A 72,089-nucleotide genomic window follows, 5' to 3' on the forward strand; every position below is an offset into this window, starting at 1 on the left:
CCATTGGAGATTTGGGGATTACGAGTGGTTGTGTCCGCCTCAGATCTAATACGATGGCATTCATCAAGCATCAACTAAATTTCATTTAGACGCTCTGGTTGACCACTGCTCACTACGGAAGAAGCGTAGCAGGCATGACGAAAGGGGTCACTCGCAGCCCACGGTGGACGCCAGTGTCGTGGGTGTGTCCAATTTCGATCACCAACCTCGAAAATTGAGCCAAGATGGCCAAACCTATTGAAGCACGTGGTGAATTTATTTCAAAAAATAATTCAAATGTTGAGACACAGATGGATACGATATCGATATCGCCGGTTTGTCAGATATGCAGTGAACCATTTGATAATGAACTGCCCACCTTCAGGAAAGATAACGGGTATTGGAGGCCGACAATAATCAGCCGATTAAGATCCCTGACCTAAGTTCAATAATGAGCGGAGATACCAATTTCAATGGCAGAGAATTTAGGACAGAATAAAACTTGGTGTAAAGTCATGACTAAGTTCAACAATAAGCCAAGGGCCTCCGAGGGTAGGCAGACCAAAGTTAGGGCACTTCAGGAGGGGGGGGTAGGATCGGGGAAAATTTGAGTTATGTGGCACATGGTAGAAGCGATTTGACGTATATGCCATGACATACCATACATTGACACTTGGTTAAGGGATTATGATTAAGTCACAAAGATCCGAACATGAACATAGTTAGCTGCAATCAAGAACTAAACGACCTGTGAGTAAAAAAAAACCAAGCATCAAAAGGGACTGGTATTCCTTACAAAGGGTACCTGCCAAGTTTCATTCGATTCTGTTCCCTAATGAGGGTAGGGAGGTAGAATTGAAAGTAGACTGACAACCCCAAGAACGAGACGACAATCAAAATACACTTTTAAGCCAGGCCAAGGAAATTACTGGTGACAGATTAAATGTCATTCGTTGTGAGGGTTTGCGTATTGGCCCTGAGTATGCTAACCGGCAATAATGGTTCCCGGCACCCGTGTTGCAATTTTCCTAAATTTATTTAGATAAATAAATACAACTAAGACAAATTAGTTGATTCTGAATATTATGGAAATATTAATCCGTCTGTAAAATCTATTCTGGAAGTCATCCGTGGAAATCATGATTGAGCTTGTATGGGGCCCTTGCATCATGAATGAAAAACGGGCATTGTAGTATCTCTGGAGTTAGTTGGAACAAGGAAAGGGCAGCAGAAAAAGGGGGCACAATATTAGATGGTACATTTTCAGAAGAGAGGGCACATAGCCACCCCCGCTCCCTCCCATATACCTTGTTAGGAAATCTCATCGGATTCCAGCGTTATCAGCCATTTCGAGTTTCTTTTGTTTTTGCATTTATGAGGGCAGGGTAGGCGGTTGACTACCTGCCCATCATGCCTCTGAAATTAGATTTTTTGCTTAGATTACACAGAGTGAAGAACAATTTCTGTGGTAGATGTTTTATAAATAAGTTAGATGTGCAAGTAATTAATAAGATAAGTTACAAAAAGTACAGAATACTGCGGCTAGACTTGTTACTTTAACTAAGAAATGTGACCACATAACTCCTGTTTTATATAATTTACACTGGTTACCTGTTAAATATCGAATTGATTTTAAGATTGTATTACTTACTTTTAAATGTTTAAATAATTTAGCTCCTGTTTACCTCTCAGATCTTTTAGAACTTTATACACCTGGTCGAACATTACGTACATCAGATAAACTACTTTTAAAGCCCAAAACTGTTCAACTAGTCTCTTATGGTCAGCGCTCTTTTAGTTATCAAGCACCTGTTTTATGGAATAATCTACCATTTAGTTTAAGATGTTGTACATCTCTATATTCTTTTAAAAAACAACTTAAAACACATTTATTTAATCAGGCTTTTAACTGACTCTGTATACAATCGTTAACATGTCCATAATCTTGTTGTTTATGTATGATTTACATTGTCACTTTGTAAAGTACTCCTGAACATGTTATATGAAAGGGTGCACTATAAATATGCTGTAATAATAATAATAATAATAATTTAGGGACACCAGCCTCAATGCTGATTTTTTAAATACAACTAGATTAATGTCAAGTCGTCATTTGTCCTGTCTTGGCTTGTCCAAAAAATAGGCATTGCGAGTTCTACTGTTTACTGTTGTAACAGCGGTAACCGATTATATATGTTGTAATGGACCATCTGCTAGTCTTTCCTACAGACCATGTAAAAGACAACGGTGGATTTTGGCGCCGCGGACCCTCTAGACCTTGATACAGACTCCTCCACTTCATTAACCTTAAAACATTGACCAATAACTATGGGTTGTTCATTATTAAATGGTTCACTGCATATCTGACAAACAGGCGATACTGTATCCATCTGTGTCTCAACATCTGAATCATTTTGTGCCACGTGCTTCAAAAGGCACGACCAGCTTCCGCAGTGACCTGAGAGTGACCCCAGTCGACATACCCCTATGCCGCTACTGCAGTGAACTGGGAGACACTCCAAATGAAATTTAGTTGATATTGGATGAAAGTCATTGTATTAGGTAGGAGTATCATTAATCTCTAATCCCTAATCGGAAATCTAAATCCCAAATAGGAATTTCTCCTATATTGACACAGAGAATCACTTAATCACTAATATATGTACAAAAATAGATTCAGCTACCTCGAAAACATATATTTTGATACCAAACTTGATCCTTATGTAAAATTCGAATTTTCCCACCAAAACTGACCACCATCTTGAATTACCCCTAATATTGACTAAGCGGTAACACTTATCACAAAAATGTGTATGGAAATGGATTCAGTTACCCCGAAAACGTATATTTTGATACCAAACTCGATCATATTGTGATAATTGGGTGGAAATTGGAATTTACAAGCCAAAAGAGGTGGCTATTTTGGATTTTGGCCAATTTGACCCATTTGGGCATGGATTTCGGACTGGGACTTTTTATAGGTCATAATATCATCTAAACCGACCATAAACCGTGATCGGCATTTCTATTGCAGCAACTGCCCGCACTTTGCTATCTTGCCTGGACTAGAAAGGCTGAAGAAAATAAGCTGAGAAAAAGAAAAACCGAGGCTTGTAGTTGAGGACTTTATCTTGCTTATCAACCGTCTATGTTTATGTACGTAAAATGAGAATATCCCAAAAATCCAGTAAGAAAAGCCTTATTTCATGTTTCTAATGGAAAATAAAAGCCTACCCTGGAAGAATAACCCATTACAGGTTTGAAGAAAAACTTTCAGAAGACTAACCCCAAATTCCATTGTATATAGAATATACCCGAAACAAATTTACCGTTATAAGTTTATAAGATTTAATATCATAAACAGATGCAAGTGCAGTTTACGTCAATGCTCAAAATTGTGTTGTTTTTTTTTTCAAAAAACGTGTCCTGTATATCTCAAAATAGAATGGTGCAGAATGATATGAATTTACTTATTAATTACACATCAAAGAAATTAATCAACTGATTTAGTTTTATTACCAACAAATATATGAATGAGCAACATAATTGTTGAAAAATACTTAGTGAAAAACATAAAAAAAAAGAGAGAAAAATGGGGTTTAACGTCCACCCGAAACAAACTAGGTCATTTTGGGACTAACATTTGGTTTAAATTTATTTCAATAATTAGCTTGCGCATAGGGGTCTTTACTCTTTAGCAGTGGGAGGAAACCCATGTGGTTGGACAGGTGACTCTACTCTTTGTCACGTACAACCAGGGAATCAACCACAATACAATATATTGTATTTACATTTATTTGCATAAAACACTGAAAAATTTGTTTAGTCCAAAAAGCCCATCACAAAATATAAATTCTGAATTTTTATAATTTTTCTCTGAGATTTAATATTACACAGTATACTCGTTTGTGGCTTTTTACTTGATTTCATGAAAACACAATATAAATAAATAAATATACTGAGCGCCATGGAAAACGCATCACTTAGTTTTTCGTATAACAAAATGATCCTGTAAACATATCTTATTTATTTTGCTTCTTATTGTGAACAATATTCAAATGGGAACACATCAATAACAACACATTTGTACACTTATGGATGTTTAATCTGAATCAACGGTACAAAGTCAGATGGGTCAAAACCAAAAGTACGACACGGATGTCAGTAGCGCATGTGTCCCCCACGTGCTCTTACGCATGCTGTGCAGCGACGTCGCATGGAATTTACCTATGTTTGAAAGAAGGCCTGGGGCAAATTGTTCCATTCTTGGACAAGAGCAGCTTCTAAGGCAGCAATGGTGTGCATATGTGGTTTCCGATACAGATTGCGTCCAATCTCATCCCAGACATGTTCTATCAGTGCCATGTCCAAGACATTGATGTTGTTAGCAGCCAGGTAGTTCATACTAAAACGGGCGGTATGCGGACGTGCATTATCCTGTAGGAAGTGCTGAATTTGTGGGTGCGCTCGAAACATCGGAACAACAATTGGTTGCAAGACATCATCACAGTAGGCTAGAGCATTAACGCGATCCCTGCAAATGTGTAGGGCGGTCCGGTGATGAAATGTGAAGCCTCCCCACACCATTACACTTCCCCCACCCCATCGATTCGTTTCGAAGACGCAGCAGTCTGCAAGACGTTCCCCAAGACGCCTCCACACACGTTGACGGCCATCAGCGTGATAAAGATGAAAGCGACTTTTCATCACTGAAGAGCACACTTTGCCAGTCTACTCTTCTCCATGTCTGGTGTCCTTGAGCCCATATCAAACGCCGGTGATGATCCCTGAGGATAGCTCCAACATAAGGTCGTCCTGCACGGAGTCCTACTTCTGTTAGACGAAGTCTTACGGTGTTGGCACTTACTGCTCCTTGTCTTCCGACAACTGCTGCACCTGTTCGAGTCGCTGGGCGGAATCTGTCACGCAGATGAGTGGCCCGAATGTAGCGATCTTGAGCCTGGGTTGTAACGCGTTGTGGACCAGGACGTTGACGGTCTCGTGTTGAACCAGTAACACAAACACGTTCCACAACCTTACAATAGTGGACTGATGACGATTGAAGTGTCTGGCAATAGCACGTGTAGACATGCCAGCCCTGGACATTCTCATGGCTTCATTCCGTTGATTTTCAGTGAGTCTCTGCGTCTCTAGCTCGATTCCTTCACACGTCCAACAACAAATTACGACAGATTGACATTTCACAGTTCATGTACTGCACATTAAGTTGAGAAAATGCTTGTAAAGGGCTGACACAGAATGCTGTACGTGAATATTGGGGTTTTCATGTGCATCTCGTGCAATTTTTTTTTGTGCACACGAGCCGATATTTTTTGCATTTGGGAGCCTTGTGTGAAACAATAGTTCATAGTATTGCATAATATTATACATACAAAACCACCTAGTAATAAAATATTTGGGGAAAAAAGTGATGCGTTTTCCATGGCGCTCAGTATAAATAAATAAATAAATTAATAGTTTATTCCAGTAAGAAGGTCTAGTACCCATAGTTACAAAATATAGTTTGATCTATAACTTAAAGCGATATTGATAAAATGTGAAATTGAAAATGAAAAGAGATTTATTTTTAGTTGTACATAACTCATGGAACACTATTGTACACATTATTAACAAATTTTGCAGGTATATATTTACATCTAATATAACTTAATTTTATACATACACATAAAAAATGAATATTATCATCATCACTTAACTTACATAATGGACACAAAGGATTATCTTTCATCTTCCTATTAAACAAAGTTGTGGCTAATGGTAAAATTTTTTTTTTTTTTTGAAATCACAATAAAAGATACTCAAGTATGTTTCTTTGTCTGGGCGGGCAAAGAGATCAGCATTGAGAAATAATGATGTACAAAACGCTGACTTACAAGGTTTTGGATTGTCACCTTTAAAAAGCATTCAAGGCTTTCTTCAGATTATTGTCATATTTATGTTACTGAAACTTACACAATTTCGTAATTGGAGCTAAATCGCTAACATTTGGGACCTAGAAATCGCCACAAATGGGTCGCAACGCATATAATAGTGTAATATGAATGTATATAAACTGATTTACATTTAATCGTTTCCGTTTTACTCTAATTTTAAATCAGTTATGTTCAGCGAAATATGCCAGAAATCTCAATTAACTACAGAATTAACTACATTTCCATTCTCAAAACTGTTCCAATAATCAGAAACCTGAAAAATAAAATTTTAATTTAAGAAATTGTGTAAGTTTCAGTCACGTAATGTAATATAAAAAAAATTTAAAACGTTTATGCTTTTATTTTGTATAACTTAATTTATTAACATTAAAAAAAAATCAGAGCTGTGCGATAAATAGTTTTCATTTTATTTGTTAATTTCTAAATGCTCATATATACCCCAGCAACATGTTATTAATGGGGAGGTTGGATGGCTAAATGGTTAGCGTGCGCGCGCTGTATCATAAAGTCTGTCATTGAGTCGACTGGCGTTGTTTCGAATCCCCGGTTGTACGTGGCAAGGAGTAGGGTCGCCTGTCCAACCTCGTGGGTTTTCTCCGGGTTCTCGGGTTTCCTCCCACTGCTAAAGACCCCTACGCGCAAGCGAATTATGTAAATAAAATTAAACCATATGTTAGTCCCGAAATGACCTAGTTTGTGTCGAGTGGACGTTAAACCCCATTTCTCTCTCTCTCTCATGTTATTAATGATGATGTCAAAGGCTTTAAAGCGGTGTATATGACAAAAATTTTCAGGATAATTATTGTAATAAGTAAGATGTGTCATAGTAGGCATAATTTATAGGGAGTAAATAATAACATTTCTTGTATTGTTTTTAAGGAGGAGACTATCTGTATTTGTAACAAAATAAGGCAAATTTCAGGCGACACAAAGTCATTACTACCAGGCTACGTCAAATAAATCTTATTCAGGCCCTGCAAGAATGAGTTGAAAGCTCATTTATAATACACTGTATTGGCCAAATATGAAATCCAGATGACTTAAATAGAGGAACTCTGCCACTGTCAGTAATGAATGTTATTGTTATATCATTACCACACAAATTATGTTGTTTTATCAAATTTTTGTCAAGTTTTGAGCAGAGAATTTCATCTGCACTGTTTATCTGCTACAAAGACTGCACATCACGTCCTGTTAAATGTTCATAATCTTGCATCGTTGAGTAATTCAACCAATTGCTGTTTTAAAGGCAAGTAGAGAAAGTAGTTTCCATTTTTCAAAGCCTGTTCAATTAAACATTCTTCACTACAACTGCCGCACAATCTTCTGGAATTATCCTTTCCCAAATAAAATAAACATTCCAGGCAGTAGAAATGGATCTGAAATCAATACCAAGAGAATAAATATTAAAATAAGAGTAAGAAATTTATTAATTAAAGACTGTGGGGGTGATCCCTTGTAAACTACAATATTGTGAAAGTTGAATCTGTAAAAGGAATATCAGTCCATTCAGTATCTACATAGATATGATCAATTCAAAATTCCATAATCTATGATGCTCCCTGTGTTGTGTAACAATGATGATGATGGTGTAAAAAAGGCATCTTGTTTTGTATTATATCACTCAGGGAAAGTTAAGATGCTTTACGTAAGATTTAGATAAAGGGCTGACAGTTATCGCAATAATAGTTTAAAAAAGGGAATGTGTTGAAAATGTCAGTTGAATTGGTTCTCGTACACGCGACGAGTTGAATCGGAAGATGGCTGAAGAGCGAGAGGAAAAATGTTTAAAAATTCATTTTTCTTTATTCTGTTCTTGAAGACACTGCCCAAAAATAAAAGAAACGAATAGTTGTAACAATTGACTGTTCCCAAATGCCCCGTTATTCGTATTAGGAATGTCCATGAAATTCATATTTTAACCTGAAATTCAAAAGAAAATGAATTAACGTCGGACGCCATCATGGAAATCGAATCATCAATCCGGCATAAGTCACGTGTCAGGGGGTTAGTTTGTAAATTAAGTTAAGATCGTGCCTTATTTCTATGCCGTTGCCCATTTCACTTAGCAATAATACCAAATGAAAATTAAAAACTGGTTTCGGTTGTAGTTCTTCTATGAATTTAGAGTTTGTGTTTATTCTATAGTTAGTTGTTAAAGAGAGAATGTCACCTAGATGCCTCTGTGGAGATGGGCGTGTATCAAAATGGCGTTAGGGTTATGAATAATGATACGAAATTACTATCGTCACGTGAACCCTTTTGAAGTGCGCGGGTCTTTTTTACGCGATCGACGTGGAGATCAGACGAAATTGGGTGCTTTTTTCAATTCACGGAGAAACAGTAAGAAAATGAGTGTGAAATCGGATTTTATCTAAAAATGCTGAATTAGAAGAAACATTTGATAATGAGACGTGGGATATTTCTCGAAGGAAATTTCAATATTTCAAAATGGCCGGTGGCTGTAAACAGCAAAGGCGGGACAGTCTAGCCTAGAGACACAAAACATACTGAAAAAGACACAGTTCTGTAGACTACCTTGCGAAAATTATAAAATTTAGTGGCAAGTCATTTTTTTCTTAATAGTCCCTAACTAAATCTAGATAGCGGTTGCCTAAATGTATTAATAGAATAATAAGTTAGTAGGCTTTAAAATTGAAGTAGGCCTAGAACTAGAACTGTTCTCATTTCGAACTCTGTGTACGCCGAGGCCTAGAACTAGCCGAGACGAGAAAGTTCATCAGCTAATTCAGGATTTCCAGCATGGTTCACCCTTGTAATGTCAGTGAATGTGATGCAGGACAAAGGGCCTGGGCCGGATAGCCGAGGTCCCGTGTAAACATTGGAGTGCCGGTAAAAGATCCCCTGGCAGTTGGAATTCGATAGACTATAAGACGCTGTCCTGGCAGAAGTTCCCTCATCACTGCATTTCGTATGCCTGACTTCATTTGCCCAGTCAGATCAGAACAGTTCGGTCGTAGGCTGTTAAACTGTTGTTAAACCCCATTTCATTTTTCTCTATTTTTCTATTTTCGTTTTTCAGATGACCGAAAAAAATATTCTAGATTATTTATCAAGATACTTATACGGTAATATAAACAGGAAAACAAGTGAGTGGTAAAAAATATTTATATAGTTCAGAAAGTGAGAATGGGACAGAGACAAGAAAAAAGTAAGTAGGCCTTTTTTTTTTAGATGAGTGCTCAGGCCTATGTCTATTACTATTAGTATTAGCCTATTGTCTAGACCACACCTCATTTAAAAAATAATATGCCCTTTATTTATTAGGCCTAGCTAATAGGCCTAGACTACAGTACATAGAAATGGTTCCACAATAGTGGATAGTTCTGAGGAATTCCTTTGAGCACGTTTGATGAAAGTTACTGGCCTATAATTCCATTAATTTTCAATTCGACTAACCCCAAACTGTACAGCACATAGCTTTACATAATATAATAAACAATTTCCCAATGAAATAAAGGTAAAACTTACCACATTAGTCCATAAATTTAATAAAATCTACAGCTACGCAATATTTATGTTGTTTTCAAAATGGATGTAATGGTCAGTGTATCCATTCAGGTTTATGGCAAAGAATTGTCTTATTGATCAAATTTCTTTGTTGTTGTACTCTTAATAAGCGTCCGATACTTAGGTAACTAGAATTTGTTAATGATGTCATGAAATATCATCCCCAATTTGGTGTACTGTAGGAAACATGTTAAGAGCACCATCCATTATAATAGTCTTTGACACATTTTAAATTTAACTGTCAACAACATAAAATATTTCTTTCAGAATAATCAATTCTAATCTAATTCCTTTGCAGGTTGGCAGTAAAAAAAGAAAAAAGACAACAAATAATCATTTGCTGAAGTCTGTGCAGGAGAAATTAAAATATGAAACACTGAAAATGGAGACACATTTGGTTTAATCTCAAGTGATGAGGAAGAGTATGTTATTAATTCAAGTGACCCAGAAGAGGTATGTGTTTCTCAGTTTTGAATTATTATCCATCATTTTGAAAATGAGGGCATATCTTGCATAGCAAGATTTGGGGCCTGACCATGACAACACAAGACCTATCGATTTTCCATTTTTTTTTAAAATTAACTATGTTCCGGTAGGTGAGAAAACATTACTAGATATTCAAATAAATGAAATTTCTGTTCTATTTCAATTGCTAATCCATACAGAAATGGTTAGTCTAATTTTTATGCATCCACATTTTCATATGGACACTCTAGATCACAACTTTTGCTTGATTTTTAAAAAAACAACATTAGACTATCACAGTTACACCTTAATGATGGTTTAGTTTGAATTTCGTGAAAATCGGACCAAAACTGTCTGACAAAATGACCGCTCCCCTTACGCAAAATCGCAAATAGTGTAAATGTATGTAATACCAAGGTTGTGGACCCCCAGGGGGTCACAATTTTTATCTTAGTTTGATGAAACTTAAAATGTTTATTGATATCGTAAAGATCTTGGTACCTTTTTATATTCGTGCATTTTGAACTGTAACTTCATGGATTATGGCCCTGGATTGAACATTGCTCTCTTTTTTTTAAAAAACTTGTTTTCTGTGTATCTTGCATGGAAGCCCCTTAAAATTGTATGGCCTATAAATAATGATATTGACCTGCCATTATTACAATGTACATATATTTTTCATTCATGTTATTTTATATATTTATTTTTAGTGTTACCTGATGTTAATGAAATCTTAGTTTCATGATATTATTGGCATCACCTGTAGAACATGCACCAGTATGCACAACACCACTCAATTCTCCTATCCGATTGCCAAAGCCAGCCACTTCGGATGCAGAAACAAGTGAAATGGTATGTGTGTATTATCTTACTTAAGTTTCAGGTACCGGTATAAGAAAACCACACCAAGACTGGGTTGCAAGTTTAATAGCAGTGGAATATTTTTATATTGATATACTAAGGCCACACAAAAGAATTACATGTATTTGTTTCTCAGGTACCTCCCAGCTCCTCTGAAATTTCCAGAATATATATTAAAAAAAAATTTCATGCCTCCCTCCCACCGCTCATAATCACAAAACAAATGTGTTTACTATTAGTTGTTAAACCCTTTAATTACGGTAACTTTCATCTATAAGGCAATAAATCATTGATTAGGGTATCATTTCAACTACAAAATTGAGCATAAAAATGTCCACCTTGGTTCCAAATAGTTTTTGGAGTTGCATAATAATGATCGAATCATATTTTTAACCTAGAAGCCGTGCAAACTGCAAAACGATATCAGACATAGGCAAAAACTTTATTTTCACAAAGCAATATTAACTCACCACACAAGGAAGTAGCCTTTTCAAAATCCAAACAGGGCTTCGTATTTGTATCCTTGAATGCATTTGAAGTTTACCAGTTAAAGAGTGACTGGATAATATCTTTTTAGTCCATAGCATAATCATCAAGTAATAAGTTAGCTTTTTCCATTAAGGTTGAAAATTGAGTCTATAAATATACTATCTATCGACCCAAAAGATCAAAATAGCAATAAAACATTTTAAAACACCTTCATTTGGACGTTTTGTAAGAGTACCGTATTCTTAAATCTGTCTTTTTCTGAATATTCTCAGCAAAATTACATATTTTTCTCTGCTTGCAGCAGGACGACCAGTCAATCCTCTTGCAAAATGCTTGGCATGTAGTTTTTATATATGACCAAAGTATTACCATTGAATTCATTTTGAAGGAATACAAAAGGGTTTTAAAACCCCTAAAAATGTAAACAAACTCCGCTTGTTGCTATGCTGCCAACACGACTGGTTTGCTGATTGGCCCAGACAACGTGTGCAAATCATTGTGGTTCCGTGGTCGCATCAAGGCTCAATCGGACGATAGAAATTAGATTTTGGCAATGTTATGGGGTATCTATATGCGATTCACCCTGGGAAGTGTCATTGAGTAATACTAATAACACTTCACACGGATAAATGATTAGTTGATTGATAATTAGAAATTATTATTTACTCCAAATAATTAATCAAATCGGTAATTATTTAATATCTCGTTTCATCTGTTAGAAAATAATTTATAGGCCTTAAATGAAAATAAACAAAATAGCCAATAATTTTCTTTCCGAAGAGAATTTTATTGATAGCTGATATATTACACGGTAGAGTATCAAGTATAAGAACTCCAGTAATTGCCATTTTGGTGGCCATTTTGAAAAACAAGATGGAGGATACAGTCTGGTCGACCCTTGATACTACAACGTTCGTATTAAGTGCCTAATAAAACATATAAAATGACGGTTACAAATATACGGTGAAAAAAACCCAAAAAACAGAATTGTCATTTTGGTCGCCATTTTCATGGATAAAATCCTGTACTACAATTTTTGGATGTAGCACCCCTAAAAACACATACAATGACATTAGTAAACACAAAGCTTGTGAAAACTTGAAAATTTGTCATTTTGGCGTCCATTTTGAAAAAAGATGGCGGAAATTGTTGGATTAAATTTTTACTACAATTTTCGTCTTCAGCACCCCTGACAACCTTTAGAAAACAATATTCAACGACAAAACAGCAAATAAATGGCCTGGTTGCTATGGGATTTTGTTTTTAAACATACCAAATCTTTGACTTGATTTTTGAAATTTTCTCTAAACTTACTTTGGTGAGTTGGGTGACTTCAAACGGACACAGCTCAGTCAGATTTTGCCCGATTCAAATTGAAGGTATTGAGCTGGATAATGTGAAAATAACAATAACTCAATTTTAAAAATTTCCTCATTGCAACTCATTATGCCGTGATGGGTCCACATATATTGTATAAATGCATATATATAATACTAATAGTTGTGGATGGTGATAATGGTTATAATATTCATATACCTAGGTTTATTTACAAGAATGTGTAACCAATATTATATCACAGAAATTAAATTTTTTGTGCCACCTTTTCGGGCGTGGGATTTTGCTTTTGGTTTTGAGTCAAGACAACATTATAACGGTAATTATGTCTGTGACAGAGGTCACAGAGTGAGTGCGTTTATCAAATGAGCAGGGGACTGGTTTTGTGTGTACACCACATAATTGGAGTTTATACTTGAAATTTAACGTTTTGTATTTATTTCATGTTAACATTTTTCAATGAATTTTAATCGTGCCAGCGAAATCTTTCCTTTTTAAAAGTTATCAAGTGCTACATATGACGTTTATATCTAAATTCACATATCTTTATACGAAATGGAGCCGAAAATTGAAAGTTGACAGCAGTTTAGGAAGACAAGCTCTAGTACTGTGCACATCCAAAGTTAGAAGGGCCAATTAGGGATCTTCAGTGGCTATACATTTCAAATAATACTACAGTGGCCAGCATAAAATGCTTTGATTGATTAACATATTTACCGTAGCCTGGATTTTTGATTATAGTTACGCTATCAAACAATTTTACAAGGTTTTACATGATGTGCTTTAGAAAACAGGTTTGTCTCAAGCTTAAGTGTGCTCTCTCTATCAATTTAAGTGGAATGATGTAAGGTATGTAAAAGGCACATATAAAAGTGGTGGAAGGTTTATGAATATACAATATACTTATATGTACAGAATATTTAAGTATTAACAAATTTAGCTGGAAGTATATATGTTCGTACATATATGATTACATTTACTTGAAATATGCTCTTTGAAATTGTACTGATTAAATTTATTTTAGATATTTTAAAGGTCCTTCAAATAAAAAAGCTGTCTGCTACTATACAATTTTACTCATTAAATGCACTTGCTGTAATCAAGGAAAGAAAGAGGGATAGTGATCATGAAGACAATTGTATTTTAGTATACTTCCAGTTTATAAACAATTGGAGTTTATACAATTCCTAACATTATTACATAAGAATATATAGGTTGAGCTATGTGATATTATACAATGATATAATAATTTTTTTGTATTCAGTAACTAGTCTATAATCATCATAAGATAACAAGGAAATGAGGTAAAAGGGTGGAACACATCAGCTGTAGAGTTTAGTGTTTGTGGACACAGCGACAGGCATTATTATAACAGTATCTGCACATCTATCATAGCTGCCATGGGTTTTACATGTACTTCAAACAAGCGAGTAGATGACAAAAAATATGGTAGCCAATTATGAACATCGAAGTGTGCACAGCAGTTGAACTGTTAGTTTGATTTTAAGTTTATTGACTGTGGGGGTAGACATCTGCATGCGTAGTATAATTTTGAGACACACATTCGGGTTATTCTCGTATCTTTAACAGATTACGACCATACTTTGAACCAACATTCAGAATTTGGCTTTGCACATGTTTTTTAAGATTTCTTCAGTTAGATAAATACTTTATAAGTTGATCATCTATATCAGGGTATAATTCAACATGGCAAGTTTTGCCACTTTGGCCCTCTGCTCGAACCTTACCATTTCAAAAAACCACGCTGATTTCACAAGGGGGTGTTTTTGTACAGCTGATAGTAGTTTCACATTGACTTGTGTCATGTCTTCTGATATAGATATGCCAGTTTGTTTGTTTCCTATTTGATTGTACTAATTGTCTTTCATCGCGTCTCATAAAACGCAAAATGATGCCTCTATGATGTGTTGGTATTGGATGGACTTGTCGGACAACAGCCTGGTTTGGTTTAGATTTGGGTCCGACTCTATGCGCGGCATCAATCAATATCAACTGATCAATCTTTAATCTGTCCTTAATTATTTTGTGGAATAGCTTGATACAGTTCTCTCCGGTGCTCTCTTTCACGCCAAAAACCAGTCCCCCTGCACTTACTATTAGATGCGATTTACGAGTCTATTGTTCAAGATTGTTAATTTTATTTTTAGGTGTCATTGATTTTTATACTGGACTCAATCTTCTATAATCGTTCATGGAAGCTATCAACATCACTGCCTATGTTTAACAGGGGTGTGTCTATGACTAGTCTGTGTCTACGGTTGTATGCCGTCTATGACTTGCCATGTTTTTATTTTGCAAAATTCAAATATTTTTCATATATATTTAGCCAGGTGTGCCACTATTTTTTTCATGTGTTCCAAGGTGTGCCGTTGGCAAAAAATTTTACAAAATTACCTCATTTGGTGTCAAAATATATGTTTTGAAGGCAGCTGATCTCATTTTCGACACATTTTTTTCATCTTGGTAAGTAACTGGTTCCCCTGGGTCAAAATAATGGGAAATCCCATTGGAGATTTAGGGATTACGAGTGGTCGAGTCCACCTCAGATCTAATACGATGGCATTCATCAAGCATCAACTAAATTTCATTTAGACGCTCTGGTTGACCACTGCTCACTACGGAAGAAGCGTAGCAGGCATGACGAAAAGGGTCACTCGCAGCCCACTGTGGACGCCAGTGTCGTTGGTGTGTCCGATTTCGATCACCAACCTCGAAAATTGAGCCAAGATGGCCAAACCTATTGAAGCACGTGGTGAATTTATTTCAGAAAATGATTCAAATGTTGAGACACAGATGGATACGATATCGCCTGTTTGTCAGATATGCAGTGAACCATTTGATAATGAACTGCCCACCGTCATTCCGAAAATGACGGAAATATAACGGGTATTGGAGGCCGACAATAATCAGCCGATTAAGATCCCTAACCTAAGCTCAATAATGAACGGAGATACCAATTTCAATGGCAGAGAATTTAGGACAGAATAAAACTTGGTGTAAAGTCATGACTAAGTTCAACAATAAGCCAAGGGCGTGCTAGGGCCTCCGAGGGTAGGCAGACCAAAGTTAGGGCACTTCAGGAGGGGGGGGTAGGATCGGGGAAAATTTGAGTTTTGTGGCACATGGTAGAAGCGATTTGACGTATATGCCATGACATACCATACGTTGACACTTGGTTAAGGGATTATGATTAAGTCACAAAGATCCGAACATGAACATAGTTAGCTGCAATCAATAACTAAACGACCTGTGAGTAAAAAAACCCCAAGCATCAAAAGGGACTGGTATTCCTTACAAAGGGTACCTGCCAAGTTTCATTCAATTCTGTTCCCTAATGAGGGTAGGGAGGTAGAATTGAAAGTAGACTGACAACCCCAAGAACGAGACGACGATCAAAATACACTTTTAAGCCAGGCCAAGGAAATTACTGGTGACAGATTAAATGTCATTCGTTGTGAGGGTTTGCGTATTGGCCCTGAGTATGCTAACCGGCAATAATGGTTCCCGGCGCCCGTGTTGCAATTTTCCTAAATTCATTTAGATAAATAAATACAACTAAGACAAATTAGTTGATTCTGAATATTATGGAAATATTAATCCGTCTGTAAAATCTATTCTGGAAGTCATCCGTGGAAATCATGATTGAGCTTGTATGGGGCCCTTGCATCATGAATGAAAAACGGGCATTGTAGTATCTCTGGAGTTAGTTGGAACAAGGGAAGGGCAGCAGAAAAAGGGGGCACAATATTCGATGGTACATAGCCACCCCCGCTCCCTCCCATATACCTTGTTAGGAAATCTCATCGGATTCCAGCGTTATCAGCCATTTCGAGTTTCTTTTGTTTTTGCATTTATGAGGGCAGGGTAGGCGGTTGACTACCTGCCCAGCATGCCTCTGGAATTAGATTTTTTGCTTAGGTTACACAGAGTGAAGAACAATTTCTGTGCTAGATGTTTTATAAATAAGTTAGATGTGCAAGTAATTAATAAGTGTCATCTATTTAGGGACACCAGCCTCAATGCTGATTTATTAAATACAACTAGATTAATGTCAAGTCGTCATTTGTCCTGTCTTGGCTTGTCCAAAAAATAGGCATTGCGAGTTCTACTGTTTACTGTTGTAACAGCGGTCACCGATTATATATGTTGTAATGGACCGTCTGCTAGTCTTTCCTACAGACCATGTAAAAGACAACGGTGAATTTTGGCACCGCGGACCCTCTAGACCTTGATACAGACTCCTCCACTTCATTAACCTTAAAACATTGACCAATAACTATGGGTTGTTCATTATTAAATGGTTCACTGCATATCTGACAAACAGGCGATACTGTATCCATCTGTGTCTCAACATCTGAATCATTTTGTGCCACGTGCTTCAAAAGGCACGACCAGCTTCCGCAGTGACCTGAGAGTGACCCCAGTCGACATACCCCTATGCAGCTACTGCAGTGAACTGGGAGACACTCCAAATGAAATTTAGTTGATACTGGATGAAAGTCATTGTATTAGGTAGGAGTATCATTAATCTCCAATCCCTAATCGGAAATCTAAATCCCAAATAGGAATTTCTCCTATATTGACACAGAGAATCACTTAATCACTAATATATGTACAAAAATAGATTCAGCTACCTCGAAAACATATATTTTGACACCAAACTTGATCCTTATGTAAAATTCGAATTTTCCCGCCAAAACTGACCACCATCTTGAATTACCCCTAATATTGACTAAGCGGTAACACTTATCACAAAAATGTGTATGGAAATGGATTCAGTTACCCCGAAAATGTATATTTTGATACCAAACTCGATCATATTGTGATAATTGGGTGGAAATTGGAATTTACAAGCCAAAAGAGGTGGCTATTTTGGATTTTGGCCAATTTGACCCATTTGGGCATGGATTTCGGACTGGGACTTTTTATAGGTCATAATATACGTCTAAACCGACCATAAACCGTGATCGGCATTTCTATTGCAGCAACTGCCCGCACTTTGCTATCTTGCCTGGACTAGAAAGGCTGAAGAAAATAAGCTGAGAAAAAGAAAAACCGAGGCTTGTAGTTGAGGACTTTATCTTGCTTATCAACCGTCTATGTTTATGTACGTAAAATGAGAATATCCCAAAATTCCAGTAAGAAAAGCCTTATTTCATGTTTCTAATGGAAAATAAAAGCCTACCCTGGAAGAATAACCCATTACAGGTTTGAAGAAAAACTTTCAGAAGACTAACCCCAAATTCCATTGTATATAGAATATACCCGAAACAAATTTACCGTTATAAGTTTATAAGATTTAATATCATAAACAGATGCAAGTGCAGTTTACGTCAATGCTCAAAATTGTGTTGTTTTTTTTTTCAAAAAACGTATCCTGTATATCTCAAAATAGAATGGTGCAGAATGATATGAATTTACTTATTAATTACACATCAAAGAAATTAATCAACTGATTTAGTTTTATTAGCAACAAATATATGAATGAGCAACATAATTGTTGAAAAATACTTAGTGAAAAACATAAAAAAAAGAGAGAAAAATGGGGTTTAACGTCCACCCGAAACAAACTAGGTCATTTCGGGACTAACATTTGGTTTAAATTTATTTCAATAATTAGCTTGCGCATAGGGGTCTTTACTCTTTAGCAGTGGGAGGAAACCCATGTGGTTGGACAGGTGACTCTACTCTTTGTCACGTACAACCAGGGAATCAACCACGCCAATTGATTCAATAACAGATCTTATGATATACACACGCACACGTATTAACCGTTTTGCCATCTAGCCACCCCTCTATAAATAGAAATCAAATCACATACTAATATATACATTGTAACACTATAACAAAGCTATATTGTATTTACAATTATTTGCATAAAACAATGAAAAATTTGTTTAGTCCCAAAAGCCCATCACAAAATATAACTTCTGAATTTTTATAATTTTTCTCTGAGATTTGATATTACACGGTATACTCGTTTGTGGCTTTTTACTTGATTTCATGAAAACACAATATAAATAAATAAATATACTGAGCGCCATGGAAAACGCATCACTTAGTTTTTCGTATAACAAAATGATCCTGTAAACATATCTTATTTATTTTGCTTCTTATTGTGAACAATATTCAAATGGGAACACATCAATAACAACACATTTTTACACTTATGGATGTTTAATCTGAATCAAAGGTACAAAGTCAGATGGGTCAAAACCAAAAGTACGACACAGATGTCAGTAGCGCATGTGTCCCCCACGTGCTCTTACGCATGCTGTGCAGCGACGTCGCATGGAATTTACCAATGTTTGAAAGAAGGCCTGGGGCAAATTGTTCCATTCTTGGACAAGAGCAGCTTCTAAGGCAGCAATGGTGTGCATATGTGGTTTCCGATACAGATTGCGTCCAATCTCATCCCAGACATGTTCTATCAGTGCCATGTCCAAGACATTGATGTTGTTAGCAGCCAGGTAGTCCATACTAAAACGGGCGGTATGCGGACGTGCATTATCCTGTAGGAAGTGCTGATGTTGTGGGTGCGCTCGAAACATCGGAACAACAATTGGTTGCAAGACATCATCACAGTAGGCTAGAGCATTAACGCGACCCCTGCAAATGTGTAGGGCGGTCCAGTGATGAAATGTGAAGCCTCCCCACACCATTACACTTCCCCCACCCCATCGATTCGTTTCGAAGACGCAGCAGTCTGCAAGACGTTCCCCAAGATGTCTCCACACACGTTGACGGCCATCAGCGTGATAAAGATGAAAGCGACTCTTCATCACTGAAGAGCACACTTTGCCAGTCTACTCTTCTCCATGTCTGGTGTCCTTGAGCCCATATCAAACGCCGGTGATGATCCCTGAGGATAGCTCCAACATAAGGTCGTCCTGCACGGAGTCCTACTTCTGTTAGACGACGTCTTACGGTGTTGGCACTTACTGCTCCTTGTCTTCCGACGACTGCTGCACCTGTTCGAGTCGCTGGGCGGAATCTGTCACGCAGATGAGTGACCCGAATGTAGCGATCTTGAGCCTGGGTTGTAACGCGTTGTGGACCAGGACGTTGACGGTCTCGTGTTTAAACAGTAACACAAACACGTTCCACAACCTTACAATAGTGGACTGATGACGATTGAAGTGTCTGGCAATAGCACGTGTAGACATGCCAGCCCTGGACATTCTCATGGCTTCCTTCCATTGATTTTCAGTGAGTCTCTGCATCTCTAGCTCTATTCCTTCACACGTCCAACAACAAATTACGACAGATTGACGTTTCACAGTTCATGTACTGCACATTAAGTTGAAAAAATGCTTGTAAAGGGCTGACACAGAATGCTGTATGTGAATATTGGGTTTTTCATGTGCATCTCGTGCAATTTTTTTTTGTGCACACGGGCCGATATTTTTTGCATTTGGGAGCATTGTGTGAAACAATAGTTCATAGTATTGCATAATATTATACATACAAAACCACCTAGTAATAAAATATTTTGGGAAAAAAGTGATGCGTTTTCCATGGCGCTCAGTATAAATAAATAAATAAATTAATAGTTTATTCCAGTAAGAAGGTCTAGCACCCATAGTTACAAAATATAGTTTGATCTATAACTTAAAGCGATATTGATAAAATGTGAAATTGAAAATGAAAAGAGATTTATTTTTAGTTGTACATAACTCATGGAACACTATTGTACACATTATTAACAAATTTTGCAGGTATATATTTACATTTAATATGACTTAATTTTATACATACACATAAAAAATGAATATTATCATCATCGCTTAACTTACATAATGGACACAAAGGATTATCTTTCATCTTCCTATTAAACAAAGTTGTGGCTAATGGTGAAATATATTATTTTTTTTGAAATCACAATAAAAGATACTCAAGTATGTTTCTTTGTCTGGGCGGGCAAAGAGATCAGCATTGAGAAATAATGATGTACAAAACGCTGACTTACAAGGTTTTGGATTGTCACCTTTAAAAAGCATTCAAGGCTTTCTTCAGATTATTGTCATATATATGTTACTGAAACTTACACAATTTCGTATTTGGAGCTAAATCGCTAACATTTGGGACCTAGAAATCGCCACAAATGGGTCGCAACGCATATAATAGTGTAATATGAATGTATATAAACTGATTTACATTTAATTGTTTCCGTTTTACTCTAATTTTAAATCAGTTATGTTCAGCGAAATATGCCAGAAATCTCAATCGAATGGCAATCTCTAGCGTCTGGTTATTCCAGTCGATATAGTATGTATTGTGCATGCTCTCTAGATAAGAATGGCATCACCGTTTGACATGACTTGTGGAATATGGGACTGAAATGAATTATGGTATACGATTCGCATACCAATGGTAAAATGTTTATTTTGTCTAAAATATTGGATATCAAAAGCCCATCTTTTTCTGGTAAGATCACAACATAAATGTTGATTTAAATTGACAGATAATTCGTGTTTTCAATGTCGAAGACTTTAGATGATATTGAGTTAGATTCTTAGCTACTTTAAATTAAAATTTTATTTTTCAGGTTTCTGATTATTGTAACAGATTGAGAATGGAAATGTAGTTAATTCTGAACCGCTCTTTAAATTAACTTTTAATTTGTTATGTTGGATACCAGAACAGCACATAGAGATGCAGCGCAGAAGAAGATACCAAAAATATTGACGACATTATCTGTACTTGTACCAAGACAAACTCTTTTTAACTGAAAGAAACAACGGTAAATCTCTTTGATCTTTCGGGTATATTCTATGCCAAAATAACTTGGGATCTGAATATATGCAATGGAATTTGGGGTTAGTCTTGTGAAAGATTTTCTTTAAACCTGTAACGGGTTATTCTTTCAGGGTATGTTTTAATTTTCAGTTAGAAACATGAATTCTGGGATATTCTCATTTTAAGTACATGTAAATCTTTCAGTTAAAAAGAGTTTGTCTTGGTACAAGTACAGATTAATCTCGTAGATATTCTTTGTATCTTCTTCTGCGCTGCATCTCTATGTGCTGTTCTGGTATCCAATATAACAAATTGAAAGTTCATTTAAAGAGCGGTTCAGAATTAACTACATTTCCATTTTCAAAACTGTTCCAATAATCAGAAACCTGAAAAATAAAATTTTAATTTAAGAAATTGTGTAAGTTTCAGTCACGTAATGTAATATAAAAAAAATTTAAAACGTTTATGCTTTTATTTTGTATAACTTAATTTATTAACATTAAAAAAAATCAGAGCTGTGCGATAAATAGTTTTCATTTTATTTGTTCATTTCTAAATGCTCATATATACCCCAGCAACATGTTATTAATGATGATGTCAAAGGCTTTAAAGCGGTGTATATGACAAAAATTTTCAGGATAATTATTGTAATAGTAGGCATAATTTATAGGGAGTAAATAATAACATTTCTTGTATTGTTTTTAAGGAGGAGACTATCTGTATTTGTAACAAAATAAGGCAAATTTCAGGCGACACAAAGTCATTACTACCAGGCTACGTCAAATAAATCTTATTCAGGCCCTGCAAGAATGAGTTGAAAGCTCATTTATAATACACTGTATTGGCCAAATATGAAATCCAGATGACTTAAATAGAGGAACTCTGCCACTGTCAGTAATGAATGTTATTGTTATATCATTACCACACAAATTATGTTGTTTTATCAAATTTTTGTCAAGTTTTGAGCAGAGAATTTCATCTGCACTGTTTATCTGCTACAAAAACTGCACATCACGTCCTGTTAAATGTTCATAATCTTGCATCGTTGAGTAATTCAACCAATTGCTGTTTTAAAGGCAAGTAGAGAAAGTAGTTTCCATTTTTCAAAGCCTGTTCAATTAAACATTCTTCACTACAACTGCCGCACAATCTTCTGGAATTATCCTTTCCCAAATAAAATAAATATTCCAGGCAGTAGAAATGGATCTGAAATCAATACCAAGAGAATAAATATTAAAATAAGAGTAAGAAATTTATTAATTAAAGACTGTGGGGGTGATCCCTTGTAAACTACAATATTGTGAAAGTTGAATCTGTAAAAGGAATATCAGTCCATTCAGTATCTACATAAATATGATCAATTCAAAATTCCATAATCTATGATGCTCCCTGTGTTGTGTAACAATGATGATGATGGTGTAAAAAAGGCATCTTGTTTTGTATTATATCACTCAGGGAAAGTTAAGATGCTTTACGTAAGATTTAGATAAAGGGCTGACAGTTCTCGCAATAATAGTTTAAAAAAGGGAATGTGTTGAAAATGTCAGTTGAATTGGTTCTCGTACACGCGACGAGTTGAATCGGAAGATGGCTGAAGAGCGAGAGGAAAAATGTTTAAAAATTCATTTTTATTTATTCTGTTCTTGAAGACACTGCCCAAAAATAAAAGAAACGAATAGTTGTAACAATTGACTGTTCCCAAATGCCCCGTTATTCGTATTAGGAATGTCCATGATATTCATATTTTAACCTGAAATTCAAAAGAAAATGAATTAACGTCGGACGCCATCATGGAAATCGAATCATCAATCCGGCATAAGTCACGTGTCAGGGGGTTAGTTTGTAAATTAAGTTAAGATCGTGCCTTATTTCTATGCCGTTGCCCATTTCACTTAGCAATAATACCAAATGAAAATTAAAAACTGGTTTCGGTTGTAGTTCTTCTATGAATTTAGAGTTTGTGTTTATTCTATAGTTAGTTGTTAAAGAGAGAATGTCACCTAGATGCCTCTGTGGAGATGGGCGTGTATCAAAATGGCGTTAGGGTTATGAATAATGATACGAAATTACTATCGTCACATGAACCCTTTTGAAGTGGAGATCAGACGAAATTGGGCGCTTTTTTCAATTCACGGAGAAACAGTAAGAAAATGAGTGTGAAATCGGATTTTATCTAAAAATGCTGAATTAGAAGAAACATTTGATAATGAGACGTGGGATATTTCTCGAAGGAAATTTCAATATTTCAAAATGGCCGGTGGCTGTAAACAGCAAAGGCGGGACAGTCTAGCCTAGAGACACAAAACATACTGAAAAAGACACAGTTCTGTAGACTACCTTGCGAAAATTATAAAATTTAGTGGCAAGTCATTTTTTTCTTAATAGTCCCTAACTAAATCTAGATAGCGGTTGCCTAAATGTATTAATAGAATAATAAGTTAGTAGGCTTTAAAATTGAAGTAGGCCTAGAACTAGAACTGTTCTCATTTCGATCTCTGTGTACGCCGAGGCCTAGAACTAGCCGAGACGAGAAAGTTCATCAGCTAATTCAGGATTTCCAGCATGGTTCACCCTTGTAATGTCAGTGAATGTGATGCAGGACAAAGGGCCTGGGCCGGATAGCCGAGGTCCCGTGTAAACATTGGAGTGCAGGTAAAAGATCCCCTGGCAGTTGGAATTCGATAGACTATAAGACGCTGTCCTGGCAGAAGTTCCCTCATCACTGCATTTCGTATGCCTGACTTCATTTGCCCAGTCAGATCAGAACAGTTCGGTCGTAGGCTGTTAAACTGTTGTTAAACCCCATTTCATTTTTCTCTATTTTTCTATTTTCGTTTTTCAGATGACCGAAAAAAATATTCTAGATTATTTATCAAGATACTTATACGGTAATATAAACAGGAAAACAAGTGAGAATGAGACAGAGACAAGAAAAAAGTAAGTAGGCCTTTTTTTTTTTAGATGAGTGCTCAGGCCTATGTCTATTACTATTAGTATTAGCCTATTGTCTAGACCACACCTCATATAAAAAATAATATGCCCTTTATTTATTAGGCCTAGCTAATAGGCCTAGACTACAGTACATAGAAATGGTTCCACAATAGTGGATAGTTCTGAGGAATTCCTTTGAGCACGTTTGATGAAAGTTACTGGCCTATAATTCCATTAATTTTCAATTCGACTGACCCCAAACTGTACAGCACATAGCTTTACATAATATAATAAACAATTTCCCAATGAAATAAAGGTAAAACTTACCACATTAGTCCATAAATTTAATAAAATCTACAGCTACGCAATATTTATGTTGTTTTCAAAATGGATGTAATGGTCAGTGTATCCATTCAGGTTTATGGCAAAGAATTGTCTTATTGATCAAATTTCTTTGTTGTTGTACTCTTAATAAGCGTCCGATACTTAGGTAACTAGAATTTGTTAATGATGTCATGAAATATCATCCCCAATTTGGTGTACTGTAGGAACCATGTTAAGAGCACCATCCATTATAATAGTCTTTGACACATTTTAAATTTAACTGTCAACAACATAAAATATTTCTTTCAGAATAATCAATTCTAATCTAATTCCTTTGCAGGTTGGCAGTAGAAAAAGAAAAAAGACAACAAATAATCATTTGCTGAAGTCTGTGCAAGAGAAATTAAAATATGAAACACTGAAAATGGAGACACATTTGGTTTAATCTCAAGTGATGAGGAAGAGTATGTTATTAATTCAAGTGACCCAGAAGAGGTATGTGTTTCTCAGTTTTGAGTTGGATCAGCAAAATTTCTCATAAACTGATGCCATGGTTTTTTTTTTTGTTTTAAATATATTATTTATTTATTCATTTACATGGGACTGTATATTATTAGATTTGGGACTGATCATGACAACACAGGCCCTATAGAAAATCCTACTGGAATACCTTTAGAATTCTGTTAGCAGAATGACTCAATTTCCAAATGTATCCAATAGGAATCCTGTTGGATTTTCTTATAGCATTTCCAATAGAATATTTTCATAAGGGAACTAGAATAACTTGTTATTTCAAACTTTTTTTTTAAAATCTAAATATAAAGACAATAAAGGAAGAGAAGCTGTTGCAAGCTCCATAAATGAATGTATTAGACAGAAATTGGCCAATGAAGCAAAGAGCTTCAGAAAATGCGAAAAACAAATGAAAAAAATCTATACTAATATTTGTTACTGTTGTTTGTCTGTTCAGGGTTAGTGGATACACTAGGGCTGTCCCGAGGCTAAAATTTAGTGTATAGAGGTAGCTTGGACTGGGGAGTAACATAGGCCTGGTGGCGTTGGCCTACCGCCGCTTTCGCAGTTATACTTTCTGCTGTTAAAATTATATTGCTAAGAACAACAGTTTTGGTGCACAAGTACCATGGTTTTTAACCAGAATATTGTGAAAAAGACCATGGTTAGTAGGAACCCAGGGTTGATAGGACTAGGGTTTGGAAAACCATGCTTTTAGAAAGTTGTATGTCACAATAACCAAGGTTACAAAAACCATTGTGTATTCTAGGTTTAAACCATGGTTTGTGAAATACGATAAAAACCGTGGTTACCGACGACCATGGTTTGTCCCAAAATCTGATGGTTTTGAAAACCATGTGGCGGCACATTCTATAAATTAATCAACTGGCTGATAATCCGGATCGTGTCAATGAGTAAATATAATCAATTGTCTTAGATTAATAATTAGTTGATTGATAATTGCCAATGATATATATAAAGCCTATCTCAAGTCATTATTTAACAAATATTAGAATATCTATAGAATATCTTCAAAGAAGTCCAAATAGGAATCTCAATAGGATCCAAATTCTGTACAGTGATATGACTCTCTATTGAAGACTAAAATGTGCTATCAGATGACATCAGGATGCTGCAAATCAATTAATTTTTCTTAACATTTTAATTTCCTATTTTTGGGTCATTTTTCAACATTGTTCAATTTATTTTTATTGTACGCGCAAACTTCCTTTCTTCAACTCCAAACTTTTTACTCACTAATTCTAAAATGAAAAAATAAGTCATTTTTTAGCATTATATCATACAAAACATTTTCAAAGATGGACAATAACAATAACTATACATGTATTTAGTATTTTGACTCAACAACCCAAGAAAAAAGCGGCAGTGCCGGTAAGTCAGTTGTTTATACTCAAGCTTAGTACAGGAGTATAGGGAAAGTAACATTCTCTGCACCTATTCAAAGCTTAGTGTCTTTCTCCTTGAAGGCATCAGTCATTCTGATGCTAGCAATTGGTTCGACAAATTTTCCCTTGGGTACAGAATACCGTATCCATGAAGTAACACCAGTAGCTCTTGGGATTTATTTTTATATCCAAGAGCCATGTATAACAATACATGTATTAATAATGATCGAATCATATTTTTAACCTATAAGCCGTGCAAACTGCAAAACGATATCAGACATAGGCAAAAATTTTATTTTCACAAAGCAAATATTAACTCACCACACAAGGAAGTAGCCTTTTCAAAATCCAAACAGGGTTTCTTATTTGTATCCTTGAATGCATTTGAAGTTTACCAGTTAAAGAGTGACTGGATAATATCTTTTTAGTCCATAGCATAATCATCAAGTAATAAGTTAGCTTTTTCCATTAAGGTTGAAAATTGAGTCTATAAATATACTATCTATCGACCCAAAAGATCAAAATAGCAATAAAACATTTTAAAACACCTTCATTTGGACGTTTTGTAAGAGTACCGTATTCTTAAATCTGTCTTTTTCTGAATATTCTCAGCAAAATTACATATTTTTCTCGGCTTGCAGCAGGACGACCAGTCAATCCTCTTGCAAAATGCTTGGCATGTAGTTTTTATATATGACCAAAGTATTACAAATTGAATTCATTTTGAAAGAATACAAAAGGGTTTTAAAACCCCTAAAAATGTAAACAAACTCAGCTTGTTGCTATGCTGCCAACACGACTGGTTTGCTGATTGGCCCAGACAATGCTTGCAAATCATTGTGGTTCCGTGGTCGCATCGAGGCTCAATCGGACGATAGAAATTAGATTTTGGCAATGTTATGGGGTATCTATATGCGATTCACCCTGGGAAGTGTCATTGAGTAATACTAATAACACTTCACACGGATAAATGATTAGTTGATTGATAATTAGAAATTATTATTTACTCCAAATAATTAATCAAATCGGTAATTATTTAATATCTCGTTTCATCTGTTAGAAAATAATTTATAGGCCTTAAATGAAAATAAACAAAATAGCCAATAATTTTCTTTCCGAAGAGAATTTTATTGATAGCTGATATATTACACGGTAGAGTATCAAGTATAAGAACTCCAGTAATTGCCATTTTGGTGGCCATTTTGAAAAACAAGATGGAGGATACAGTCTGGTCGACCCTTGATACTACAACGTTCGTATTAAGTGCCTAATAAAACATATAAAATGACGGTTACAAATATACGGTGAAAAAAAAAAAATTGTCATTTTGGTCACCATTTTCATGGATAAAATCTTGTACTACAATTTTTGGATGTAGCACCCCTAAAAACACATACAATGACATTAGTAAACACAAAGCTTGTGAAAACTTGAAAATTTGTCATTTTGGCGTCCATTTTGAAAAAAGATGGCGGAAATTGTTGGATTAAATTTTTACTACAATTTTCGTCTTCAGCACCCCTGAAAACTTTTAGAAAACAATATTCAACGACAAAACAGCAAATAAATGGCCTGGTTGCTATGGGATTTTGTTTTGAAACATACCAAATCTTTGACTTGATTTTTGAAATTTTCTCTAAACTTACTTTGGTGAGTTGGGTGACTTCAAACGGACACAGCTCAGTCAGATTTTGCCCGATTCAAATTGAAGGTATTTTTAAAAATTTCCTCGTTGCGACTCATTATGCCGTGATGGGTCCACATATATTGTAATGCATATATATAATACTAATAGTTGTGGATGGTGATAATGGTTATAATATTCATATACCTAGGTTTATTTACAAGAATGTGTAACCAATATTATATCACAGAAATTAAATTTTTTGTGCTACCTTTTCGGGCGTGGGATTTTGCTTTTGGTTTTGAGTCAAGACAACATAACGGTAATTATGTCTGTGACAGAGGTCACAGAGTGAGTGCGTTTATCAAATGAGCAGGGGACTGGTTTTGTGTGTACACCACACAATTGGAGTTTATACTTGAAATTTAACGTTTTGTATTTATTTCATGTTAACATTTTTCAATGAATTTTAATCGTGCCAGCGAAATCTTTCCTTTTTAAAAGTTATCAAGTGCTACATATGACGTTTATATCTAAATTCACATATCTTTATACGAAATGGAGCCGAAAATTGAAAGTTGACAGCAATTTAGGAAGACAAGCTCTAGTACTGTGCACATCCAAAGTTAGAAGGGATAATTAGGGATCTTCAGTGGCTATACATTTCAAATAATACTACAGTGGCCAGCATAAAATGCTTTGATTGATTAACATATTTACCGTAGCCTGGATTTTTGATTATAGTTACGCTATCAAACAATTTTACAAGGTTTTACATGATGTGCTTTAGAAAACAGGTTTGTCTCAAGCTTAAGTGTGCTCTCTCTATCAATTTAAGTGGAATGATGTAAGGTATGTAAAAGGCACATATAAAAGTGGTGGAAGGTTTATGAATATACAATATACTTATATGTACAGAATATTTAAGTATTAACAAATTTAGCTGGAAGTATATATGTTCGTACATATATGATTACATTTACTTGAAATATGCTCTTTGAAATTGTACTGATTAAATTTATTTTAGATATTTTAAAGGTCCTTCAAATAAAAAAGCTGTCTGCTACTATACAATTTTACTCATTAAATGCACTTGCTGTAATCAAGGAAAGAAAGAGGGATAGTGACCATGAAGACAATTGTATTTTAGTATACTTCCAGTTTATAAACAATTGGAGTTTATACAATTCCTAACATTATTACATAAGAATATGTAGGTTGAGCTATGTTATATTATACAATGATATAATAATTTTTTTGTATTCAGTAACTAGTCTATAATCATCATAAGATAACAAGGAAATGAGGTAAAAGGGTGGAACACATCAGCTGTAGAGTTTAGTGTTTGTGGACACAGCGACAGGCATTATTATAACAGTATCTGCACATCTATCATAGCTGCCATGGGTTTTACATGTACTTCAAACAAGCGAGTAGATGACAAAAAATATGGTAGCCAATTATTAACATCGAAGTGTGCAAAGCAGTTAGTTTGATTTTAAGTTTATTGACTGTGGGGGTAGACATCTGCATGCGTAGTATAATTTTGAGACACACATTCAGGTTATTCTCGTATATTTAACAGATTATGACCATACTTTGAACCAACATTCAGAATTTGGCTTTGCACATGTTTTTTAAGATTTCTTCAGCCAGATAAATACTTTATAAGTTGATCATCTATATCAGGGTATAATTCAACATGGCAAGTTTTGCCACTATGGCCCTCTGCTCGAACCTTACCATTTCAAAAAACCACGCTGATTTCACAAGGGGGTGTTTTTGTACAGCTGATAGTAGTTTCACATTGACTTGTGTCATGTCTTCTGATATAGATATGCCAGTTTGTTTGTTTCCTATTTGATTGTACTAATTGTCTTTCATCGTGTCTCATAAAACGCACAATGATGCCTCTATGATGTGTTGGTATTGGATGGACTTGTCCGACAACAGCCTGGTTTGGTTTAGATTTGGGTCCGACTCTATGCGCGGCATCTATCAATATCAACTGATCAATCTTTAATCTGTCCTTAATTATTTTGTGGAATAGCTCGATACAGTTCTCTCCGGTGCTCTCTTTCACGCCAAAAACCAGTCCCCATGCACTTACTATTAGATGCGATTTACGAGTCTATTGTTCAAGATTGTTAATTTTATTTTTAGGTGTCATTGATTTTTATACTGGACTCAATCTTCTATAATCGTTCATGGAAGCTATCAACATCACTGCCTACGTTTAACAGGGGTTTGTCTATGACTAGTCTGTGTCTACGGTTGTATGCCGTCTATGACTTGCCATGTTTTTATTTTGCAAAATTCAAATATTTTTCATATATATTTAGCCAGGTGTGCCACTATTTTTTTCATGTGTTCCAAGGTGTGCCGTTGGCAAAAAAAGGTTGAGAAGAATTGCTTTAGGCAGATCGCTGATGAAAACCACTTTCTCCAGCCGCTATCTTGAATTGTGAGCACCATTTCTCATCCAGCTATAGGGTGACCCATGCACTCTACAGAAATACAGTCCACCGCTGATAGTTCGAGACTACCACTGAAGCGTGCACATTAGCCGTGTCGAGACCAACTTTCTGACAGTATGATACTATAAATAGCCATGGCACGTGCAATTCTCTACAAATCTATTAACTATTACAGCCGTCAAAAATTTATTGTTGATGATTTTGAATAGCAGTAAAATTAAGCTTCTTGGTTATTACAGCAGATTTAGAAATTACGTTCGTTTTATTTTTGAAATTCCTTTATCATTAACTGTACCGTTAAGATCGAGCGGCATCTTTTGGTTTAGTACAAATAATATCTCTGAATCACTTTCGTTAGCAGGAACATGATACTAGCAGTAGTTTCATTTTACTTTTACAAGCTTCTTAAAACAATTGTTGAGCTGGCTAACATGCGTTTTTCTAAATTCAATTTCTTGTTTCCAGCTTTCTGTTATTTCGTAAAAAGGTAGTCTTGATTATCCCGACCTGTCAATCAGACGTAGAATGGTCGGTACACTGGTTAAGCGAGACGAATTTCAAAACAAGGGCACGTAACCTATCTTTTACTCAAAAGTGTCTGGATGTTATGGACGAAACTTGGAACCAGTTTCAGTCTATTATTTATAGATCATTAAATGGTCATAGCTTATTAAGTACAACATGATCGTTTATTTAGTGACTATAATTGTGTGAAACTGATTTAAGGCTTGGTATATATATAAATATTGTGGCGTAATTGTCGAGATATTTGGAGATATTTATTTATGGTGGGTCACCCTACCAGCAATCGAGGTCCACTGCATGACAATATTCTTCATGTTCGGAGGGGCTCTTCTGGGGTGAGCTTAGTGTTGCCCGTCCACTTGTTGTGATGCAAGTTGATGCTTTGAATGGGGTGGAGAAGTTGAAGCTAGGCAAAGCCGCCCGACTGAAGGGAATCAGTTCTAAGCTGATTTCTAGTCACTTATTGCCGGATGTTACTATTACAATTGGAAGTTCTTTTTTCATATTAAATGTTGGTGTTGCTCCAATTTTTAACAAAGTGATTCTTGACTTGGACGTCTTAGAAAAGTATAACTGTGTGGTCAGTCTAAGAAATTGTGTCGTTTCGGTCAGAGAGGAGGTTCTAACTGCTTCCTTGTGTAGTGCATATGAAGAAAATTACTGGTCTCAATCCTAACATGATGAAATTGTAGGTTGGAGTAATCTCCCTGGGAGAGAATGTTTTCTGGCTCCATTATTTGAAAAACACATATTTTGAATTTGTTTTACTGTCTCAGTATGTGTTGTTATTACAACACATTATTATTAAACTATGATAAGATATAATAAGAGCTGCATGGTGTAAGTGTCCAATATATATATATATATATAATTATATGTTTAACAATTTAAATCAGATAGAAAGCTTTTTAAAGAAAGTAATCGTAAATCAATTTGTACTTCACAATTTAGTTATCTCAAGTTGGTCATGTCGTCTGGTCTTGCTACAAGGAATACTGTTAAATTATTAAGTCAAATGTTACATTATGGCAACTTGGTTTGTTTATCATAGTTGTAGTTATGCTTTGTCTACATGTTTGTTTACATGTACTTAGAGGTTGTTTTATGTTTTACTAGCAGGATATCCGGCTTCGCTTGGGGGTCATAACTCCGAAACCGGAAGTGGTAGACTAATGCCACCTGGCCTATGTTACTCCCTGGTCCGAGCTACCCCTATACCCCAAATTTCAGACTTGGGGCAGACCTAGTGTAGCCGCCAACCCAAAACAGACAGACAGACAGACAAACGACAGTCACAAATATATATATAGATTGTAGTTTTCATGGTAAAATTGGTTCTGCAATAAAGTACAGCAGAATTTGTTTTATCATTAGCCGATTGATTATCTGATATCATTCATTCTCCCCTCTTCCTGCATTTTTATACGCCCACATTTTCAAGTGGTTAAAACAAAATCATCTTTTATAGTATCTAACGTTAGTCATGGTAACAAGTGATGTCATAATGTTAATATGACGTCATAGCTTTGATGACATAATATAAAGAATAAGCTAAATAATATATAGTTAAAAAATGGGTGTAGAATTAATTTACAGGCATTTCATTTAAACCACTAGGCCATACAGTATTTAATCTGTGGATCCAAAGTGATTCAGCAATATTGAGTTTGGCTCTTATCGTTCTGAGGGATTTTATCAAGTACAGTGCAGACATAAGATTCATGACCAGGTGTATTAAAGTGTGGGGCTATGTGAGTACTGAAGGGGGTGATAGTTTGGCCAACATACTGTTTGTTACAAGACTCACAAGTTATTCGCACATATCGGACCGTAACTTCCTGAATTATGGCCCCTGATTGTACAAAAAATCACGTTTTTAGCTTGTGGACCCTATAGAGGTCATAATTTTTATCCGATTATAGATTGTAGTTTTCATGGTAAAATTGGTTCTGCAATAAAGTACAGAAGAATTTGTTTTATCATTAGCCGATTGATTATCTGATATCATTCATTCTCCCCTCTTCCTGCATTTTTATACGCCCACATTTTCATGTGGTTAAAAACAAAGTCATGGGTATCACAAAACCATCTTTTATAGTATCTAACGTTTCGTAAGTCTAAAAACCTATAGCCTAGTCAATCTAGCATTGAAATTTCCCAACTTGCAACTAATTGCAACACAAGCTTTTCTTAGTGCAAATTGGAGCATGGACTTGTATTAGCAACATACTAAAAATATACATTAATATAATTTGTGGAAAAGGTATTTTTGAGATGTTTTTAATAAAAAAACGTAAAAAGGGGGAAAAAACGAAAAATTCGCTTTTTTATGAATTTTGAGAGAAAACGAAATTTTTAATGGAGCATGGAATTGTATTAATAAAATACTAAACATAAAAAAATATAATTGTTAAAAAAAAAAAGGTCTTTTTGGAATGGTTTCAAGAGAAAATTGTCAAAAAAAAGCGAAAAAAATACTGTCTTATTGACAGATCTTTAAAATCTATGAATTGTGAGAGAAAGGCAAGTAATAATTGGGGAAAGGATTTATTAACACCCACAACATACTAAAATTAGTAAAATATAAATAAATATATAATTTGTGGTAAAGGTATTTTGGGGTGAAAAAGTGGAAAATCGATGAATTGTTTTGGAAGAAAGCCACATTTTTGTATTGTGGATGTTTTATATCATACCCCTCCTCCTTTTTATAAGTCAGATAGTTACATTTTAATAAATTATCAAAAAATTGTCTTATGCTTTCTTTTTCAATAAACATTCACATATTTAGCTCATTTTTCATCTTCAAGATCTTCATCTGTGATGGCTGTTGAATTAGAACAGTTGATGCCTCTGCATCCTCCACACCCAAAAGAGCAACTTAGGCCATTTTTCCAACAACCACATCTCCTGTTATCGCAATCAGATTTACAGTTGCAGTGGATTATTTTCAGCAGAAAATCAGGAGCAGGTTGCTGTGACATTTCAATTGGGAGCAAGTTTTCATTCACTGTTGTCCATCCCCATGCTGTTGGATTCATGTCAGTAACACTCTTGTTCAACCAATACTGACACTGCAGATACACACGTAAGGAATGAAATTGTGCTGCATTTTAAGTGGGTGGAAGTGACTGGACTTACAACACGACTGGCGGACATTGTTTTTGATATAAATTTCCTCCAGCGACATAAATCAAGTCCTTCGAATGGAATTCCACCATACAAACTGCCAAGTGCTTCTTCTCCAGCTTTAATTATAGCCTGTTTTGACATGTTTTCAGCACAATGAACACGTTTGCTTGTTCCTGAAGATTTGGATCAGACTTGATTTTCTTTAAAGCAAATTGTTTCCCTATTCCAAAGAACCTACTGGTTGTGTCACAGCCTGTTATAACATAAAAAAATGGAAGCTGATAGCATAGATCTCCACCAATTAATGTTTTTGTTTTGAATATATCCCATATTTTGTTTGCTTTCGTAGTAGCTTGTTTATCTGATGTGAAATATATTCTTTTAAGATTTTGTTTTGCATGATGAATAAGCAAAACAAGTAAATCAGTGTCTTCTCCAAATACAACTACTTTTTTAGTATCTGACTTATCAATAGCCATCTGCACTATCAATAAATCTGCATCATCTGTCGCTTGTACGGCTTCAATTCCGTTTTCAATGAATGTTTCTTTAAGAAGTAAAACAAAGCGATGTTTGTTTGCATCATTTGCCAGGAAAGTTTCTTTTTTCACCCTAAGCGGCATATTTTTTGTAAATGTCACTGTATTTGATACAATACCCTTATTACGTCTAATATGCGTGATATCTTTGATCGAATGATTGTTATACCCATCCAGGACAACTGTAGGAGTAAGAAACTTTTTTTTTACAAGATCGAATGTATCTTTAATTTTGCCTTATTTAAAAATATTTGTTAGTACGAGTCGTCTTTCAACTTTTTAGAGAAATCTCATCATGTTAAAATTCACCGAAAGTGACACTATTTTGAAAAAGTAAGTCAATCTTCAAAATCCTATTCGTCCTACAATTTTTATTCGAATGTCAATAGTTTGATATTTTTGAAAAGCATTCACTATTCGCAATCGACTGTTGCAGTAGAAATTTGACCTAGATTTTTTGTTAGAGTGACGTCCTAAAATTGAAGTTTTTATACGCCCACATTTTCATGTGGATGTATATTGTCTAGCCCCTGTCCGTCCGGACGTCCACAATTGTTTGTAGACACTCTACAGTTCACAATTTCTATCCGATTTCAACGAAACTTGAAATATAGATTTATCTCACTAAGATCTCCGTTCCTTGCGATATGGATTATGGCCCCTGATTCTTCAAGAAATCGCGTTTTTGGCTTGTGGACCCTATAGAGGTCACAATTTTTATCCAATGATTTGGTTCCATTCGGTAATTGCATATACCTGAACGTAACTTCCTGAATTATGGCCCGTGATTGTACGAAAAATCGCGTTTTTAGCTTGTGGACCCTCTAGAGGTCATAATTTTCATCTGATTTAAAAAAACAGTCAAATATATCACCGTTACTCCGTAAAATTAGATGAGTTCGAATTTCATGAAAATCTGACCAAAACTGCTGGAGAAAATGGCCGCCCCTCGTAACATCTGTTATATCGAAGTTGTGGACTATCTAGAGGTCACAATTTTGATATGATTTTGATGAAACTTGAAATGCATGTTTATAACCCTTTCGATATTTGGGCATATTGAATCGTAACTTCCTGAATTATGGCCCCTGATTGTATGAAAAATCGTGTTTTTAGCTTGTGGACCCTCTAGAGGTCACAATTCTTACCTGATTTAAAAAAAACGTTTGAATATATCACCTTTTCACCGTGATGTTTGTTGAGTTCGAATTTCATGACAATTGGGCCAAAACTGTCGGACAATATGCAAATAGTGTAATGAAACGTGAATGACATGTTTATAACCCAAAGATCTTGGTTCCTCTTGATATTTGCGCATATCGGATCGTAACTTCCTGAATTATGACACTTGATCCGATATTGATAAAACTTTAAATTGATGTTGATATCACTATGATTTAGTCCTTTCGTTAATAGCATATATCTGAACGTAACTTCCTGGATTATAGCCTCTGATTGTTCGAAAAATTATGTTTTTAGCTTGTGTTCCCTGTAGAGGTCACAATTTTTATCCGATTTATAAAACCGATTAAATATATTACCGTTACACCCTAATGATGGTTGAGTTTGAATCACATGATAATTGGACCAAAACTGCCTGACATTATGACCGCCCCTTGTACGCAAATAGTGTAAATATATGGTATATCAAGGTTGTGGACTCTCTAGAAATCACAAATATATCTTTATAACCCAAAGATCTTAGTTCCTTTTCATATTCGTGCATATTGGATTGTAAATTCCTGAATTATGGCCCATGATTTAAAAAACGATTGAATATATTACCGTTCAACCCTAATGATGGTTGAGTTTGAATCACATGAAAATTGGACCAAAACTGCCTGACATTATGACCGCCACTTGTACGCAAATAGTGTAAATATATGGTATATCAAGGTTGTGGACTTTCTAGAAATCACAATTTTGATCCGATTTTGGTGAAAATTGAAATATATCTTTATAACCCAAAGATCTTAGTTCCTTTTGATATTCGTGCATATTGGATTGTAACTTCCTGAATTATGGCCCATGATTGTACGAAAAATCACGTTTTTTGCTTTTGGTCCCTCAACTAGATATCAAAATTTTTATCCCATTTCGATGAAACTTAAATTATATCTTTATATCCCAAATATCTCAGTCCCTCTCAATTTTCGCACATTTCAGACCATAGCTTCCTGGATTATGGGCCCTAATTGTACGAAAAATCGCTTCTTTTTTTTTTTACCTTGTTCTCTGTCCATATTTTGCAAAATGTGGGCGTATATTGCTTGGCAACTGCTGGCTCTTTTCTATTTCAGTTATCAACTGGCACATTTTGACTTCATTTTTCCATTGCTCACATATGATTTATTCTTATGCAATACTGGAGGATTCTTAAAACTATTAGAGGCCATACTCGATAAATTCTGCTTCCTTTTTATACGCCCACATTTTCATGTGGACACATATTGTTGTCCCCCCTGTCCGTCTGTGCGTTCACAATTGTTTGTGGACACTCTACAGATCACAATTCTTATCCGATTTTGACGAAACTTGAAATATAGGTTTATCTTCAAAAGATCTTGGTTACTTTTGTGGATTATGGCCCCTGATTGTATGAAACATCATGTTTTTAGCTTGTTGACCCTATAGAGATCAGAATTTTTATCCGACTTTGTTGAAACTTGTATTATACTATTCAAAAAAAGTAGGGGATATTTGATTTTTAAGTGTTATTAAAGTCACCTAATGAAACTGACGAAGAAACAAATGACAAAATGAAATGAAGTTCACATTCATCGATTTATTCCAAATGATCGTTAGACTAAGTAAGGCACAGACTGACCATTAAAAGGGTAAAATGATACCCGGGGTCAAACAGCAAAGTTACCACAGCATCACAACCAAGTCAGTAACGGGTAAATCCTCCTCTGTTTGCCAAACAAGCATTGATCCGACGTGGCATACTTCTAATGAGACGTCTAAGGTCATTTTGGTCCAGATTGTCCCATTCCTGTTGCAACGCAGCAGCAAGTTCTTGGACATTGGCAGGACGTTGTTGACGTTGACGTAACCTCTGTCCAAGCATGTCCCAGACATGCTCGATGGGGGAGAGGTCGGGACTCAGTGCTGGCCAAGGTAATGTGGTGATGTTCTGTTGTTGGAGGTAACCTGTAACGATCCTGGCCCTGTGACATCTTGCGTTGTCATCCTGGAAGATGAAACGGCGGCCATGACGTCGTGCGAACGGCACAACATGGACTGCCAAGATGTTGTCCCGGTAGTACTGGCCTGTAACACGCCCTGCAACAACATGTAAAGCCGTTCTTCCAGCAACAGTGATGCCTCCCCACACCATAACAGAACCACCCCCAAATCGATAAGTCTGATGACGTTAACGTCTTGGAAGCGCTCGTTTCGAATAGCTACATGATGCCACAGCACAGAGTATAAATATTTTTAATCTGTGGCCACAGTAACTTACAAATTTTCTCATTTCTCTCAAAATATTCACAAAATAGAGTTCCGACAAAGACAATTTAAATTCCATAAGTTACACTTCACCAGCAAATTATAATATTTGCAACATACTTTTACTGATATATGTCAAACACTATGCCACGTGTCAGGGGGTTAATTTGTAAATTAAGTTAAGAAGTGCGCGGGTCTTTTTTACGCGATCGACGTGGAGATCAGACGAAATTGGGCGCTTTTTTCAATTCACGGAGAAACAGTAAGAAAATGAGTGTGAAATCGGATTTTATCTAAAAATGCTGAATTAGAAGAAACATTTGATAATGAGACGTGGGATATTTCTCGAAGGAAATTTCAATATTTCAAAATGGCCGGTGGCTGTAAACAGCAAAGGCGGGACAGTCTAGCCTAGAGACACAAATCATACTGAAAAAGACACAGTTCTGTAGACAACCTTGCGAAAATTATAAAATTTAGTGGCAAGTCATTTTTTTCTTAATAGTCCCTAACTAAATCTAGATAGCGGTTGCCTAAATGTATTAATAGAATAATAAGTTAGTAGGCTTTAAAATTGAAGTAGGCCTAGAACTAGAACTGTTCTCATTTCGATCTCTGTGTACGCCGAGGCCTAGAACTAGCCGAGACGAGAAAGTTCATCAGCTAATTCAGGATTTCCAGCATGGTTCACCCTTGTAATGTCAGTGAATGTGATGCAGGACAAAGGGCCTGGGCCGGATAGCCGAGGTCCCGTGTAAACATTGGAGTGCAGGTAAAAGATCCCCTGGCAGTTGGAATTCGATAGACTATAAGACGCTGTCCTGGCAGAAGTTCCCTCATCACTGCATTTCGTATGCCTGACTTCATTTGCCCAGTCAGATCAGAACAGTTCGGTCGTAGGCTGTTAAACTGTTGTTAAACCCCATTTCATTTTTCTCTATTTTTCTATTTTCGTTTTTCAGATGACCGAAAAAAATATTCTAGATTATTTATCAAGATACTTATACGGTAATATAAACAGGAAAACAAGTGAGTGGTAAAAAATATTTATATAGTTCAGAAAGTGAGAATGAGACAGAGACAAGAAAAAAGTAAGTAGGCCTTTTTTTTTTAAAATGAGTGCTCAGGCCTATGTCTATTACTATTAGTATTAGCCTATTGTCTAGACCACACCTCATATAAAAAATAATATCCCATTTCGATGAAACTTAAATTATATCTTTATATCCCAAATATCTCAGTCCCTCTCAATATTCGCACATTTCAGACCATAGCTTCCTGGATTATGGGCCCTAATTGTACGAAAAATCGCTTCTTTTTTTTTTTTACCTTGTTCTCTGTCCATATTTTGCAAAATGTGGGCGTATATTGCTTGGCAACTGCTGGTTCTTTTCTATTTCAGTTATCAACTGGCACATTTTGACTTCATTTTTCCACTGCTCACATATGATTTATTATTATGCAATACTGGAGGATTCTTAAAACTATTAGAGGCCATACTCGATAAATTCTGCTTCCTTTTTATACGCCCACATTTTCATGTGGACACATATTGTTGTCCCCCCTGTCCGTCCGTGCGTCCACAATTGTTTGTGGACACTCTACAGGTCACAATTCTTATCCGATTTTGACAATACTTGAAATATAGGTTTATCTTCAAAAGATCTTGGTTACTTTCGATATTGGCATGTATCGAACCGTAACTTCGTGGATTATGGCCCATGATTGTACGAAAAATCATGTTTTTAGCTTGTTGACCCTATAGAGATCAGAATTTTTATCCGACTTTGTTGAAACTTGTATTATATGTAAGTTTATAACCCAAAGATCTTGGTTCATTTCGATATTCACACATAACAGACCGTAACGTCCTGAATTATGGCACTGATTGTACGAAAAATCACGTTTTCAGCTTGTGGACCCTATACACTGAGAACTACTAAGTGGTCAATCTGTGCACAGCCCTTATAGAAAATTATGTCTTGGGCGTTATCTATACGTTTTTCGAAAGGAAATTAATTTTCCGACTATTACTCGGTATTACGGCGTTAAAACTGTAAATAAGGTGTGTTAATTAACAAGGGTGAAAAACTGTCTGAGAGGTGAGTTAATTAACTCATAAATTATTTACTAGCTATTATAAAAACATACAATACACAAACAGGGTAAGCAATATGATCAACCTTCCCGAAGAGCTACCAATTGTCCGAATTTTCAAAGAAAAAATTGACAAATTTTATAGTGTAATGTCAGTATCTTCTCAAATAAAGCAACGGAACAGTTTTCCAATACGCGCGAATAAGCTCGCGCACGCCTTTACATGTGATAGAATTGTTACTTTGATCAAAGAGATGTTATTGCTCTGCACGGACTATGCGTGAAACGGTTAGACGTGAAGTCTGAAATGGTTGGGTTGACATTTGAATGGTACAAATTTGAAGACACAAATAATAACTTGTCGAAAGACGAGAATAATTATATTTACGAGAATCAGTATATTTACATACGGCAAATTTGGCTTATTTTCGATATACACAGGGATATTTAAATTGGGGCCTACCTGTTCGGTATTTATAAATGACGACATTGCATTTCGTGGGATAGATTAAGCTCAATATTTTTATTTCATTAAATGCAACTTTATAAGTAGCGTGACTATATGGTACGCGGTATAATCATTGTTCGACACAAATGTCGGTCCGTAGGCCCGAGGCCGACTGATTTATCGGAGGACTCCTGCTTGCCTATTTCACTCGGGTCCGCCTGGCCTTCGACTTCTTTCTTATCTCGCATAGTTAGTGTCCACTACGACAATTCGGGAAATGCTAGAACTGTCATATAAACGCAACCTCCAAGTCTCCGATAGTTGACGGTTATTGTTTACTTGTCATCGACATGACGGAAGCTGCTGTTTTTCCAAACATTGACTCGCGTAACCAGCCTTTGATTTGTAACTGGGTTTTTTTGTCGGCTTTAGCCGCTTGAACTTTAAACAAACCGATTGGTAAAAACAATGAAACGGCCACTATGGTATCATAAATCAATCTACTTTCGGCTAAATTTAACGGTTTAATTGTTACTTTTTGATTAAGTAGTCAATCAACTTGCTTGTTGGCTACAATAACAGTCATACCTCTCGGTATGGATTGCGAATCTCGCTCGGGAATCGCGCTTCTTCGACGCTCCGTATAGATTCCAGGTACCGGTAGATAATAAAATAATAATTGGATCATGCATTTAATGGTTTGGCTGACCAGTTGTTACAGAAATTTAAATCTTAGTTGAATATAATCCTCAGAACAGTCATTAATAATATATTTTTCCGACAAAATCTTTGATGCCAAATCCGCCGATGACACGTGACATCAGTTGGAATTTCTAGGGCAATAAGCCAGCGATGCTAGGTTTAGTTTTAAGTAACGTTTACCGTTATGATTTTTTATTTGATACACATGCTGCTAGAGGCTAAATTTTAAACATATTGTCGTTATTATTATTGAAAACTATATGGCATTGTCGTACGGAATTTTATTTTAAAGTAATTTCAATTATGGCTGTCACGTGATCACTGTGCCGTGTGTCTTTCATGGACGAATGAATAAAAACATATTTGCAAGTTACGTGAAAGACAAAAACTACAAATTGTGTTATGAAAAATACCACCATGCTGTATCATTTTATATCCATCCAAAAAACGAAGACAGTTATTTATTCAGGAATATTACTGACACGAAAATTTTCCGAACGGTGTAGCTGTAGGCCTACCTATTATTTAAGGTAATGGAAGCTTATAATTTTAAAACCATTTCCTACGGGACCTCATTTGACTCAATTCTGGGCTATTGTGCTAACAATCTAGGGCGGGATAAGCGAGTTTATGCCATTCCTCAATGTTATCGCCAGGCGTCAAGTTTTTTTGTGTAACTGTTTGAAGTTGACCTAGTTTGATGAGAAAAATCGTAAATTATGTAGCCGTGATAGATTTGTTTCCATTAAATTGAAATGAAATTAAGTTACTAAACCCTTAGTCCTTCTGTGGTGTACTGGCTTTATATGTACTTCCTTGATTCTGATCGTTCTGCGCTTCGCTTGGAAACTATAAATATTATTATTATTGGTTGGGCCTGCGCGTCACCTGAAGAACCCACATGATCACGTGTCACACAGGTCCTGCGGGCCTGTGCTTGGAAAATGTTTGTTTCGGACACTGGGTATAATTGCCAAGTATAGTCGTAAGAATGGAAAACATGTCTCCAAAAATGATTACGTGTCATATCGGGCGTATGTTAGATCACGGGACAATTCTGTAATTGCATAAAAGCGGCTATTATAAATTACAAGTTCTTGAATGAGGATCGTTGGATGCGATTTACATTTAGTGAAAATCTAAAGTAATTTTAGTTTAAATATATCATTTGTGTGGAAATTACCACTGTTCGGTTGGTTGTGCCGTATTTTTTATCAATATGGAGATTTCTGTTTTATGGATATTGCTATTGAAGGAAAGATGCTCAATCTACGCATCGTGGCACGTTTTTATAAATTTAATAAATTTCAAACGGTGAGTGCGTGTCTTTTAATAATAAAGCAGAAATATAGTTGGGTTGTTTTTGCTGAATTTACTCTCTATATTCCCGTGGATATTCAAATTGGGTGCTGACTGGTCGGTATTGATAAATGACAACATTATATTCGCCTTTCCGTATACGATAGATTAAGGCCCATATTTTTATTTCATTAAATGCAACTTATAGTACGCAATACAAAAGGGTTAAACGTAGATCATAGCGAGCACACACGCCTATCTAAAGACCTGTCTTTAATTATACAAAGACCTACGTAAAACACACGGTCGAATGATAAATCGCACGGTAAAACAGTTTTACTGCCCAAATTTTGATTTAACACGTACGTGTCAGATAAAGCCTGTTGGTCCTTGATTATACCCATTTTGGTGCAGTTATCGCAACTAGCGAGAAAACTCGCCAATTAAACAATACACAACATTGACATTCATTCATTTAATTAACACACCTCTACTGAAAACACAAGGTCGCACAGTTTTTCACCCCTATCGTTAATTAACTCACCTCTCAGACAGTTTTTCACCCTCGTTAATTAACACACCTTATTTACAGTTTTAACGTGGTAATAGTTTTGACGAAACTAGAAATATAGGCTTATCCCCAAAAGATCTCGGCTGCTTTCGATATTGGCATGTATCGGATCGAAACTTCATGGATTATGGCCGCTGATTGTACGAAAAATCACGTTTTAGCTTGTGGACCCTACAGAGGTCACAATTTTTATCCGATTTTTTTGAAACTTGAAATGTAAGTTTATAACCCAAAGATCTCAGTTCTTTTTGATATTCGAGCATATCAGACCGTAACTTTCTGAATTATGGCCCCTGGTTGTATGAAAAATCGCGTTTTTAGCTTGTGGACCCTATAGAGGTCATAATTTTTATCCGATTTAAAAAAAAGTATTATTATATCACCGTTACACCCTAAGGACGGCAGACAAAATGGCCGCCCTTCGTTCTCAAATAGCGTAAAAATATGGTATATCAAGGCTGTGGACCCTATAGAGGTCACAATTTAAATCCGATTTTGTTGAAACTTGAAATGTAAGTTTATATTTCCTTTCGATATTTGCGCATATCGAATTGTAATTTCCTGAATTATGGCCCTTGATTGTAGGAAAAATCACTTTCTTTTTAGCTTGTTCTCTATCCATCTCTCGAAAATGTGGGCGTATCCTGCCTGGCAGCCGCTGGTTTGGTTGAGTTTTTGGTCTAGAATTGGAGAAAAGGGATCAAATTTGCAATTTCATAGCAGTTTGGGGTAATAGGCTACTGATGATATGACAGCGGAGGGATAGTGGGTGAAAGGTGTCTTTCTGGAGAGCAATCATTGTGTCGGTAGTGAGATTTTTACCCCAGAGAAACATGAAATCCCATAGCAAAAAATCTAATCGGCCAACCCCCTACAAGCTTATGATTAGGAGATTGCCAAATGTGGTCCCCATTGTGCCTATAAAGATTGGAACCAAAAGCTACAGCCTGGTGATGTTACAGCCATTTAACATTGAAGTCAATGGCCAAATAATTGCTAGTCTGACTCCATTGATATGACAGCAGGCTTGGAATGTAGATATTTTCTCAAGCACGTGCCCTATATATACACTCCAAAATTCACAAATCTGCAGTTGGCCTTAATATTTAGACTGAACCTCAAAACTTGGTGTCTACCTTTGAGATTGGCTTAGACTTAGGTGACACTCAATAATTGTTAACTGGTTTGTTGTTGGAGGTCGCTAGAAAATAAAGAGTAAAAAAAAAATAAAAAGCAAAACAGGTGAGATAAATGTGCATTTCGTAAGGGTTTACGAAGTACATCCAACCTGATCCCCATTTCTGCTCACTACCGCCTGGAAATTTGGTACTGCACATGCCTTTCTTCTCCCCTTGGCATGCAACTGAATGACAGAATTCCACATTTTGACCATTTTCTGGCTGTCTGTGATACGTTTCCTTGGATAGCATTTTCCCCAGAATTGTTATTCTCATCCCAAAACCCGATGACCTCCTGGACCGGCTTTAGTAGAACGATGATGCATATCAATTTCATCCCTGATGTTTGTGACACCTGTAGATGTGACGGGCAAAGCGTAAATCAGTTTGGGTCCCCATCGAGGACCTCTGCATATCTCTTGGTCAGGAAAGTTGTAGTTAGCACCCCCATTGTAAATCATTTGACAGGCCAGAGTGGACAGGGAGACCTATGATTGGTCAGCCATGTATCAGATTCCATACTAGGGGGTGGAGATGAAAAAAAATCAGATCATTTCCACTTAATTGTCCTATGTAAATACAGCTATGTAGAATATTGTTAAAATTCATAGGCACTGCTTGTTTCAACATCTTGAAACTATCTTAACAGAGAAAAGCTGTGTGGTTTTCGATGAAAGTGTTAAAATGTCTAATATTGCATCATGATTACTGTTTTAAAGTAATTTCTTGTTTGATTTATATCGAATTGATCTTATCTCAATGCAATTATGTTCAAAAATAAAAATGTTCTGCGGAATTCAAATTTCAATTCATGTGCTTTTAAATTTCTGTCTGAAATTTCGCAATTTTCTGATGTATTATAGTGTTTGCAGAATGCCGCACTGTTCAACTGAAAATGCATGGATTTTGCATATATGTTTGTTTATTAGATAACAACAGATTTGTTTAGCAGCAACATATTATTTCCCCTTATTTCATGATGGTTGTAGTGCGAGTTTTAAACAGACAATTTTTCCCTTAACTTTTTTCTCCCCTTTTCCTGCATTTTTATACGCCCACATTCTTATGTGGACGTATATTGTCGTCCCCCCTGTCCGTCCACAATTGTTTGTGAACACTCTACAGGTCACAATTTTTATCTGATTTCAATGAAACTTGAAATATAGGTTTATCACCCTACGGACTCAGTTCATTTTGATATTGGCATGTATCGGATTGTAACTTTATGGATTATGGCCCATTATTGTACGACGACAAATCACGTTTTTAGCTTGTGAACAATGTAGAGATCACAATTTATTTCCGATTTGGTTTAAACTTGAAATGTATGTTTATAATACACAGATCTCGGTTCCTGTCGATATTGGCACATATCGAACCATAACTTCTTGAACTATGGCCCCCGATTTTACGAAAAATCGCGTTTTTAGCTTGTTGACCCCATAGAGGTCACAATTTTTATCCGATTAAAAAAAAACATTACAATATATCACTGTTACACCCTAAGAATGGTTGAGTTCGAATTTCGTAAAAATTGGACGGAAACTGACAGACAAAATGGCCACCCCTCATTGGCAAATAGTCTCACAATATTGTGTATCAGGGTTGTGGACCCTCTGGAGGTCACAATTTTCATCTGCTTTTGATAAAACTTGAAACACATGTTTATAACCCACAGATCTCAGTTCCTATCGATATTCGCGCATATCGGACCATAATTACTGCCAGAGTTATGACCCTTGATCATTTTCTAAAATCTTGTGGATGCTCTAGAGGCCAAAGTTAATATCTAATTGACTTAAAACTTATACACAATGTTTAAGGTCATGAGACGAAGAAGCCTATTGATTTTCAGTGATTTCCGATAATTACTGCCAGAGTTATGGCCCTTGATCACTTTGAAAAGTCTTGTGAACGCTTAAGAGGCTAAAGTTAATATCCGATTGACTTTAAATTTATACAGTGTTTGAGGCCATGAGAGGAAGAATCATATTGATTTTCCATGATTTCGGATAATTACTGCCAAAGTTATGGCCCATGATCACTTTGGAAAATCTTGTGACGCTCTAGAGGCTAAAGTTATCATGCGATTGACTTCAGATTGATACACAGAGTTTATGGTCTTGAGACGAACAAGTATATTGATTTTCAATGAATCTTTATGACTTGAACAGCTAAATCCATGATGTTAAAAGTTTTGTATACTAAACGTTAGCATGGGGCAGAACTTTATAAAAACCAAACAAATTCTAATGGTTTTCTGATAATTACTTAATGAGTTGTTACTCTTAATCAGATTTTAATGTATTATAAATGTTTCATTACCGAAAAAAGTAAAAATATGTGACATATAGCTGCTGTGGGCGTATGTTTCGTTGCCTGGCAACCTATCTTTTGACTATTATATAGCAAATACTGTCAACTCTTTATCCAATCTCCCATAATGGCCCCTTTAATGAAAATATTTGCGGCGAGTTAAGCAACCTGAAAACCGATGACGTCAGTGTTTGTGACACAACAATTAATCTATCTGATGAACTAAAAATATGAGCAAATCATTCAAATTAATCAACTCATCTATATCAAAATTGAAAAGAGAGGGAAGTTGTACCAATCATAGACTATCCAAGCTCGAGAAACAGAATCGAATTAATCCTGAACAGATTAGTCTACCCAAATCAAATCCCTTGACAATTGTAACAAAACAGAACTGAAACTCTACAGTTATTAGGTGTGAATAGTTCTGTATCTATGAAGGCTTGGATGGATGAGCCAACATCGTTGGATAGATTACTGTGTAGACATTGTGGCTTATTTCTTACATGTAATCTGAGTATTCTATTGTCAACTGTATATCATTTAAGCAAAAACGACTAAGGGGCATACGTACATAACATTTTTGGGGGGTGGGGGTGGGCAAAAATGCGACCAACTGATGCACATGCCCCTATATATACGAGTGACGCAGGTGCTAGTTTGTTATCTAAAAATGAATGTTTAAATCTAGAGTCCCTGGAATGCCATTTCCTGGACTTTGGAGAATTCTGATGGTCCGAAAACACTAATAACATGAGTAAAATACGTTTTAATTTCTACTGGGATTGAATATGCAACAAGTAAAAATTAAGTTCAACAGATCGCCTTAACATTATTTTCATAATTTAAAGATTGTCTACGTGTTTCTGAAACAAACTCACCTTCTCTTTTACCAATACAAAAGATAAAACTATGCTTCCAATAACTTCTTATCTGTTCAACTAATATTATTCATATGACAATCAAGAATATATAGTGTGAAATATCAAAACCTTTGTAACAAGTTCTCTCATGACAAGTTGACAAGTTAAAAGATTAGGTGCATGAATTCACACAAATACATCGAGTATATTGAGATTTTCCCTTCTATTTGGGCATTGTTTGTTTACCTCATTAATTCATTTAGTCTGAGACCGACTGCAGTGAGCACTTATTTTGAGACCAACTATTTTTCCATCAGGGGGAAACATTTCTCTGACCAACATACTCACAACAGAATATGAGTGAAAAACATATTTTCAAACATGATAAGTTGACAAGGTTATTTTATACAACTGTTTTGCGTGAGTAGCGTGACATATGCAATTTAGCTGCTCTGATTCACGCAAATACATAAATTAAGTATGTGGGATTTTTCCATCTATTTTGGCATTGTAAAGTTTGTTTACCTCAATAATGCATTTAGTCTGCAAACAACTGCAGTGAGCTCTTATTTTGAGACTGACTAATGTTTTTCCATCCCCCCAGTCCCCATCATTTACGCCTCTGTGCTTGATGATGTAAATGACAATAAATTCCTTGTGAAACGCTCTCTCTCTGTGTAACGTCGACGATTACGTTTGGTTGGAAACAAACAGTATTATTTATATACCTAGTGTGTAAAGGATTGGTACGACATTATTCAGCTGTGATTTGTTAGACAGTACTAATCTATAGATTGAACTCTTAACCATTTTTTTTTTTTTGGTTATATTATGTGATTACTATTATTATTATATTCACTGTCCTGTTCTAGTACTCTTCATATTTGGAGGATCAATAAAGATATATATTGGATATTTTATATGGTCACACTGCTAATGTAATCTTAGATATTGTGTCACACTTCAATGCATCTTTAAACTGTCCTATTTTGTACTCATATCCAATGAGTTCGAGTTCACTCATCATCTCACTAGTGTTCTGAATATGAATTTGAAGGGTTACGTTGAAGCGACCAATTCTGGCTTTCATTCAACGGGGGAGGAGTGCGCTATTAGATGTCACTCGTAGCCACTAGTGTCTTGAAGCGCTTGATGGTATCTGCTTTCACAACACTATCGCTAAGTCTATTTCACTCTGAATTTAGTCTAATGTTAGTATGTGTAAAGTCTTCAAATTTTTTAGCTCTGATAGATGGTTTCTTTGTTCTTGTAGTATATCAGCTTGGCCAGTTCTAATTAGAATCTTGTAGTGTGTGGTTGGATACTTCATAAGTTTTATATTTAAAGTCAATTTTTAGTAAATCTATTGTTTTCTTTCATCAACTGGATGTGTGCTAGTATTTGTATTGTATCAGCCAAAGATTTAAAACTTCCAGTTTAAAGGTATATGTTGCTATTAGTTTTAATTGTATATTACATTGTTTGAATGTTTTTTATTTAAAGTGGAAGCCATGTTGGTGGTTTCTAAGGAATTTGTAATAGTGTAAACATCTGGTATATCAACAACTTTAAAAACAGTTCAAATATATCAGCATTACACCATAATGAAGGTTGAATTCGAATTTCAGGAAAATCGAAGTGAAACTGCCGGACATAATGGCTGCTTTTTGTACGCAAATTGTGTAAAAGTATGTAATATGAAGGTTGTGGACCCCCTAGAGGTCACAATTTTTATCCGATTTTGATGAAACTTAAAATATATCTTTATATCCCAAAGATCTGTCCCTTTTGTTATTAATGCATTTCAGACCATAACTTTCTGGATTATGGCCCCTGATTGTTTGAAAATTGCTTTTGTTTTTAGCTTGTTCTCTATCCATCTCTTGCAAGGTGTGGGCTTATCTTGCCTAGCAACGGCTGGTTATCAGACCCGTCAACCCCTCTGAGCTGAAATGCAGTAGGGTAGTGTAAAAAATGCAGTAGAAACCATGATTTGGCAGATTTCCAAAAAAGCGTAAATTCGCACTTCCAAGGGTAATTAATTTAGAAATGATACGCTGAACTGTAGGTCCAACAATTAACAATACAAAAATTGCATTAAATGGGTAATTAGATAAAATGTACACAAACAATGGTAACCATATCTTATCTAAAATTATTTACCATTAGGCCCATGTAATTAAACCAAAATTGAATATGTGACCTACAGAAAGAAATAATTAGTAACAAACAAAAATAACCAAAATTACCATTCCACTGTAGTACTACTGGCAGTAGGCCTACCACTGCCACTTTTCTTTTGTTTTAACTTAGCTGTTAGTGTTAGCATGATTTTAAAAATATCTTGATTCCTTGTGACGTACGTGCGTTCTTCATTCTGAGAGTTTTTGTCAATATTGTTTCATTTAAGATTCTATAGTATTTCTACATTAGGAATACAGAGAGGGGGGGGGGGAGCGTAAAAAGTGAGTTTTGCATAACGACTAAATATTGGTACGGTATCGATTTAATCATGCCCCCCATGGCGATTATCCTCTCCAATGTACGGGATTTTTTTCTCCCGTGATTCCGTAAATCGGCTTTTACATTTATTCGAGAGAGTGTTCCATGTAAGTCAGAATCGTGGAGACGTATTCCGATCTTGAAATTAAAGTTCCAGGTTGTGTTGCATTTGAAGTATTGTATTAGATGCGGTACGTACGCGCGCAAACGAAAATGTCAGCCATTGCTGCCGTAAATTGGGCGCTATTTGTTTAGTTTATCGCTACGCATTTTAAGAGTATTTGGAACATGTGCCAATAATTATATCCGCTTTATTAACTCTAAAATAGGTTGAAAAGAATTTGATAAAAAATCTCTTAGCTAAATTACACCTTACAATATCCCAAATCGATGTTAATAACCGAAAGTCGCAATCATTATTGTTTACATGCAAAGAGTTGCTTCCCTTAGTTCCATAATTTTGGCGAGAAAATTAAAAAACTCTTTGTTTGAAAATGCGGTAGATATCTATTACCGGGCAGTAGAGCGGTACATGAGGCCTTTTCGCGGCACTGATGCGGTAGAATTGACAGGTCTGCTGGTTATCATTGCTGATAGATTCACTTATGCTTTGTTTTTTCCCCACAGTTCTTGGAAAATATGGGCATGTCTTGTACATGTGTGGTTAATATATCCATATTTTGAGCCCTACAACATAAAGAACAGGTGAAGTTCTGATTGCTTGATGACTATGCTGATGATACAGTGGTCAGGTATGTAAATGTTCTTAATTTTTTTTTGATCAGGCTAAAGTTCGAGAAGCTTACAGGGGTTTTTATATGCCCACATTTTCATGTGGAAGTATATTGTCGTCGCCCCTGTCTGTCCATCCGTCCACAATTGTTTGTGGACACTCTACATGTCACAATTTTTATTCTATTTCAACGAAACTTGAATTATCGGTTCCTTTCGATATTGGCATGTATCAAACCGTAACTTCATGAATTCTGGCCCCTGATTGTATGAAAAATCACGTTTTTAGAGCTCCCTCTAGAGGTCACAATTATTATCTGATTTAAAAAAAAGTTCAAAAATATCACTGTTACATCGTAATTCTGGCTCAGTTTGAATATCGTGAAAATCGGACTAAAACTGACGGACAAAATGGACACCCCTCGTACGCAAATAGTGTATAACATCTGATATTTCAAAGTTGTTGACCGTCTAGAGGTCACAATTTTGATCCGATTTTGATGAAACTTGAAATACATGTTTATAACCCAAAGAAATTGGTTCCTTTTGATATTCACGCGTATTCGATCATAACTTCCTGAATTATGACCCCTGAATGTCATAATTTAGCTTGTGATCCCTCTAGAGGTCACAATTATTAACATATTTAAAAAAAACTTTAAAAATATGAGCGTTACACCGTAAGTTTGATTGAGTTTGGATTTTAAAAGTTCTGCATTCATTTGCTGCCCTATAAACGCCGTAATTTTGCAGGAATATTAGGTCTACTATTGTGAATTTGATGCTGAAGCAGGATCGACAAGCTTTCATTCAGTGTATTACGAAAATGAGTTATTTTGTAGGATTATTACTGAGATAAATTTGAATACCGTACAGGAATTAAATATGAAAAATAGCGAGGTTCACCTATTTTTTTTTTATGTACAGGATTTTAATATTTTGTTGACATGTGATTTTTAATTGTGGTATGAATCCGTCTGCTTAAATAACGATAAGAGTTATGTCCCTTTATTTTCGGTAAAATGTCTGACAAGAAAAATTTTGAAATCCCATCGCTGCTTTTAAATATATCACTATTCCACCATAATGAAGGTTGAATTCGAATTTCGGGAAAATCGAAATGAAACCACTAGACAAAATGGGCGCTCTTTGTACGCAAATTGTGTAAAAGTATGCAATGCAAAGGTTGTCGAAGGTTGTGGCGCCTGATTGTACGGAAAATCACCTTTTTATCTTGTGGTCCCTGTAGAGGTCACAATTTATGTCTGATTTAAAAAAATATGTGTGAATATATCACCATTACACGCTAAGATCTTGGATTCGTTTGATAATCACGGATACCCAAACTTAACTTCCTGGATTATGGCTCCTGATTGTTCGAAAAATCGAATTTTTAGCTTGCAGATTTTCTAGTCAAGAGGTCACAATTTTTTTTCCGATTTTAAAAACCGTTTAAATATTTCACCATTCCACCATAATGAAGGTTGAATTCGAATTTCGGGAAAATTGAAATGAAACTGCCCAACAAAATGGCTGCTCTTTGTACGCAAATTGTGTAAAAGTATATTGTCTACCCTCTAGAGGTCACAATTTTTATCCGATTCTGATACAACTTAAAACATATCTTTATATCCCAAAGATCTTCTCAGTCCCTTTTGATATTTGCGCATTTCAGACCATAACTTTCTGGATTATTGCCCCTGATTGTACAAAAAATCCAGTTTGTTTTTAGCTTGTTCTCTATCCATCTCTGGCAAACTGTGGGCGTATCCTGCCTGGCAGCTGTTGGTCATCAATTGATATAGAAAACCATTAGTCCGTTTCAGCGGATTTGACTGGGGTTGTGCATTTAGGGTTTTACACTTTGAAACCAATCAATCTATAAAAGAAAGAAATATAAATGAAATGAAATGCTGTTTAACGTCATACTGTTCTGCTCCGACTGGGCTAATGAAGGCAGGCATACACCATGCAGTGTGCTGTTAGTGAAATTATGCTTGGACAGCGACGCTAAGGCCTACTCTTCTATCGAATTCCAGCTGTCGAGGGTTCTTTTACGTGCACGCCTATGGGTACACTGAACCTTGGTTTTTCGTCCCATCTGAACAAGCCAATGTCTTACTCATTGAGCCACTGTGGCTTCCCCTAAGGTTGCAGCATAGCAAAACTATGCAAACTCATCATGGAAGGACGAATCCATTGGTTTTCAACGCTCAACGATGTCTGGTTTGGAGTTACCTCCCTTATCTGAAAACCTTGTTAACCGGATAGAGGATTCATTTTTTAAAAGGTTTTTTTATACACCCACATTTCAGTGTCGTCGCCCTGTCAAATTTGATGTAAAGTATCGTCATGAGAAGGGCCGTCGGAAGCAATTCTTGATTTGTTGGGCTACCATCCTAGAACTTTTAGGCGAGGGTCCAGGAGCCGCCTAGGTCCCGGAAGCTTCGGGGAATCTAGAGATGCTGCCTGGCTAATGAAATTGCTCAGCAATGAAGTGAAATTTTATTTTTTTTTCTAATTCCTTTACCATGCAAGCCCATTCGATGTTGGTTTCCTGCGATGCTGAACTTGACAAATATATGCCTAATAATTCCAAGGTTGTGGACACTCTAGAGGTCACAAATTTTAAACGATTTTTTTGAAACTGACAATGTATATTTATAACTGAAAGATCTCGACTTTTTTAGCTTGTGGAACCTCTAAACTTCACAGTTTTTATTTGATTGTCAAAACTGTTCAAATGTCACGGTTGCACCATAATTACAACCGAGTTCAAATTTCGTGAAAATCGGACCAAAACTGCGGAACAAAATGACTGCTACCCTTAAAAGCAAGTAATACCCAGGTTCTGGGCCATGTAGTACTACCGGACTTCTTTATTTGTTGTGTTCCTTGTGATCGTAAATAATACTACAGCAACAATGATTTCACAGCTTTATTAGTAAACTGGAAATAACTTTGCAGGTTCCTCGTTCTCAAATATATAATGACTGGTAAGAATCTCTGGGTGAGCTCTAATCTAGCTCTCCTCTACACCCTAATTTATACCCCCTACTTTCCCAGGTCTTTAATAACCTTGACGTGAATTTCCACGCCATATAAGGAATAAAACTCTATATTTCCCACAAACAAGACAGGCAACATTACCTATTTTTGGTCAACCAACCATAGGTCAATAAACAGCTAGAATTTGTGGACTAATTTGACAATGATTATAATTTAACTAAAACATCACTGTTTTTTACGAACAACTATAACCACGTTCATTTAGTACTTATGATTTGACTTTATAGACCAAATTGAAGAGACAATTTTATAAAGAGCCAAAATTGTCTCAAGGGCCATAGTGCTACATACCTCCCATCGCTAAGACATGATGGTACATAGTAACAGCATGGCAAAAAAAATATATGTGTTAGGGGGAGTGAATGAAAACTGGAGAACGAGGAAACCTTGCAAAAGAAATAAAATTACATACATATAATAAAAATGGCATGCATAAAATATTTCCATATGATAAAAATTCCGCACTATCTTACAAAGTCCTAAGTTCACTTTAATTTGACTATAATAAAAAAAACTTTAAGTCAAATTCAAAAAAAAGTTTTTGATTCTTGAAGTGTCCTACTGTCAATCTCGATAACGATTCACACTCCTATGGTAAAACACAAACACAAAACATGTTGTTAAACGTTCATTCAATCCTATTCACAATCCAGAAACTAACAACCGTTCTTTTTCAGATAGATAATGATTATGAAATAAAAGTTCTGTTATAGCACATGTCATTCAACAGCTTGTGACCTAATGAGTTTACTCTCCATAGTTTGTTTGATAATATAAACTCAATTCACGCGTGTAGGGTCACATATTTGACTTCTGGTTACCACAAAACAGGTGAAAGGTTACATCATGTTCAATTGTTAATGACAGTTTGACAGTCAACACAGCTACCATTCAACATGTAGACTTGCGTGTGGACTAAATATAACTGGAACTGGACACCGATAACATTCTGAATAGATATGTCTATATAGATATAAGCATAATGAGTATATAATATATAAGCAAAATAGTATATAAACTTTGTCGACATAGGCGCACTAACAGTCACTGATTAGTGGGTTATTCACCCATAACACAATAGTTGTATACAATACACATACACACAATCAGTGGGTGACTGTTGTTAACACAACACTTCTTATGAAGTCACACGGAACATCTCCCTTAATTCAGGTACAACAAAGTCGTGTGATAACTTTTCCGTTAATTTCCTTTCCTTTGGAATTCTATTACCAGTAGCGGCAGGAACAGCTGTGCTTGATGTCGGATCGGGTGTACCAGGCACGGGCGTTGATTGGAGAATACCAGAGTGTGTTTCTATGGTTTCTAATTCATCTCCATTAGTTGTTAACTCGCCCCTTCTTGATAGAACTATTTCATCCTTTGCACTGATCTCAGGACGATTTCCACAATATTTCATTCCAAAACAATGACTTAAGAAATTTTTAAATTTTAAGTTGCGTTTATAGCAACATATAAAGCCAATAAGAATTACCAGTGTTGAACCAAGAATTATAAATATATAATACCAAAATGGCCAGGCCTTGTCTTTCTCTAACTGCCCCAAATTATGTAACTCATAAATTAAACTTTCCATAGAAATTTCCCTTAAATGTTCTAATTTTGTTGGTAATTTAGTAAGGGTATAATTACTGATAGCCATGTTTAGAGCTTCCCAAAGAGTGTCTAAAGCTTTTTTGAATGATTTGATAGTTTTATGAAAAGAAAATACAGTCTACACATCGAAGAAACACTTTAATCAGGGGAAATCGTGAGTCTGGTAAGCCGCGAAGTAACACAACTGTTTTTGGCATTTTTAACTAAAATCGCCTCGGTTAATTAGTCATTAACATTAGAAAATCAAGTACTATAGCATACTGGCAATAAGTTTTAACAACTGTTTTGTCTTTTTGTTGGATGATTTTTCAGATTTTAATTTACCATCGCTTTTTATATCGCATTCAAGGACATCGACATGCATGTCGCGTTCATCATCAGAGGTATCACTTCTACTTGATGGTAAACTATTCGTGTCCTTTACATTTTCAGTATCTTGATCATCACGAGCCTTCAGACGCTTGGATAATTCCATTAACGGAACATCTTCCTTGTCCGACGCGCTATCCGATCTTTCCCTCCTAAATCTGGTAGCCAGTTGTGCCAATGGTACATCCTCATCGGGCTCACTGGTTTCGTTTTCTGAGCTAGAATCGGACCTCGATGGATCTTCTACATATTGTGCTTTTCGCAGTAACTTGTCCTTATCGGATTGTTTCTCCGGAATTTGCCAATTATCAAGTTTTACTTAACGCAGATCTTGTGCATTCGACTTTGTAGTTCGGCCTGTTAATTGATTATGGATTATAAAAGAAACGGGCGACGTTTGTTCAATTATCCGATAATATGGGGTCCACCTTTCCTGTAATTTATGTTTTCGAAGATGATTTTTATAATACACTGGGTCACCCACCTTAAAAAGGGTATCGGTTGCCTTTTTGTTAACATATTCAGCGTTTTTACGCTGCATTTTCCTTAACCTCTTGTGAACTAAAAGAAAAGCCTGATGCTGATTTTGCAATGCTATTTTGTGAGGATCGGTCCCCAAATATTTCCGTCAAGGTTTTAAAATGTTGTCCAAAGGCAACACGGGATCGCGATTATACAACAAGTAAAAAGGGGAAAATTTTGTAGATTCATTGACATTAAATCGAATAGCAGCCAAAGTTTGGTTTAAGTATAAATCCCAAGTGTTATAACTTTCTGCGATCTTCTTAGATAATACGTCATGCAGTGTTCTGTGGAAACGCTCGACCCTACTATTACTTTCCGGGTGGTAGAAAGAGGTAAGGACATGTTTAATATTTAATTCCTTAAGTGTATTCTTCATTATTCTATTTACATTCTCACTACCGTTGTCTGTAACCAATTCTAACGGCGCACCATACCGAGGGAAAATTTCTTCTATCAGTAAGTGGGCGACATTCTCGGCAGATTTGCTTTTCACTGGAAATGCCTCTTCAAAACCAGAAAAATGACAAACAAAACTAATTATATATTTGTTCCCGGACAAAGTTGTGGGATACGGCCCCAATAGATCTAATCCTATCTTTGCAAAAGCATAAGGTGGTATATCATAGAACTGCATAGGAGGTCTCTGTTTAGTTAAAGACCTCGATTGACATAACACACATTCATTTACGTAATTATGGATACGGACATACATGTTTGGGAAATAATAATGTCTATTGATGGTATCATGTGTTTTATCTAGGCCTAAATGTCCGTTATCATGATGGTATTGTTTTATAACCGTATTTTGAAGGTGTTGAGGGATGTATAACCTCAGTGTCGGATCATCATCAGGAGTTGAGATAAAATATAATACTTTGTCTATGAGAAGAAATCTATTTTTTGCCTTATTACCACCTGTATTTGACTTTAAATGTTTAATAATAGTTACAATTTCCGGATCGTCATTTTGTTCTTTTTCTATGTCAAAATTATCCACATTCAAATCTATTTTATCCGGCAAATCTTTATCCGGAACAGTACATTTCGCATAATTATGTGGACCAAATTCATTTGAATTGAATGCACTAATCTCAAACATATTATCACTTGCGCGTGGTCCGATTGTTTCACCGGAAACGTTATTATCATTTTCCACTTGTTTTGACGGAACTCTAGAGAGAAGATCAGCTACAGAATTTTGTTTTCCTGGTACATATTCGATCGTACAATTAAATCCCGAAATTCCCAATGCCCATAGCTGTATTTTCTTATTTTGTATTGGCGATTCCAAAAGATATTGCAAAGGTTTATGATCAGTTCGAATCGTAACTTTGGCATTATGTAAATAATAATCCAATTTTTGTAACGCGTAATGGATTGCATAAGCCTCACGCTCTACCACACTCCACTTCACCTGTGACTTTGACAACTTGTGTGACAAAAAGTAAATTGGTCGTTCGACTTTTTCTCCGTTTTCGTCTTCATGTACCTGCACTAACGCTGCGCCTATAGATGTATCACTTGCATCAGTATAAAGTATATACGGTAAATTAGGATCTGCGTAAGCCAATAACGGAACCGTCGTTAAACTTTCCTTTAAAAATTCAAAAGCAGTTTGACATTCGGATGACCACTTAAATTTTGCATATTTTTTCGTTAATTTGATTAGAGGTTCCGCAATGTTAGAAGAATTCGGAATAAAGCGTCTATAATAACTACACATTCCCATAAAACTCCTAACTTCTTTTACCGTACGAGGTTGATCCATACCCTTAATAGCACGAACTTTATCCTGATCTGTTTTAATTCCTTTAGGAGTGATTACAAAGCCTAAATATTTAGTTTCTTGTTGAAAAAAATTACATTTAGAGGGTTTTAATTTCAATCCATGTTGTCTCAACCTATCAAATACAAGTTTAATATGTTCATAATTTAGTATATCGTCAATATATGCTATTGCAAAATCTTCGAGTCCTTTAAGAACGCGTGCCATTAAATGCGAGAAAATGCTGGGACAATTATTAATTCCAAATGGCATTACATTAAATTCAAACAAACCTCTATGGCATACGAACGCTGTCTTTTCCTTATCTTTTTCATCTACCAAAACTTGCCAATACCCTGATTTCATATCCAGTGTTGTGAAGTATTCCGACTTATCTAATCTCCCTAACATGTCCTCAATCAATGGAAGGGGCCAACTAACAGTTTTAGTGATTTTATTAAGCTTCCGAAAATCAACACAAAATCTTTTTGTTCCATCTTTCTTATCTACTAAGACAATAGGAAACGACCAAGGACTATTACTCTCTTTTATTATATTATTACGTAACATCTCATCAATTGCAGTATCAACAATAGGTCTAGACGTTAACGGAGTACGATATGCCCGTTGTTTGATGGGGAAATGGTGACCCGTGTCAATAGTCATTTTTACAGTATCTGTATGTCCTAACTCTGAGTCACTTACAGCAAATAAATCATGATTTTTCCTCAAAAGATTAAATAACTTAACGCGTTCCGTATCTGGCACATTAATCTTAGCAAATTTTTCATTTAAATTAGCATCAGTACACCCCAAAGTTCCCCGTAAAACCTCATCTACCGAGGCTATCGTACTGTCAATCGCCTCGACAGCGCGACCAATAACACACCCGCTTTTTAGTCGAAAAGTTTTGTTCGTACCATTTACAATAAAAACTGGGATTCTTCTGCCTAAACTTTTAGCATGTTTCATGCTGAACAATGAATTGCTGACCATAAGTCCTGGTTCACTACTCACAAACCCTTTACTTGCTTGTTCAACCATGAATAAATCTTGCCCACTATCGTAACTATGTTTCTTCAATTTCACATTAATGACATACCTTGTCTGAGGTTTTAAAATTACCTCGTTTGCTACTCGCAAAACAGAAGATATCACTGCGTCATTATCCAAGGAAACATACATTTTACCTATTTTCATACATCCTAAATCAAAAAAAAGCCTACAGCCATGCGAAACAATAAAATCTCGACCTAAAATTACATTTCTATTCATATTGGAAACAACATGAAACACATGTCTTAAATTTTTACCTTTAATTTTAAATTCCAAGTGTGCAGAACCTACCAATTTGAGTTCAATACCATTTACTGACTGCAATATGATTTTACTTTTGTCCAGTTTTGGTTTATATTTTAAAGAATCATACACCTGTTTACTAATTAAAGAAACTTGAGCCCCAGTGTCAACTAATGATCGAAAATTTCGTTTTTCTATTATATCTTAAATCAAATCCAAAATTTAAACGACGAGATACATCAGTTAAACCTAAAACACTACGAAAACGGGAAAACTAAGATACTCTTTTCGGGCGGCCTACGGAAGGAGTAGATATCAAAGGTTTTGTCTGGTGTAAATGTTTCTGACTCTTCTAGTTCGTGTTTGATTATAATATGTATCTCGTCGTTTAAATTCTGGATTTGATTTAAGATAGTCAGCAAATTCCTTACAGTCACGTTTAAAATGTCCTTCTATGCCACAAAACCAACAAGTCAAATTTCTCTGAAAACTCGCCTTAACCTCGTTTACGCCTTGTCTTTGTCGACATTCACGACTTACATGACCACGACGAAAACATATGCCACACGTGCGGTTTCTTACATAATCGACATCCATGGGTTCATGTTCGCTATTTGTATATACATGTGCGTGTTGCCCGCCTAATCTTAACGCAAATCTTTTCCTAATATTTTGTTCGGCACTGGCCAAATCTACGTCTGCGGGTCGTCCCGTAAAATTTTTGTTTTGAGATTTTCGTGCTGAAGTCCATCTACAAAGAAATTAATTAGTTGCCTGTCAAATTCCCGCTGTCCGGCATATCCTGGGAATGCGTCAGCGGCTAGCGATAGAATTTTTTCAGCAAAAACTTGCACGTTTTCCTCGGGTTTCTGTTTGATTTTTGTTAATATTGCCAATGCTTGTTGTGTATCCGTAATTTCCAAAAAGTACCAATTAAATCTTGTTTTAAAGCAGCCCACGTAACATTCTCGTCTGCTATAATTTTTCTTTGAATAAAATGACTCACAACCCCCCTACTAGATTGAAATGCAACTAACTTTACCCGGTCTTCAGGCACTGTGGCAAGAACACAGTATTTTCCGATATTTTTGATCCATTCCTTAAATAGTTTGGGATCCCCTTTATATGGTTCAATTATATTCGCTACCGAATTTGTGGAAATAGAGGAAGACAAGCCTATCAACTGGGCACCTAAATTTCTATAAAATTCCTCAGCCATTATTACAGATAGAAATTAGTGAAAAATCGAAAAAGAGATACTCACAATAATAATTTGTCTAATTCTATCTGCCTCTGGAATCACAGCACCAAATGAATACTGTAGTACTACCAGACTTCTTTATTTGTTGTGTTCCTTGTGATCGTAAATAATACTACAGCAACAATGATTTCACAGCTTTATTAGTAAACTGGAAATAACTTTGCAGGTTCCTCGTTCTCAAATATATAATGACTGGTAAGAATCTCTGGGTGAGCTCTAATCTAGCTCTCCTCTACACCCTAATTTATACCCCCTACTTTCCCAGGTCTTTAATAACCTTGACGTGAATTTCCACGCCATATAAAGAATAAAACTCTATATTTCCCACAAACAAGACAGGCAACATTACCTATTTTTGGTCAACCGACCATAGGTCAATAAACAGCTAGAATTTGTGGACTATTTTGACAATGATTATAATTTAACTAAAACATCACTGTTTTTTACGAACAACTATAACCACGTTCATTTAGTACTTATGATTTGACTTTATAGACCAAATTGAAGAGACAATTTTATAAAGAGCCAAAATTGTCTCAAGGGCCATAGTGCTACAGCCAGAGGCTTGAATTTTTATCCAATTTTGATATATCCTAAAGGCCTGGGTTCCTTTCGATATTGGCACGTATTGGACCGTAGTTTTCTGGATTATGACTCCTAATTTACGAAATATCACGTTTTTAGCTTTTGGTCCCTCTAGAGGTCACCATTTATATCTTATTTCCAAAACCTTTCAAATGTGTCCGCATTACATCATAATTATGAATTTCCTGAAAATCGGACTGAAACTTTCAGTCAAATGGCAACTCTCCATACAATACCAAGGTTATGGACCATTTAGAGATCAGAAGTTTTATCCGATACTTAAAATGAGTATCACTAGCTCTTGTATAAGTTCAATTTTTGTGCCCATTTCAATATCCCCTACTTTTTTTTAAAGAGTATATATTATTATTGGCATACTTATTCAACAAGGACGTTACTCAAATATCTATTTTATTTTTAAACATAGGGCATAAATGGTCTAACAATTAATTTTATTTCCACAAACCAGTGAGGTGTTACATAGAAATAGAATTTTTTAATACAACTGTCTTAGTGCTAGGTTCCAACTATCACGATTCGCGCCAGGAAAACGAGTCTGTGTTCGTCAAATTTTACAAATTATCTTGGGGGGGGGGGGGGCCTGTTCGCAAACAACCGGCAGTACCATTTGTAACCAGAAATATTTTGGGGGGCATTTCAGGTTCTGTTCCGCTTACATTCATCGAGCCTGTATGCTTTTGCTCACAACTGGGGGTCTCTTAACCTAGGGATCAGCATAGAGCATAATAGGGTTTTCATCTGAAATTCTACATACTAAAAGTCTCATGTTAAAATCAGACCTGTTGTATCTAATTACTTGCGTTCAATAACTCGGAGAAAAGAATACTTGCGGCCAAATTAGCTTGCGGACACTCAAGGGGTCAATCTTTATCAGATTTTGATGGAACGTGGAATTCGTGTTTATAACCCAAAGATCTTGGTGCCCTTGGATATTTGCATATATAGGATCGTAACTTCCTGAATTATGGCCCTTGATGGTACGAAAAATCGTGTTTTTAGCTTGTGGTCAATCTTGAGGTCACAATTTTTATCCGATTTCAAAAAACGTTTGAAAGTATCACCGTTACACCCTAATGATGGTTGACTTCGAATTTTGTGAAAATTGGACCAAAACTGTCAGAAAAAATGGCCGCCCCCCCCCCCCCCTCGTATGCAAATAGTGTAAATATATGGTATATCAAGGTTGTGGACCCTCTAGAGGCTGCAATTTTGATCTGATTGTGATGAAACGTGAAATACATGTTTATAACCCAAGGATCTTGGTTCCTCTTGATATTTTCGCATATCGGATCGTAACTTCCTGAATTATTACCCTTGATTATACGAAAAATCACGTTTTTAGCTTGTGGTCTCTCTAGGGGCCACAACTTTTATCCGATTTAAAGTTTGAATATATCATTGTTACACTCTAGTGATGGTTGAGTTCGAATTTTGTGAAAATCAGGCCAAAACTGCGTTTCATCGAATTAAATAAACGATGACATTAAATAATTGATTCTGGAATATTACGGACGTGAACTTCAAGATGGTACGTGAATTAAATATGGACAATTTTCAAAAGGTGTACCTGTCGTTATTTGTGTGGTAATCACATATATTAAAATACGACATTCTCCACAACAAATTATTTTTGTTGAAGTATAGTTATATTAAAGGGAATGGAGCTTATAATTAACCCATATTCTACGGGACCTCAATATTGACCCAATTCTGACCAGTTCGTTTCAAAATGAATTAAGGACCCTGATGCTTACCCATCTTAAACATCTTGAAACAGAATGTAGTTTCAGATTATTTTGGGCATAATTCGTGTTGTCATATCGCGATACCTATCGCGTATCGATTTGCCGTATCGTCAATACGTATCGTATCGAAAATGGACTGTATCGACACAGCCCTAATAAATAACCGTCAATGTTTGAAATATTTGGAGTTTTTTAGTTTTTAGTAGCGAAAATAAATTAACGATTAGTTTCTAAATTATTTATGGTGCCGAAAAACATCAACTACATGTATTTGCATATCAGTATTGAGGTCAACCGTGATAGATAGATTTTATTACATAAAACACTCTTTCGAGAAGCATGTAAATTATACATTACGGTCAGCATAATAAATACATTATAAAAGTGGATGAAAAATATATAAAAAGTGGTTGTAAATTACATAAAAAGTTAATGAAATTTACATGTATATACATTGAGGGAGTATGTATGATTATCGTCTTATTCGACATAAAATTTGGTAAATAAGAGTGATTTGAATTGCTATGATTATCGTCTTATTCGACATAAAATTTGGTAAATAAGAGTGATTTGAATTGCTAAAAAAAAGATGAAATATGTACAATATAAATTATACTCTCTATACAAGACTACAAGATGACAATTGGTTATTGAAGGGGATCTCGTTTTAGACAGTTTTTCATTTGATTAAACGCGTAAGTTCAAATATTGACCTTTGATTGATAGTATGCATTGAAGGCCGAGCCATTGGCGCCGAAATGAAAAATAAAAATCAGCATGGTATTGTATCTGTCCCGTGGATGCAGCGAAGATTTTAGAGGTCCATAAACTTATGATTACCGAATGATAGATCTGCTCCTGATAGAACTAGACGATATAAATACTTAAAAAATCGTGCAATATGAAAAATAAGGTAATTTATGTCTAAAACTTTTTATGGCATGTAAATAGAATGAATACATAGAAACGTTTATAGTAAAATTTATTGCAACCAGTAACAAACTATCTCTTGATACAGGCGTATCTGTTTTATGGAATAACCAACCATTTAGTTTAAGATGTTGTACATATCTATATTCTTTAAAACAAACTGTTTAAAACACTGTTATTTAAACTGGCTTTTAATAGACACTACATGTCCATCATCTTGATTTTTTTTTAATATGATTAAATTGTCACTTTGTAAAGTGTCCCTAAACAATTAAGTTACATGGAAGGGCTCACTATAATAATATATAGTGTATCAATATCGCCCATGCATCTGTTATCACTCGTCACTCCAGTCTGTTATATAGAGAGATAAATCGTGTTTTCTTTTTGCGTTCGTCACTTCCGATTGTTGAAACATTGATTACGAATCTATCGTAGCAATGACCTCTGCGATAAAATAATATTTGGAGCGTGTTTAACAAGTTCAATCACATATGTGATAATGACCGGCACCAATATTGTCCTTTTATATATGTATAACAGTAACAAAATTTCGATTTATAGTATTAATATTGCTTTGTCCCCTTTATTTGCAAAAACATCTCTCCAATGATGATAATAAATTTGAATTACTACTCCGTACCAGTTGGAAACGTAATTGTCTAAGGTCTAAATGAAATGTGAAGTTTAATCAAATCAAATTGGATTTGGGAACAGGGTAATGTATTTTTGCATAAAATTACAATGCTGTTTGTTTCGAATTTTTAACGAGCTATATGTTCTTTCAGCTATTCTAAAAAACACATGCAATACACACACAGTGTACGCGATATGGTCAACGCTTCCCGAAAAGCTACCGATTTATCAGAATTTTCAAAGAAAAAATTGACAAATTTTATGGTTTAATATCAGTATCTTCTCAAATAAAGCAACAGAACAGTTTTCCAATACGTGCGAATAAGCTCGTGCACGCCTTTACATGTATAAATAGAATTGTTACCTGATCAAGGACACTGCCGACAACGTGCTATGCACGGACTATGCGTGAAACGCGAAGTCTGAAATGGTTGGGTTGACATTTGAATTATGTTATTTTTTTGATCAGCAATCCGGTTATATAGTACAAATTTGAAGACACAAATAATAACTTGTCGGAAGACAAGATTAAGTATATTTATGAGAAGTATATTTACTATTTACGAGAATCAGTATATTTAATACGAGAATCGGTATATTTACATACGGCAAATTTGGCTTATTCGCTATATACCCGGGGATATTCAAATTGGGGCCTACCTGTTCGATAGCTATAAATGACGACATTGCATTTCGTGCGATAGATTAAGGTCAATATTTTTATTTTTATTAAATGCAACTTCATCTATAACTAGCGTGACGGTATGGTACGCAGTATAAACGCCAGGTATAGTAGTAACAATAGAATACAAGCCACGAAAAATGATTACCTGACAATTCGGGCGTATATGTTTCTTTGATATGTTATATCACGGGACAATTCTGTAATTATTATTGCATAAAAAGAAAACGGCTATTATAAGTTACAAGTTCTGGAATGAGGATCGTTGGATTGTATGCGATGTAAATTTAGTGAAAAGCTAAAGTAATTTTAGTTTAAATATATCATTTGTGTGGGAATTACCACTGTTCGGTTGGTTGTGTCATAGTATTTATCAATATGGAGATTTCTGTTTTATGGATATTGCTATAGAAGGTAGGATGCACAATTTACGCATATCGTGGCGCGTTTTTATAAATTTGATAAATGTGAAACGGTGAGTGCGCGTCTTTTTAGTAATAAAGCAGAAATATATTTCGGTTGTAGAAAAAATAGTTTTTGCTGGATTTACCCTCTATATTCCCGTGGATATTCAACATGGGCGCTGATGTCTGGGTATTTATAAATGACGACATTGCACTCGCCTTTCCGTATACGATAGATTATGGTCCATATTTTGATTTCATTAAATGCAACTTTATAATATATGGTACGCAATACAAAAGACGCATAAGAAAAACGTAGATCATAGTGAGCACACACGCCTATCTAAAGACCTGTCTTTAATTATACAAAGACCTGCGTAAAACACACGGTTGAATGATAAATCCCATGGTAAAACAGTTTTACTTCCCAAATTTTGATTTAACACGTACGTGTCAGATAAAGCCTATTGGTCCTTGATTATACTCCTTTTGGTGCAGTTATCGCTAGTGAGAAAAGACGCCAATTAAACAAAACACACCATTGACATTCATTTTTAACCGGTCGGTTAATTAACACACCTCTATAGAAAACGCACCGTCGTACAGTTTTTCACCCCTAGTGTTAATTAACTCACCCCTCAGACATTTTTCACCCTTGTTAATTAACACACCTTATTTACAGTTTTAACACGGTAATACTGAGTAATAGTCGGGAAATTAATTTTCTTTCGATAGACGTACAAATAACAAGCCAAACAGAGATTTATATAAGGGCTGCGTACAGATCAACCACTTAGTAGTTCTCAGTGCAAGATTATTAGTATTTATACTACTACTACATGGTATAAAAACTACTGTTTTTGTTCGGATTATTAGTTTTACCTAGTATAAAAACTATGATTTATGTTCGGATTATTAGTTTTACGTAGTATAAAGATAGGTTGCCAGGCAACGAAACATGCGCCCACAGCAGCTTAATCGTCCGGGCAGTCAACAAGAGTTGTCACATATTTTTATATCAAGATTCATTGAAAATCAATATACTTCTTTGTCTCAAGACTTTAAACTCTGTGTATCAATCTGAAGTCAATCGGATGATAACTTTAGCCTCTAGAGTGTCACAAGATTTTTCAAAGTGATCAAGGGCCATAATTCTTCGTCTCATGACCTCAAACACTGTGTATCAATTTAAAGTCAATTGGATATTAACTTTAGCATATAGAGCATTTACAAGATATTTTGAAGTGATCAAGGGCCATACCTCTTGCAGTCATCATCAAAAATCGCTGAAAATAAATAAGACTTCTTCATCTCATGACCTGAAACACTGTGTATACATTTAAACTCAATCGGATATTAACTTTGACCTCCAGAGCACCCACAAGTTATTTTGAAGTGATAAAGGGCCATAACACTGGCAGTAATTATCGGAAATCACTGAACATCAATAGGCTTGTTCGTCTAATGACCTTAAACACTGTGTATAAATTTAAAGTCAATCGGATATTAACTTTAGCGTCTAGAGCATCCACAAGCAATTTCAATGTGGGCGTATAAAAACTATTGTTTTTGTTCAGATTATTATTTTTTTTCCTCATGTGTTTGGAAAAAGTACATGTTCTACAAAATAAAACTCTATACCATCCGAAAGGTATTTAGTTCAAAAGGTGAATAACTAAAACTTTGAAAATGATAACAGGAAGTGATGTCATCAACGAAAATAGACCTATATTAGACATCAGAGAGAATTTTTTCGTTTTTCAACCAATTTGGATGCTACTTTCACTAATTTGAAACTGTTCATATTTCTCGGCTTTTATGTCGAGACATTGACTACTCTGACGCATGCATATTGCCAAATTTTAAGATCAAAAGTGAAATGTGTGAAAATACTGAGCATAACTTTTTTATTTTTGAAGATTTTGACTTGAAACTGTCAGAATACATTACAAATGGGTTGATTAAGCCAATAATGTCAACAAAAACTTTTCGATTATCTCCCCTTTGAAGATGTTAGATTTCCAACTTCTTTAAACATACATACACTATGCAAGAGCTAAAACTGCCTATTGCAGGTCTTTCTTTAGGCCTGAAATGTTATCTAAATTCTTAATTAGACATTTATTAACAAAACAAGCTCAAAATCAACTAGCTTGCAATGGTTATTGGATTACACTCCGATTTCCTGTTCGACATCCATTCATAATTTAATCATTAAATGGATAATTGAGACTGATTTTTTATCGTACCGACTTTAGTAATCATGATCGAGGCTAGGCCAAAAGTTCTATCGCTAAAATCCTTTTATGAAGGGATCAATTTGACTGAAATTTTCAGCAAATTCCCTTTACATTATCTAGTTTTTATACCCCCACATTTTCATGTGGACACTCTAGAGATCACAATTTTCACCCAATTTGATGAAACTCTAAATGCATGTTTATAACCCAGAGATTTTGGTTCCTTTCGACATTTAATGTAAAAAACATTTGAATATGTAACTTGCTGAACTTGGTCCCTGATTGTATGAAAAATCGCGTTTTTAGCTTGTGGTCCCTCAAGAGGTCACAATTATTATCTGATTTAAAAAACGTTTGAATATGTTACCGTTACACCATATTGTTGGTTGAGTTCGAATTTCATGAAAAACGGACCAAAACTGTCAGACAAAAGGCCCCCCCCCCCCCACGTGCAAATGTTGTAAACATTTGGTATATCAAGGTTATGGACCTCTAAAGGTCACAATTTTGACCGGATTTTAATGAAACTTGAAATACATGTTTATAACACAAAAAGATCTTGGTTTCTTTCGAAATTCGCACATATTGCATCGTAACTTCCTGAATTATGGTCCTTGATTGTATGAAAAAACACATTTTTAGCTTGTCCCACTAGAGGTCAAAATTTGTATCCAATTTAAAAAAAAAAACATGTGAATATGTCACAATTTTGATCCGATTTTGATGAAACTTGAAATGCATGTTTATAACACAAAGATCTTGGTTCTTTTCGATATTCACACATATCTGATTGTACCGTCTTGAATTATGGCCCTTGATCGTAAGAAAAATAACGTTTTTAGCTTGTGGTCCCTTAATTTAAAAAAAATTCACAATTGTGATCCGATTTTGATGAAACTTGAAATACATGTTTATAACCCAAAGATCTTGGTTACTGTCAATATTTGTGCATATCAGATCGTAACTTCCTGGATTATGTCACCTGATTGTATGAAAAATCCTGTTTTTAGCTTGTGGTCCCTCTAGAGGTCACAATTATTATCTGATATACAAAAACAATCAAATATATCACCGTTACACAGTAATGTTAGGTGAGTTTGAATTTCTTGAAAATCGGACGAAAACTGCCAGACAAAATGGCTTACCCCTCTACGCAAATAGTGTAAACATCTGGTATATCAAGGTTGTGAACCCTTTGGAGGTCACAATTTTGATCGGATTTTAATGAAACTTGAAATGCATGTTTATAACCCAAAGATCTTGGTTCCTGTCGATATTCACACATATCTGATCGTACCTTCTTGAATTATGGCCCTTGATGTTACGAAAAATCGCTTTTTGTTTAGTTTGTTCTCTATCCATCTCTTGAAAAATGGTTAACTATTATATTGAGAACTTCCAGCTCTTTATCTAATCTCCCATAATGTATCTTTAATTTTGCCTTATTTAAAAATATTTGTTAGTACGAGTCGTCTTTCAACTTTTTAGAGAAATCTCATCATGTTAAAATTCACCGAAAGTGACACTATTTTGAAAATGTAAGTCAATCTTCAAAATCCTATTCGTCCTACAATTTTTATCCGAATGTCAATAGTTTGATATTTTTGAAAAGCATTCACTATTCGCAATCGACTGTTGCAGTAGAAATTTGAGCTAGATTTTTTGTTAGAGTGACGTCCTAAAATTGAAGTTTTTATACGCCCACATTTTCATGTGGATGTATATTGTCTAGCCCCTGTCCGTCCGGACGTCCACAATTGTTTGTAGACACTCTACAGTTCACAATTTCTATCCGATTTCAACGAAACTTGACATATAGGTTTATCTCACTAAGATCTCCGTTCCTTGCGATATGGATTATGGCCCCTGATTCTTCAAAAAATCGCGTTTTTGGCTTGTGGACCCTATAGAGCTCACAATTTTTATCCAATGATTTGGTTCCATTCGGTAATTGCATATACCTGAACGTAACTTCCTGAATTATGGCCCGTGATTGTACGAAAAATCGCGTTTTTAGCTTGTGGACCCTATAGAGGTCATAATTTTTATCTGATTTAAAAAAACAGTCAAATATATCACCGTTACTCCGTAAAATTAGATGAGTTCGAATTTCATGAAAATCTGACCAAAACTGCTGGAGAAAATGGCCGCCCCTCGTACACAATTAGTGTAAACATCTGTTATATCGAAGTTGTGGACTATCTAGAGGTCACAATTTTGATATGATTTTGATGAAACTTGAAATGCATGTTTATAACCCTTTCGATATTTGGGCATATTGAATCGTAACTTCCTGAATTATGGCCCCTGATTGTATGAAAAATCGTGTATTTAGCTTGCGGACCCTGTAGAGGTCACAATTCTTACCTGATTTAAAAAAACGTTTGAATATATCACCTTTTCACCGTGATGTATGTTGAGTTCGAACTTCATGAAAATTGGGCCAAAACTGTCGGACAATATGCAAATAGTGTAATGAAACGTGAATGACATGTTTATAACCCAAAGATCTTGGTTCCTCTTGATATTTGCGCATATCGGATCGTAACTTCCTGAATTATGACACTTGATCCGATATTGATCAAACTTTAAATTGATGTTGATATCACTATGATTTAGTCCTTTCGTTAATTGCATATATCTGAACGTAACTTCCTGGATTATAGCCTCTGATTGTTCGAAAAATTATGTTTTTAGCTTGTGTTCCCTCTAGAGGTCACAATTTTTATCCGATTTAAAAAAACAATTGAATATATTACCGTTACACCCTAATGGTGGTTGAGTTTGAATCACATGAAAATTGGACCAAAACTGCCTGACATTATGACCGCCCCTTGTACGCAAATAGTGTAAATATATGGTATATCAAGGTTGTGGACTCTCTAGAAATCACAAATATATCTTTATAACCCAAAGATCTTAGTTCCTTTTCATATTCGTGCATATTGGATTGTAAATTCCTGAATTATGGCCCATGATTGTACGAAAAATCACGTTTTTTGCTTTTGGTCCCTCTACTAGATATCAAAATTTTTATCCCATTTCGATGAAACTTAAATTATATCTTTATATCCCAAATATCTCAGTCCCTCTCAATATTCGCACATTTCAGACCATAGCTTCCTGGATTATGGGCCCTAATTGTACGAAAAATCGCTTCTTTTTTTTTTTACCTTGTTCTCTGTCCATATTTTGCAAAATGTGGGCGTATATTGCTTGGCAACTGCTGGCTCTTTTCTATTTCAGTTATCAACTGGCACATTTTGACTTCATTTTTCCATTGCTCACATATGATTTATTCTTATGCAATACTGGAGGATTCTTAAAACTATTAGAGGCCATACTTGATAAATTCTGCTTCCTTTTTATACGCCCACATTTTCATGTGGACACATATTGTTGTCCACCCTGTCCGTCTGTGCGTCCACAATTGTTTGTGGACCCTCTACAGGTCACAATTCTTATCCGATTTTGACAATACTTGAAATATAGGTTTATCTTCAAAAGATCTTGGTTACTTTCGATATTGGCATGTATCGAACCGTAACATTCGTGGATTATGGCCCATGATTGTACGAAAAATCATGTTTTTAGCTTGTTGACCCTATAGAGATCAGAATTTTTATCCGACTTTGTTGAAACTTGTATTATATGTAAGTTTATAACCCAAAGATCTTGGTTCATTTCGATATTCACACATAACAGACCGTAAATTCCTGAATTATGGCACTGATTGTACGAAAAATCACGTTTTCAGCTTGTGGACCCTATACACTGAGAACTACTAAGTGGTCAATCTGTGCACAGCCCTTCTAGAAAATTATGTCTTGGGCGTTATCTATACGTCTTTCGAAAGAAAATTAATTTTCCGACTATTACTCGGTATTACGGCGTTAAAACTGTAAATAAGGTGTGTTAATTAACAAGGGTGAAAA

At 35.5% G+C, this 72,089-nt stretch overlaps 1 long non-coding RNA gene across 1 annotated transcript; it reads left to right on the plus strand.

Annotated features, from left to right (window-relative positions):
- The first annotated feature begins 24,975 nt into the window (after positions 1–24,975).
- Positions 24,976–51,228, plus strand: LOC130014351 (uncharacterized). The gene is made up of 3 exons (XR_008789326.1): positions 24,976–25,124; positions 39,261–39,389; positions 50,902–51,228. It is a non-coding gene; the product is annotated as an uncharacterized LOC130014351 (long non-coding RNA).
- The last annotated feature ends 20,861 nt before the right edge of the window (positions 51,229–72,089 follow it).

The sequence above is a fragment of the Patella vulgata genome, chromosome 9 (assembly GCF_932274485.2).
Source record: "Patella vulgata chromosome 9, xgPatVulg1.2, whole genome shotgun sequence".
In the NCBI taxonomy this organism is placed as follows: Eukaryota; Metazoa; Mollusca; class Gastropoda; family Patellidae; genus Patella; species Patella vulgata.